Source organism: Cygnus atratus, chromosome 11 (genome assembly GCF_013377495.2).
Source record: "Cygnus atratus isolate AKBS03 ecotype Queensland, Australia chromosome 11, CAtr_DNAZoo_HiC_assembly, whole genome shotgun sequence".
NCBI lineage: Eukaryota > Metazoa > Chordata > Aves > Anseriformes > Anatidae > Cygnus > Cygnus atratus.
This window is the reverse complement of record NC_066372.1, coordinates 12,643,763-12,715,851: the sequence shown is the minus strand read 5'-3', so window position 1 is coordinate 12,715,851 and position 72,089 is coordinate 12,643,763. Positions and strand designations below refer to the sequence as shown.

The 72,089-nt window shown below is 37.9% G+C and overlaps 1 long non-coding RNA gene across 2 annotated transcripts; it reads right to left on the bottom strand.

Moving 5' to 3' along the window:
- Nucleotides 1-12,306: 12,306 nt before the first annotated feature.
- LOC118252030 (uncharacterized) lies at nt 12,307-69,689 on the bottom strand. 2 transcript variants are annotated; one of them, XR_004780025.2, is made up of 10 exons: nt 69,535-69,689; nt 68,272-68,456; nt 66,327-66,556; nt 60,519-60,639; nt 44,289-44,460; nt 19,967-20,043; nt 17,811-17,894; nt 17,001-17,103; nt 14,640-14,812; nt 12,307-12,528 (listed from the first exon to the last, which is right to left on the bottom strand). It is a non-coding gene; the product is annotated as an uncharacterized LOC118252030 (long non-coding RNA). The 2 variants fall into 2 exon arrangements; XR_007708738.1 differs by having other exon boundaries at nt 68,272-68,451.
- Nucleotides 69,690-72,089: the final 2,400 nt, after the last annotated feature.

The window sequence follows — 72,089 nt, the reverse complement described above, 5'->3', positions numbered from 1 at the left end:
AAAAGGCTCAGAAAACACAGCCCCCAAGGTCTACCATCATGTTCTGTCCTCTGCCTCATTACTGAGTGCCACGAATGAAGGACTAAAATGGCATTTATAGGATGTGTCTTTTTTCAGATGGCAGGAATCCTGAATTACTCAAGTTAATGTTACACAGGCCTGCTTGAGTCTTGGAAGTCGTCCAGCAGTTGCAATGGAGTGATCAGGAGAGATTAATTTCATCTACTGCTTGGGTACAGTTTAGAGTAAAATAGCACATTTTGACCTCAAGCTGGTAAGAGAAGGCTGTTTCTGGTACCAGAGTGATTTTAACAGTGAAGAATTTCATTGCAGGTTTCTGTGAAGACATACTGCTTTTTTCATTTCCTTGGCTTTGTGACCATCAGCTTAAAAAGTGTATTCATACCTCCTACAGAAACACATGCGGGGAATGCACAAGGCAGGAGCACCACAGTAGGCTCCCAGCAAACCTCTCTCAATGGTGCGGCACGAGCGAACAGCATTATGCCTGGCAGGCAAGGACGCGGAGTTTCACCACCCTGTCACTTTGCTAAACTAATACATCTAACGGGACTCAACCAGTGACAAGACTCTGAAGGAATGCAGTGAAAACCCAGCTTGGCCTGGGGAATTTATTGAGGAATCATCACAAATGAGAAGGGAATTTACTGAAGGGATCATCCAAATGAGGCTGGAAGGCTCTAAACAATGTAATTACTCTTGTTAGCATCTAGGGGATAAATTTTCCCTCAGATGGAAACTAAACCCATAAGAGGGGAAAGTTATTTGGTAAACTCACCACGATAAACCACGAAGAGTCATCTCAAAAGCAAAGCTATTTGCAGGCCAACAAAGAGATACAGTTTTAAAATTCCCAGCTATAAATGTTCATAATCTTACAAAGAAGTACTTCTAGATCTCCTTAAACGTGTCCAAAAGCACAGATCTTCCAGCTATTCCTTCTGTTTCTGTAACACTGGCATTGGGTGATTCTCCATCATTTCCCACTGAAATCTTTGCCCTGTCCTCCACAGCACATAACCCCAGTAAAGCTACTGAGGAACAATGCCACAGACAAGTTTTCCCTGTAGCTTTTTTTTTTTTTTTTTTTTTCAGGTTATCCTCTACAGTTTCAATGTACTTAGGTAGATTTAAATGGCGATTACTTATTTGCATATCTTACAAATTTTATAGTGGAGCTATGACTCTATTATACAGACTTTTCTGCTCTATCAAGTCAAGCTGTAAGCAGATAACACAGCGTGGCCTGCTAATAGTTACTTAGGAATACAAAACAACTAAAATAAATAACTATCCCTATAATCAAAACCACAATAATCTCCATAATTAACTTTTTTTTTGTTTGTTTGTTTTTAACTCCCCTCTTTCTTTTTCCTTAATAAAGGAGCAAAAGGTCAGGGCTTCAAGCACACAAACAAGAATCAAGAAAAAGAGAATAAGATCAAATATCTTGGTTTTACCAGCAACTCTTAGGCTCAAAGACCAGCAAGTCTGTGGAAAAGTCAATACACAGAACTTGCGGGCACCATTATATCATTTCCTGCTGCTTTTCCAAGAATCCCATGATCATTTAATGTGGCACTTGCAGGAAACAGAAAAAGGAGCACTGAAAAAAGGAAAATAAAACAGTGCTGTGACTTGAAATGTAAATACACATCATCCAAAGATTATTCCTAAGAATGGTATGAAAAATAATCACCTTTACGAATTCCAAACGCTTAGAACGGGTACTTCTAGAAGGTACTGTAGTACTTCTCCGGAAGACCATCACTGGCAGTCAGATTACAGGAGGAAGAATCTGATAAATTAGGCCATACTATTGAAGAAATGACAGAGTTGATACATAACCAGTATCTGAAGAACTATCCAGTTCCTGGGAAGGCATCACAAGTACTGAACTGAATACACAACCACAAATAAATAATGATTTGGTTTCCAGAGAACTGAGAAGACAACTATTTGTTCAGCTGAAGGGGGCATAAAACGTGTTTTTCCTTTGTGCCAATATGCTATAGGGTAATGGTATTGAGGTCAAACAATTTCAGAGGTGTACTTTCATTGGGGAATTAATATACCATTTCAATACCTAAACACAGCACACCCCCTGCACCAGTCAGGAGGGTCTAGAAGCTGGTCATGCTGGCTTGGAACACACTGCAGGAATCCCCTGTCTACAAGCAACGAAGGAGGGACAATATTTGCTGCACTAGAGCAGCAGCAGAAAGCTGGGTGGAAAAACCAGCTCAGGCTGTTTTCATCAGGATTTTATTTAACCCTGTGCTAGCACAGCTTAAGCTGTGTTACTGTCAGCTACCATTGTAAGATTTATTAGAAAGGAGTGTAAAGGTAGCCTTAAAACAGTGTCTTCTGTTTGGAAGAGGATTCCTAACAGTATCCCCAAATATGCTCAGACTGTAAAAACAGGCTTTGGACAATAGGTTTTATTAGAATCAAACTGTAGGAACTTATTTTTAGTTCATATCAAGCACTCATTAGAGGGGAAGAGTTCTCCCATTAAATATTCAATTAGTTAAAATGATCTCTCAGTCATGTTACTGCTGCCTGAGACACTAGTTACTCATAAAATACCGAGTTGTGAATAATGACTGAAAATACTGTCACCAAGCGTGAAATAATACAATGTAACAGAATGGGGAATAGTAAGAGAAAGACTTGTAAAAGTTATTAACCTACAGAAAGAAGTCTGCACGCGATGAAGGATAAAGCAGCAGCTGTTGGAGAAATGCCTACATGAGAAGACCTCAGCATTCTGCTCTGTATGCCAGCTTTCTCATGGGACTTTGAAAAACGTTGATTTTTCTTCATATATACATAGAGTAATGGGAACCACAATATGCGTTGCTGATTTTCAAAGGAAGGTGAAAAAATTGATAATGGCAATTATAGGAAAAACAGTTTATGGTATCAAAATATCTGCATAACTGGTGACTTATAGCTTCCAGTATTCCTCTATCCCCCTGCAAATATATTCTAAAATCTCATTAGCATCTGACAGCCACTGCCAGCACTGTCTGCACAATGCATGTATCCAAGCACTCCACACCTGAGCTCGGCTCCTTTCTAAGAACCTTATTCTGCAGCCCCTTACAAGTTTCCACTAACATGAAAACATCCCAGACTCATGACAAACTATAGCAAATCTCAAACTAAATAACTTTTTAAAATATATATTTGATGACTTCCTTCTGATGACTGGAGACGTGTACAGTAAACAGAATTGGCCAGCTATTTTCACTTTGCATATGACCCAACTCAGATTTTCTCTTGAAGGTAAGAGACTCAAGATGGCAATAGAGAGCTGGAAAAAGCATATTCTAGGAGAGTACTATAAATATCTCTTTTGTTGCTTAATGTGTTGATAAATCTCTTGCTAGAGAGGCCTCTGGTATTAATCTGCCCATCAGTGTCTCAGTAATTCTCATCTAAAATTATCAACAAATAATTTTGTTAGTACAAAATGTTTATTTGCAGTTACACAACTCCCAATTTGCAGAATATTAGCTGCTTAAAACATAAGCAAACAGCCACAGACTATAAAAGCCAGTGCTGAGAAGATTAATTCATAACCTTATTTTGAAGTAAATTTAATGTTACAAGATCTAGTAATGTTCCCAAAGTCTGTTAAATGTTAGTGCCTTAAGGGCAAACATTTTATCTGAATTGTTTTTAAATGGTACTCAAAAAATATGATCAAGATTTCAGAAAAAAAAATACTTATTTTTCTTAACTCAAAAAGAGGATTCTCTGTCCAGTCACACAGAATCACACAACAATATTAACTGGATGCAGAAATGCTGAATATGCCCTGAGATTGCTGTGAAGCACTGCTGTGTGCTGCTTGACAGCTGCTGCCTTCCATCCCAGAGGTGGCAGCCTATAAATGATGAATGAACTTATTCATACAGTCTGTAGCTATCTGAGTGTAAGAGAGATCTAATATGCATTACGTACATCGGTCTAGATATATGTACACAAACTGAGTTTGGTTTAATAACACTGGAAAGAGTCCCAAAAGTAAGGAATTTTAGAGTTATCACTTCTCGGTATTTTCCAAGATAAATGTCCAAAGAAGTAATATTTTCTACAGAATTATTCTTAATTAGTATTTATCATTAGAAGATCTTGTAATAGTATGCTTCCTCCAGCCTAAATGACTCTACTGGCTAAAGAACTTGCTATGCTAGGGGCTGGACCAGAGCTGATAAGGGTTTATCCCTTTACTTCAGTGGACTTCAGTTCAAACCTATGGCTCCTGCCAGAGGAGAAAAATGTTTTTTATAAGTAGGAAAGACAAATTTCTGCCTAAGCTCCTGTTTCTGAACAGAGCAAGAGTTGAAAATTTTAAAGCTGATTACAAATTAAAATCTGTCTGTCCCCAAATGCTTGCCTACCTTCAAACAATTAGCAGCCCCTCTCTGCTGAGCTGGAGCTGCAGGGACAGGTGTGCTGAGAGCTGACACCTATTTCAGGATCAGAAGAGGGCACTAGGGTTTAAGGTATATTCAGAATAAATCCAAGACAAAGGCAAAAAAAAAACAAAAAAAACCAGTGAAGCGTGTTAGAAATAGTCCCTTGTTATACTTGTCATATAAGAGAACCAGCAGAATAAAGTGAGAAAACATAGGCAGGACTGGAGGCCCAAGGGACCAGGGGCTGTGGCAGCTCGAGCACAGCTCAAGGGTCTTGTTCAGTCACCAACATTTACACAAGTTTTACACAAGTGCTTTCAGCTTGCAATAGCCTCACCCCACCTACTGCAGCCCTCTCCTCCATCCCACCTCTCATGGGTAAGCCTCACCACATTATTTCTTTGTTGGGCTCAGTTTGTGACTGCGCTGGCAGCAGACAGGCACACCACCAGAATGACAGCAACTCACAGAGATGCTGAGCTACCCAACCCACCAAGACAAGAAGCAGTCAGATGGGTCAAGAGAAGGGTCCTTTGCGGGCTCAAGAGATGCAATGAATTTCACACTGCAGCTTAATAAGCCACACACACCCACGGTGTTTAATTCTCCTTGTAGCTAGGAAGTAGAGTAATTGCACTGTTTGTTTTTCTCTGTTAAATCCGATGTGGTATTTTGACACAACACATTCCATCACAGAGGGCTTGCCACATATTGTGCACGTTCTGTGTTAAAGGGGCACATTCAGTGGTGATGGACAGGTAGGGTCAGGAGAAAACCCTCTGTGCTGTGCAGTTTGTATCAGCAAGCTTAGCTGGTTCTTCTCCCTCTGGTGTCAGTGTTTAGGAAGAGACTCTACTGACCTATACAGTGCAGTGCCTACAAAAACTGACCCTGTAGAAGCGTTTTAATATGCAAATTTCCAACGTATTTGAGTCTGTGTCTTTTGGAACAAATAAAATATTCTAGGATCACTTGATAATGCTGTACCCTCTCCCTTGGACTAGGATTTTTAAATCTTATTCAGCATATTTTAGAACATCTAGAGTAGTTGCTACTCAGGCCATTTCCTCTGGTCCAGTGAAAAGAAGCTAGTGTTAGTCTTTTAAGACCTTAGAAAAGTACACATTGTTGGCACAAAAAACGTCAACAAACAAGGAATCCACATAAACTTGAGAGGAATTGAACGAAAAGGCTAAATTACATCTTTGCAGTGAGGTAAAGCTGCCATACGTGCTATACAAAGGGACTTTACCAGGACATCTAAACAATCTATGTTGCTCAATTAAGAAACATCTGCGTGTGTGTAAATGTGATGCCAACTACAAAGCCACATCAGACTGTATAGAATTCCTAGAACAAATTCTTATTAAGGGGCGGTATCTTGTCAGAATTTAACTCCTGTCTTCGTGCTTTCTCTTTACAAGTAACCCACATGCCTCCCCTGAAATTTTCTGAACTAATACCAGAGACTGTCTCTTGTCTCCAAATCTTTTTTTTCTTTATCTTTGCTTTTCAAACTCAAGCGGTTGACTGAAGAATCTAAAAATGCAGATTTGTCAGAGAAACACAAACAATATTGTCTTTCATAGGGCCTACCACATGCATACAGCCGACCTGACATTCAATCCAAGGACCAAAATAAGAACCTGTATCTTGCCAGATTCTTCTTGTAGAGAGTAATTGCACCTCAAAATTAGCCAAGTCACAAGCATGTTGCACTGAAATGGGTTATATTACTGGACACCTATTCTCTTCATGCACAGTCACAACAACAGAGGAGAGTCTTATTTCATAGATTAAGTATATGATCTGACACAAAAAAGGTAGTATCACCCACAAAAAGTGACTACAGTCATGAGTTAGGATTATAATACCACTGTCTTGGAATGTCTCAGTATTTCAGCACAGACAGTACATATGCTATCAGAAATATCCAAAGGTTTTCCATTAGCCAAGAAAGAGCAAGAAAAGGAGGAGACATTCTTGACTACAAACAATGACATACCGAGGTGCAGATCTTAAAATGGCAAAATTTGGTTCCCAGACCCTCTGGTGCAGGGCTGGCTAGGAGCAGAAGGATGCTTTACTCTCTCCCAGGGAGAACTGGAAGCTGAATTTGAGCTTAAGTAATTAATTTATAGCTAATGATAACAGCAAAAGTGCACATTTATCACAAAAGTTGAAATTTCAAGGGCAAACAGTCACAAAGATGAGAGTCAATAATGGCTTAATAAAGCTGGAAATTAAAGGGACATAAGTATTAATATTGTACTTAAAAAAGGGAGAAGACCAAAATTATATTAATGCACATGTGGAAAAAGAAACACTCACAGCAAATGGAAAAATAATTAGGAAAAGAATTGTGGCAGTTTAGTGTGATTGATTTGCTATTTGAAAGTTAATGATGAAAGACACTGCTTTGGAAAGGAAAAACAGGTCTGCTTAAAGGCAGACACTCCTTACTTTTTTTCACAAAGCCCTGCGAAATAACAAGGAAAAGTTGAAAGCTAAGGATGTGTTTTGGTGAAATATAACACATCTTGGACGTTAAATGGGAATAAAGACCAAACAGTAGCAAAAAGTGATTTTGAACTGAGACTTCTGGAGAGAGAAGATATGTATTATAGGGAATTGCTCCTTTTTCTTAGAAAGGGTATGATGATTTTACAGACCTTCCTTTAAATTAGACCTTTGGTATTTCAAGTACCGAATATACCATCGGGAAGGGTTAGGAGCAATATGCCAGCTTCACTGATCTCATCCATTTCTATCTGATCAAGCCAGTAACAGATTGGACGCAGACTGATCAGGATAAATTTGTGTGGTGATCAGCTCTGCCTGGAAGAAAGTGCTATACTAAGTTAAACATGGTTTCCTGGTATTAGATAAAATGGTGAAAACAGCACAGAAAAGCAGAGGAATACTTTGAGACTCGGTGCTAGTAATGACTTCTAAAGGAAATGATAAAAATTGTGCTGGAATTGGTCTAACATGTTTAGCCCTTGAGCCTTTTTGCCCCCTAACAGGAGCACACTTCTGTATTGATTTCTATAGGATAGCTGAAGATGCAAGTATCGTTATTCCCCTATGAAATTCTTCCTGCTCTTGTTAAGGCAAGGGAGATTCAAGGCCATGTCACGCTCCTTTTCATATTATCCTCCTCTCAGAGCACCATAGGGATTTGTATTGAGGTTTAAATTTAGTTCCAGCTTGTGCAGAGCTCTCTCTGACAAGTATACATGTGATGAGAGAACTGTGCCCTTTTGATTGTAAAACATGCTCTTCTGAAGACAAAAATAAGGCATGCCCCATCCTGCAATCCCAAACAGACAATAAAGAGAAGTTACAATTTCAAAATAAAAAATATAGATGATTGCTAATAGATCACTGTCTATCTTTTCAAGTTTTGTCTAGCAACACATCACTCACTGCACTTCTACATTAGAAATAGTACAATTGTAGTTACCTTTTTGGACAAAGATTGCAAAAGGGTTCAGAAAGTGGCCTATTATTATGGTCATTTACATCATGTGTAATAAAAATTTGCATACAAGCTATTAAGATATTCTACAAGTAATTTATAGTCTTACATTCTAATGGCATTTATAATTAGCACCTTCATGAAAGAGTGGTGTATTTTATTGCCCGGATTTTTACTTTGGAGGGAGCATTACTTTTTAAAAGTTCAGCTGAAGGCCTCAGAAAAATTCTCCATCACATGACTGCATCACCTATATTCCGACATTTAATAGCTGTTAATAAAAGCTAGAAGTGTGATAATACTTAAGGAAACAAAGTGCTTTCGCTGGCTATGTATCACATTAAGCATCTACCCTGGCTGCATACAGAAGCTCCCCATGCTTACCGGAACATGCAAAGTGCAAAAATGCTGATTCCCTGTGACCCCCTGGAAGTTGCTCAAATGTAACCAATAACAACATCTGCTCATATCTTTTCTGCATTTCTAATTTTGGAGGGAAAAACCTCTCAACTTCAGCTTCTCTGTGGTAGATGTTGAGAAATATAACATTCACACTGCAACAGTCACAAGCGTGAGACCCATTCCTCACGCATAGCATACAAAATAACACTTTACACAACTAAGCTGAAGAGCACAGGGGGTCTTACTCAATACACTCTTTCATTAACTGCAGAATTTACTGCATGTTACTACAGATAACAAAATGTTAAACAGTGTGTTTTTACTGAAATGTACAGCTAAGCAACAAGATAAAAACTTATTACATATATCTGTAAAGCCTGGTAGCATAACAATGCATACATTTAAGACTTAAACATCTTCAGAAAAAAGGACTGACTGGGAAATTTCATAAGACCATGGTGGAACTATGACAATGTATTATTATTTATTTTTTACAAACTGAAGAGCCAGCCTTGAGACTAGAACAGAGTTTGTCGAGAAGGAAGGCAGTCGGTAGGATTAGCTTTGTAAGGCAACACTCATCTGTATCTTGGGGAGTGGTTTTGGTGAGTTTCATGGTGCAAAGGTAGCTCCTTCCACCTTGCACACTAACACCCCAAAGCTTCACATACAGCTTACAAAAAACAAAGTACACTGTTAAAAAAATCTGCTTTTGCCACCCCATAGATTCCCACAGTAATCTCCATAGGTCTGAATGTGCAGAAAAAGAGGTAGTTTGCCACAGGAGGAAAGCATTTGCAGTAACATTATGGGCTAAGTTAATGTAACATGAATAATAACAACTTGCTCTTTAACTATATGCTAACATTACCCTGCAGCCCCATGAGACGGTGGCAACACCTGCAGAAGTTAAACATCAAAACTTAGAAAAAGTCACCATATGCCTATTGCCTAGAACGAAGAGTCACCTTTGAAACATATATATAACTGCTGATTATTTACTGCAGTATTTTTCATTTATGCTAGTAAACAGAACAAAAAATACTCCAGAAATGGAGATCTGAAGCTGAAACCATTGCTCCACTAAACTTGAGATCGTCTGCATGGTACTTTGTTTTATGTTTGTAATGTGATACTCCGAAAATGCCAGCAAACTTGACCTCACCCTCGGCTTTGGACTTGCAAAATGATCTCTGCTTGAAACTTCCTCACATTTCCTTTCATGTGCAAGATCAAGACTGAGACCAATCAGATAAAGCAGTGTGTCTTGAAGGCTTGACTCACAGCTGTCCAGACAGTTAAGCTTAGCCATGGAGGGGGGGGAGGGGGAAGAGAAAAAAAAAATCTGTTTTCTTTGCAGACTTACGACTGCTGTATCGCATGATGTGACACTAATTTCCCAACAGTGTATACTTTGAAGCTGACAAGTGTTAATCTGTGATTAAAAATTCCAAATGAATCTAAGTGCCTGTCACTTAGATGTGTCCCTCAGTTGCATTGGTGACCACAGGAAAACAACCAGGACTCCATCTGTCCATTTATGTGGGAGGAAGGTGCTGCAGAGAACTAATTACAGGGTGAATCAGTCAGCTCTCTCAGCAGTTGCAGATCAGATAATAGTTGACTCCAAATAAGCCTAAATTAAAATGCAGTTTGTTTGTAATTTACTGTTAGGATAAAGGATAATACAATGGACTAAAAAAATGAAAAAAAAAAAAAAAGGAAATAAAAAAGCCTGAACAATGACAACCACCCCAAAAAAAAATCAATGGGAAATTTTGCATACTGACATACTGACTTCCAGAAACTCACGTGTATATTGTGAACAATTTTACTAACTGGTTGAGAAAAATAGTTGTTTTATCAATTAATTAAAACATGTATCAATTAAACAGCTGTACCAGGAATGCAATAACTGCAATAGATAAATAAGAAGTGTAATTGGAAAACATGCAGTACCTGCAGGGGAAATTGTGACTTTGAAGGAACCTCATATCAGGCAAACGTGACAGCTTTTTACAGACAACATACCTTTGATAAGTACACTACAACTTATTGCTTATGCTTTGAATATGCATTTACAATTAAACAAATCTGCAGCGCCTTGTTAGCAGTACATAAGATTGAGCTATTTTTGCTTCTTTGATAAATAACTCATTCCAGAACCTTTTAGAGTAATAAATTCATTTTAAGTAAAATGCAGCTAACTGTAGAGGTTGTTAAACTGTAACAAAAAGATATAATAAACATTAAATATAAATTAAACACACTAAGTAGGAACATTACAGATGATTTAAATCAAGAACTAAAAGCTACGAAATAAGTAGAAAAATTCAAAACATTTTCAATAATTAATAGTTACAGCAAATATTCAAAACTGTTGTTTAGTCTAGATTAAATCCTTATTTGGGCCATATTAGACTAAAAAATGCCCTCTGGTGTTCATGTGCTGGCTTGCTTTTGTAATGGAGTAAGAATAAGAGGAATGTTGGAGAGGAACACTAACAGTTTTACTCTCAAACACTTACTTACGTGAGTAAATCTACTGTGTGAGGAGTACCACTGAGATCCCCAGGACTGTCTGTGTAAGGAGTTCCTCATAGGCATCATTTACAGAACTTAAGCCATTAAAATCTATTAACTCTCCTCCTTGGCTGTAACGTTATTTACATATTTCCCAATGAACAGAGCCAGTCATTAAGAGGAAATAAAAAAAGACTGTGCACTGGACAATAAATACATTTCTCATGAATAGAATTATTTAAGTTATACGTGGTTAAATATGCTGTCAAAGAAGAAGTTGACTAAGCAAATCAGAAGCTTGGAAATCAGTTTAGATCCTGCAAAGCACATTTCACTTAAAAAAAAACTAACAAAAAAGAGCAAAAACATATAAAAAAAAAAAAAACAAGAGAGGAAAAAATCCCCGATGCAGTAAACATCTGTAGCTTGTGAACGCCCTCCTTTGCCTACAGTGCTGAAGCTTCCAGAGCAAGCAGTTCCCCCTCCCTTACCCACACCAAGAAAAGTGACACCCAGAAAAATGTTACAAACCAGACTCCTCTCTTGTTTTTGGCTCACAAATGCTACACTATTTTTGATGGAAACAGGAACTAAATAGTACAGCAGCTGGCCCTTAAATTTATGGAAAATAGCAGCCCTTTTCACTGCCATGGCAATCTTCTCACGTCACTGTAAACGTTCACGGTAGCACGCGTGTGTTCCTCTAAGGAGGATCCATGCACTGTGCGCACAGTGCCCTGCTGAATTTCATATAGCAGCAGAAAAAATGGCTATTTAAAACCCTTGGAATCACATTGCTTCAATGCTCTCTTTATTTTATATACAACAGATCTCCTCTTTTGAAAATTTATCACTTATTGTCCCCCACTGGATGCCTTCTTGGATTCTAGTTTCTCTGTGAAGTCACCACCATCATTTAAAAAAAAAAAAAAAAGTAGCAATGGCATGGCACACTGGCAGTTAGGTAACATGGACCCACAGTTATCCGAGTGATTTCTTAGATATAGGTATCCCTGTTAGCGTGCCCATCTACATTAACTTCCCTTGCTTTTGAGCATCTTTTTCTCCACTGACAGTGCTATTTGTCTCCCCCAAGCGCGATGGTCATCAAAATGCAGCTATAACAATTCCAAAATTACTCACAACAAGAAATTAGTATCTTGTTAGGAACATGGCATTGAAATGATGGCATTATAATCACTGAAAGATTTAAGCGGACATGATTACAGTAATTTCTATCCCTACGTGATTATGGTAATTTGTATCTATTAATTAACACACTTTCAAAATCTGTTGCCATGTTCACTTTTTAAACAAAATGATACACTTCAACTTAATGAAGTGAAATTCACCCCAGCTACGTTACTTATTTCTTTTCAATATTTTTGCACGACTGTAGCACAAGCACAAAACAAGTACCACCAACTACTGAAGAGCTAAGTTACCTGGATGGGATAAGAATGAAGTCGTGTGAATTTCTAGTAGTGCCAGCGGAGAATCTCTTGACAAGTCTTCTACATAAGTGACACGGCTGTTCTCTGCTGTTCCCTTGACTTCACTCATCATATAAATACAGCATTAAGGAACGTGCCACTTGTACTTCTATCCATATCGACATGTCCTGAGTCAGATTTGGCTTGTGTGTCACTCAAATCCATTTATGTTTCCAAACTACAGGGGAGAAGAGGATTTCTGAAGACTAAGTTTATTGAGCAATTAAATGAAAGTCTAGAGTGACACCTTGCTAGCTAACAAAATATCTATATTTATCTAAATAATAATATGACTAATAATACCTCATACTTTCCGCACTGAATGGAATAGCAGCAGCTAGGCATACATCTATTGCTACTGTACAGCTGAGAAAGTTGAGGATGGTAAAGATGAATGAATAGCCTTAAAATCACCCAAGATTATGTCATTATTATTAGTAGTATTATTTAAATAATGCAATAATGAAATAAATAAAGAAGCATGAGAGTCTTGAGGAGGCAGCAACAGAAAGATTTGGAAGAAGGATAGAATATATACCAGGAAAGGGTAAAAGCAAGCAGAGCTTTTCAGACAGCACAGTGAAAGTCTCAGCAGACATCTCTTCTCTCTCAAGCCTCCCTTGGATATTAGGGCTCTCCAAGCTGCCTGTTACCCATGTTCATGAAAGGAGAAAAGCTACAGCTGATTAACTCTTCAGTCTACTTACTTTTAACCTACTAGCTGATGTTTAGCTCTTAATGCTGGCCAAGCTTGTTCTCTATTTGAATGATGACCCCTACCTTTGGAGAAGGATGTGTAAGTGGTGACAAGCACACAGACGAGGAGGGTAATGAAGGAAAATAGCAAGCCCCAGAAGCAAGTTAGATAAAAAGGTCACAGACCAACCAGTGATAAAGTAAAGTGAATTTGGCAGCCAAGTGAAGAGAAGGGGGGTGGGAGGCAGAAATACAGCACCAAAACCAAATTACCAGTGGTTAGCACCACCTAGCAATCCCTGCTTTCTAGGGCATGCAATCAGATGCTATTGATCTTCTGTAACTTCCAGCAGACCCCAGGCAGAGAAGAATCAAGTTTCAAGAAAGCAAATCAGGCTCCGGAGCCAGGATACATATTTCTACCTTCTTTCCCTGTTATGTCCTTGAATTTCCTGGGCAGGATTGAATTACATCAATTTCTCATTACTCACCATTTTAACATTTTACATTTACAGTAGCAAGACAGAGCCAACAGCACTTATGCTTGTATCTTAAACTGGCAAAACTTCAAAATGTTGTGCCATAATTTCACAAAACAGGCTGGGGATGGACTTGATTTGTATTTACTGTTTATACCAAAGAGACACGGTGTCAGGACACTAAAATACCTCTGAAAAAAACTATCAAGGAGGGTGCTCTATACAGCATAGGTTTATGCAGTTACTTTCAAGCAACCCATATATAATATTGTTATGCTACTGCCTGGTAAGAACAGAACAACTAAGTTGAGCTTTGTTATAGGCTGCCTTGAGTATGAATCATGAACATGTGTGATTTTAACTTGAAAGCTAAATCAGAAGGAATATTTGATTCCAGATAAGGCATCTAAACAAATCTACATAGCTGATAAAACCAATTCCAGAAATTATGTGAGGAGATTTAAGGAAGCAAGCGCAAAAGTTAGTTCATGTTAAAATTCATAATAAATAGGCTGTTGTTTTAATTCAAAAAGTTGTCACTTCATTAAAAATATATGTTTTTAAAAAGCCCACTCCTATCAGAAATTCTTTTTATATTCTTTACCTCATACAGGTCAAAGAACCCCAACATATATGCTTTAGTTGGGTTTATATCATTATTTTTTGGAAGGGTTCAAAGATTTCAGAAAATCCTTTTAACAAATTGTCAAAAAATTAAGTTAGCCCTTTTAGAAGGGCAGGTAACACTTATTCATAAATTCATCGATTCAATATTCAAGACTTCCTGACTATTCCCCACCCCCAAAAAAAAAAGTCATGTTATTTAGGTGTGATCCCAGCTGCTCAGCTTCCCCAGTATATCCTAGAATTTTTTGCTACCTGTACCTACATTATTTATGAAGGCAATACCTTCCCTGAAGCAGGAGTTTGATTACTTATATATGTATACAATAACTAGAACAAAGGGGACCTAAACTAACAACAGAAGATTTAACCACAGTAAATCAAATAAATATTATGGAACACATTTTACAACTAGGTAAACTGAATTGAATTGACCAAGGTGAGAGAACAAAGTAACAGCAGACTTGGAAATAAAAGTGAGAAATCTTACCTAGCTACTTATTTTAACTAAGCCCACCAGATATAAGCAGAACATATGAGACACACTTTTCACTGCATGCCTTCTCCATTGAGCAGATGTTTCTTGGAGTGAGAGACTCGTTGCTGTCCAGAGCTCTATTTGTTGTTTCGTGTCATCTGCAAACTTAAAAGCCATCTTCCTTGCTGAAAATGATGAATATGCAACAGAAAAGAACAATATAAACTACAGTTTTTTATTTAAAAGAAGAGAATGTTTTATTGTCTTTGTAATTGAGATGTAGGAACATGCTCGTATGGTGGAAGATAACCTGAAATAGGTTGCTCTGTTTTTCTATTTTGTCATTTAATTATTAATTGTCCATTATAGTATGTCTCAATTTTTTTCCTGAAAACAAAGAATATGTGCAGCCTGTAAAATCTGGGTAAGTTTTGTAGTTGTTTTGTTTTCATAGCTGAACACTGCTATTGCAATTCACTCTCAAATATTGTTCAAGGACTACTGGTTTTGCAGGGTCTCCTAAGCAACTCGTAAAATAGCAGTGCAAAGTGTAAGACAAGAAATTACCTCTAGATGCATATTTCAAGACATCTCCACCTCCCAGTTCCCTCAACTCATCTGTGCTGCACCACTTACAAATTCCTCATGAAGATAATGATCCTGAGACCCTCTTCTTCCACAACCTCACACCATTAGAACAATAAATGCCAATAGACTCAGTAAGTTAATGACTATAAGAAGTTTACAGTCTGTTCCTAATAAATAGATTAAACAATGACAAATACAGAAAAAAAAACCTGTGATATTACTTTACAATTTCCCCCAAAAAAACACATCAGAAGAAAGGAAGACTGATCAACGTGATAAACTAAGGAATGCATTTAAATTAAAACCTGATTATTGACATAATGCATTTTTACTTAGGAAACCAAGTGATTAATTGAAGAGAAAGTCAGATGAAAAGTGGCCTATAACGGAGTTGTGGAGGCAGCATCTGTAAGGTGACCAGACTAAAAATGCAGATGTAAAACTGATAGCAGATTTTGGCTTTTTTTTTTTTTTTAATTGTTGTTGCATTTGTTGGTTTTTTTTTTTTCAAGAGACTTAACATCATGAATTGTATTTGAAATCTAATTTCAGTGCCAATTACTTTCTCTAGCTTAATGAAAAAATATATTCATAGTAATGCAGATTTCATGTACTTAAATTTCATTTGAATGTCTAATAAGGAAAATGCAGACAAAACAATGATTGTGCTTCTCCAGGTTGAATGGAAACCAACTAATGTTACTGTAACAAATGTTCTTTCTGGACAAATTTCCTAGACATTTGTAATCTATATGCAACTTCCTGAGGACGCGGAGTGGTTTGGAAATGGGAAGAGTTCTAGCTTCACAGTACACACATGAAATGTAGGCATTTTCTCTAGCATTTTTGCAGGTGTCTGTTTTAATCTACTTGTTAATGACATCACTGGTGGTGATACAATAATATTTCTCAATGTTGCATTAAAATTATACTCTATTAAAACAGAATCATTAGTTGATTTATTCATTGTTGCCTGAAGTCATTCCCAGTGTCCACTGGGAATGTTTCTTTTAATTTTCTGTTGCCCCCCCCCCCCCCCCCCCTTTTATTTTATTTTATATATTTGTACAATAAATCCCTCTTTCAGAGGAGGCAAGTAAATACTAATATTTCTCACTGTTACTGCAGGTGAGAAATAGTAACTCAGATCAGAGCTGAGTCTTTAGAACGAAACCAAGACAGACATACTAAAAGCCTGGAGTCACATGCCTTGATGAGAAAAAGAAATGGCAAGAGAACTTTGCAGCTGCATATAAAACATACTGAAAAACTTAAATGACATAGGAAATTCTACGTGCTGCATTAACACACAATCATCACAACACACATTTTCCACTCCAAAAAAAGTTTTCGTCAATGGAATCATGAACCTTCATTATGAACCTTCATGAAGGCTTCTTATAGCCATTAGTCTAATGGTAGAAAATATATAATAAAATATAGATATTTTAATGTACTATAATATTATAACACCACCAACAAAATGTTGTAAGATGCTGAGAAAAGATGCGGTAAAAGAAAGAACAAAGAGGACTGGAAACAGATCTCATTCTTGTTCCAAGTAAAAAAAACTACTACATTTTTTTTTTGTGTGTGTGTTATGTACATCATTCATGTGGAGACAGACCATGCCTCACATCTATAATGCCTTGGAAGGTTGTTGGTGATTTAACTCTTCTAACCTCAACAGAGCTAGCTTAGCTTAGCAACGTCCTTCTTGAAAAGAAAACCACAGCCCAGATTGAAATGGAAATCTCAGTTTTATGGAAATCTCATGAAACTCACAGAGCAGCCAAGACTCCAGAAAGACTTCCTTCACTGTTGTCCTTGTGGGTCTACAGATATGGGTTTTGGGAAGATGGGGAGACCATCTCTTAACCATGACAATCTGGAAATAAGGAAAAAAGGAAAAAAAAAATTAAACATTAAGACTCATGAGCACTACAAAATAGGCAGAAAACTAGATAGGTAATACAACTCCATGTTCTATAAATATTTGCATGAAATGCTTGAATTCAGGTGTGGAGGCAGTTGCACTGAATTCAGACAGAAAAAGCATGAAAGTAGAGCTGCAATTAAAGCTGATGATAGTAATCCAATATCATTGTCATTTCTGATGATGTAAGCTGTCAGCCAGATATTTTTCTCTAAAATCATATACTTTGTACCTTAGCTATATTTATTATTATGTATCCTTCCTAATACATAAGAGAAGTCTGAAGGCTTAGCATATTTTTTTTTTTTTTTTTATCAAACATTCTGGTGTTTTAACCCCGTAGTCAATGATTAATTGGTGTGCTAGATGAAATACTTTTTTGAGACAGTCAACTTTACAAATACCAGCATTTTAATATAAATGAAAAGGTCTTGATTTAGTAGTATTTTAACATTAAATAAGAAGGGTCTCCAGGGGCTTTGCACCATGGCTTTCTTAACAATAGTAATAAAACAATGGCAAAGCAGAATCGAAGTAAGTACTTCTGAATTCAGAAAGCCTAAAAAAGCTTGTAAACAACCTTACTCCTACACTTCCCTGCTAAGGATCACTCCAGACATTTGCCCCTCGTAGAGAAAAGACCCCCCTTCAGTACTCACTGCTTTCCATATTCTATCTCAGATCCTCTCTCCAGATTTTCAGATTTCCTTTCACTGACTTAAGAAGCGCAGCCTCAGTCTACCCTGAGAGATGAAGAAAACAAAGGGACACTGTTCACAGCAAGCTCTTCATGTCTCAGCAACTCCCATGGCTACTATGGTTTTGATTTCCATGGTAAAACCAGGAACATTGTGTGGGAAGGGTTTGCATTCCTCGTTTATGTATTGAAAAAAAAAATGTTCCTCTTTGCAACAACAAACAGGACTAGTACATTTTTAACACAAACAAGCAGCCGTAGGAACCTCAGACAGCCTGGGTAGCCTAGCAGCATTATGTTGGAAATACCAATACACCAATAATAATGCCATCTCTGTAAAATCCTATGAACCCCAAAATTAAAGCCAGCAGAGTCTTTACAGACAATGTATGGGGGAAAACTAGGTGATAAAGTCCTGACCCCTTCCTTTCTTGTCAATATCTTTAAGGGCATTTTGTCCACCTGCTTAAAAAGAATTCACCAATATCAATGAATGTGTTACAGTTCAAGAACAGTTATTGTTTAGTTAAACTCTCATTATTGTTGTATATAATTACAAAACAATCCTCAGATTTCTCTTGCTCCTGAAAAAAAGGGAGTAGAATTACATAGCACGGTAATAAAACAACCTTATCTTACAGAAAATGAGAAATTCACGTTTAATATTATTATTTCCTGCTTGGAAATGATCATCCTCTGTCTTTTTAATAAAAAGCAGAAATGTTATAAAATATATATGAAAAAAATCATCACTGCCAGATGAAAAGGATTACGGGTAAGTAGCACTCCCAGTTTTGCAAGTTATAAAGGCATAGAGCCGTTTGAAGTTGGAGACCCATGCAGATGACAAGCTGCTTTCAAATACAAGCATTAGCCTACCTCCTCACTCCCCAGCTGCCCTTTTTGGGACTATTTCTATAAATGTGACAAGATGTTAGATTGCCAAGATTGCTGATTAGAACATTTCAAGTCCTGCCATCTACTAAGAGAATCGTTTAGCCACAAACTCTAAGAATTTCAGATGTTTGACCATTAAGTCACAGGTAGCATCACCCTGGGAGCCCTATTTATAGCTCTTTTGCTTCATTGTAAGGTCTTAAGGTCAATGTAAGGTCATTAAAGGTAAAAAATGTCTTCAGTTCTTTTACACGCAGACAAAAAGCTGATGAAATAAAGTCAGTTCAGTTGAATTTTCAGAGCAAAAGAAATCAGCATTCAGGGTGCTGCCTTTGAACAGTGAAAGAAGCTTTTATTCTTTTTATAAATATCATATTTTATACACGGTTTATAAATAGACTTGGCAAAGAAATTTCACCCAAACGTTAGCAATTTCATATCTTTCATTTACAGGATATTGACCCATTTGATTTGTAATTAATTGCAGAGCTTTTTCTCGTTAGCTTATCGATTGAGAAGTCTGCAATGCATTCTTGACCACATTATAAATTACAGCCTTGGATCCAGGGTACATTTGGTTGCATTTAATTCCGGTTGTCTACATTATTCACATTGTAAGATTTACCTGCTCTACATCTTGCCAAACTATATCTTTTAGAGTAGAGAACTACAAGTCCTTTGTTATTGTAGATCCACTATGATTTATAAATTCAAATTTCTACTTATTCAGATTTAAGAATGCAACAGTAAGAAACAAAAAAAACTTCAATTTTCATGCTCTGAAAAAAGGCCTTAGCCAAATCTCATGAAACCTGCTGGAGGCTTTCCACTGATTTCAAAGAGCTTTGGATCAGTCTCCCAAGTGAGTAGGTTGTTGCAGAAGTGTGATTGAAGAGCATACTTTTTGAAAAAAAAAAACACTAAAAATATAACAAGAAAAAAAAGTTAATCAGATCATTATTTAAAATAAAAGTAATAATAATAAAAATCCTTTACTGGAAGCCCCGTAAGACTACCAACATTGGAAACCTTTGCAAAAACCTCATGTAAAATAAAAGCCAAAAAAATCCAGGGCTGATTAGGAAGGGAGTAAACTTCACATTCATTCAAACAGATGCAGGTATCAGGCAATAGCATTCATAAACACTTGCTATTCAGTAAAGGTAAGTGCTCTTATTAAAACAAACAAACAAGCCAACCCTGTGCTTAAAGAGCACTTACCTGATTTCACAGCAGTGGAGTTCAGTAATAAGCATTAAAGGTAGCATGAAATCAACATTCTGGACCATCTTTTGCACCTGTACAAGTTAAAACAAATGCAATAAGATACAAATTTAAAGGAAAGCTATTTTGTCTTGAGTGTGGCAGGAGAGAACAATGTCACGCCCTACATTTCATTTGAAATAAGAAAGCCCAGAGCAGCTCTCATTGCAAAACTGAGAGCCACTTCTGCTCAAGAAGGTGCAGCTCTGAATCACAGTTATTGCCTTTGATGTCCACCCTGACCCTGCACCACTGTCAGACACACTCTCAGCAGCCCATAATTCTATTCTGGTATTTTAGCATTTAAGCTGGAAGGTGCTCTCCCCAAAATGCATCTCCTTGGCACTACAAACACAACATCCTGAAAATGGAAGGAATTCTGTATTTCTTAAGTACATAAATTACTGACTTGCTTGAGTCATTACCAAGAGGAAATGTTCATTAGAATAGAATTATGATCCATTCTGGCAAACACTGAAGAGCTGCATTTCCACCAAAAACGGAAAGGCCTCCAAGGCCTCCAGTCACCTTTTAGAGGTCCATCTCCTCTCCCTTGATCTTCACAGAAGGATTTCTATCCACTAAAAACCCGGCTACTTGGAAGAATCTAATGCCTTGCTTTTATATAAAGGTTTTCCAGCAAATTAGATAGAACTAAACTGTAATATAAACCCATTCCAGCTGTAAAAATCAATCAATCAAAACAAAAACCAAAAACCAACAACTTGCATCAGTATGAGTCTCTGTTCCACTACAGACTAAAGCAGTTGCTAAAAAAAATAAATAAGATAATCCAACCCTAGAGCGATATTTTACCATGTTATTCCTCCAGGGTCTTTACCCATAGAGCTATATTCATTCTAAGCCCAATTTCTTTACCTCCTGTGCAGCACTGCAACTTTGGCAAAAACTTTTAGGATGTGCTGAGGTTGTGTTAGAAATGGCACCGCAGGCAGGTGAATGCCACTGCAGTAGGAGCGTTGAGGATGTGCGAATGCATTTTGTACGGACAAAACTGCGTTTACACCACGAAGCTTTTTCTGGTCCTGTTTATTGCTCACTCCTGCCCAACAAGTACATATAGCATAGCCAGAAAAACTGCATCTGCTCTTGGGGCTTCTCCTAGCACAAATCCTCCTGACAGGGATCAAACTCCTTATCAAACGTGGCTTGACACAGCCCTGCCAGCAAACATCTGTAGCTGAGACATAGCCTAAAAGCCAGTGTTCTGAAGGGAAAGGCCACCAGCTGAGTTGCACTTTCTCTTTGATCTTTCTGAATGGTTTTATCAAAACAATCTAAAGGGTCTCTGCTGAAGTGATTGTTACTGAACTGAAAAAGAAAAAACTGAGACACAAGAGGAGGAGAGGGATGCCTTAAAAAAAAAAGGGGGGGGGGAGACATTCAAGATGGGATCGTGATGATATTAATTTTATAGTGGATGCATGTAACTGGATATCTGAAGATCTACCTTGTTGCTTATATAAAAATGTCTAAATTCATCTGGCTAGGGATTACATATCCATCTGTGCAGCCAAATAATTAATAAAATAACTTATTTCTCTTCTGCCACTCAAATTTCTTTCAGAACAGTGTCAGTAATAATGATCTCACAGATGGAGGCTTCCACCAAAGACTGAGTATTGTATACTCAAGACACACAACAAAAATTACTGTGGCAGTGCATTATTTTAGATCTATGCACCCAATTGTTTCAAGCTCTTGAAAAAGCTTGTTTAAACCATAATTTATGAATGGGTTCAGAGTAACTAGTGACTGCAGCCAGCACAAAGTCATTGAGCAGCCTGAATCCATTTGCCTGGTTTTGACAGAGGCCAATATGCTGCCTGATGGGCTGGTGTGCTTCTCCTCCCTCCCCAGGTGGAAATTCCAGACCTGCTCAAGTGTCTGCTCATTTTGCAGCACACTGGCTGAGATTGGACAAAGATATGTTGAGACGTGTTCTCACACAGCCTAAAGCAGCTTCAAATAAGGATTCTTAATGTGTGTGAATGTCAGCTCGCTATCACACAGGGATTTTTGTTTACCTAGAGAACCTCGCCCCCATTCTCCAAGGCAAGCCAGCCAGCTAGCCCAAGGGACGGTGACCTTAACCCACATTAATCTGACAGAGCTACGATCGCTGCTGCTATTCCCTGGAGGAACCAGATAGCACTGATGACAGATCTTTGGGGGATGGCGAGTGACTCAGTAATACCCTTGGAAAGCACAAAACTGCTACGGCCAAAAAGCTTGAAAAAGAGATCTTTCAGGAACTCGAAGAGCAGACTGATTGGGTTATTTCTCTTCCTCTCCACAACAGATTGGAGGAAACAACAGGCAAACTCCGACTGTCTCACGGGGGGAGGGCACAAACTCATCATCCTTAAAGCAAACAGTTAGAAAAGCAGAAAGCCCCAGAGGAGCCCCCTTGCACACATTTACTAGCAAACCTTATCCTGGCCTCTTAGCTCCCTGATGACACTTTCAAAGATTAAAGACGACTGTTTTGCTTTCCTGGCAGCTCTGCTGAAAACTGCCAAGATAAGGAACAACTAAGAAGGGCCATTTTAATACCTAAAACAGATATTTTTTGGAAGTCTTGAATGGAAAGGTAAGACAGAGGATGTGAAATTAAATGTGCTGGAGAGAATTAATTCCCCCAGAAAACTACAAGAGGCTGGCCCACTTCCAGCTCTGAGTCATTTTGTTTCCGATCTGTCCCATGTTGCCTTCCATCTTTGTTCCTCATTAGTCTGGTATTGCCTTTGTCCCTGCTCTTGGCCATTCCCATTTAGCCACACCTGCTCCTGAAGCACAGACACACAGGCACACACTCACACACACCTCAGAAAACAGAGCTGAAGGTCTCTGCAATGCCAACCACCCAACTTGCTTCGATCTGCTGACTCTTGCTTGCCCCCAAAACCACTTTGTTCAAACTGAGTTGGTGACATGGGCTTGTGCATATCACAGAAACCAAATCAGGCTTAAATAGCAAATAGTGCTAAACATCCTAGCTCTGATGAATATAGCAGTTACTAGAGGCTAACAACTCATGCTTGAGAATGGAATTTTCTAAGATACCTCATAAATTATTTTTTGTAATGAGCTTTTTTTTTTTTTATTACAGTTTTCCTACCTAAGTCCCCTGTGTTGCATTCCCATGCACAAATTTTGAATGATTTTCTTCACTTACTGTTTTTATACAGACAAGATGGCTACTTCCTAGCAATGTTAGGCCAGGCTTCTCAGTAGTGTAACAGGATGAAATCACAGTTACCTGGTTTTTGGTTTACATTTATCCTGCATGGGTTGAAGGGAAGGAGGAAACAGACTTACTTTCAAGTGACATCAGTCAAGACGATTGCAAACAGTGCATTCGGTCAACTGTACAATTACTAACTGAAAAGCAAGTGCTTATACTTTTCCTGTGCTCACAAAGTCAGTCTGATGGATAGCTTTAGAAACAAAAGTCTTATTTAGGCACAGAGTGCACCACAAGGGATACTGTTACCTTGCCCAGTTTTGGTGGAAGAGAACCTCAAAAGGCTGGAGGTGCAGACTGTGTTACCAGCCAGATTACAGGGAAGCAACCTGGGCTGGTCAATCACAGAAGCACAAACTGTAGCAAAACTTCCTTTAGCAATTTACCTTAATCTAGTCATTGCATTATTTAGCCTAAAATATTTATCAGCTAAGTTTATCACACCTTCAAGAACAAACATTTAAACGGGTTGCATTGGTTTAGCTAAACAGACTTTAAACAAAAGTGCAGTGAAATTCATGCTTATGGACATCAAGCTACTGTTTGTGGCTCTCACCCACAGACAGGATGATTCACTGCTCCCTAGTGAAGTGATTTAACTGGCTTCCATTCTAACTTGCCATTTTATCAGGGGCAGAGAAATTGAGCAATATGGGGAGAGGGAAAGAGGGAAAAAAAGAAACCTCTTCCAGAGAATGGAGCACAGCTAAAGTTTTGGTTTGATTAGCTTAGACATAAGACTAAGCTACATCCAGTAGAGCTGAAAAGTCAACACACAACATTCATATCACTAGCAGTGAGTGCCTTGCTTCTCCAGTGGATGACTGAGTGTAAATATCCACTGGGTAATTCTTCACCATGACATTTATGGCACGCCTTTATCCCAAAATTCAAAGTATCAGCTATCAGGAAACATGCTACTTTCTAACACAAAGGCTTCAGAAAGACTCCATGGCATTCCAGATAGAGCAGGAATTTTGACGATAGTTTGAGCATGTAGCTTGCATAGGACTTTCACTGCCCAGACTCTCATAATCAGAGAATTGTGTCAAGGTTGAACATGCTAAGAAACAGAGTCAGTCTGCAAGCACAGACTGATTTGTGCTTTTCCTTGTCCATGTCCTACACAGCTAACCATCTGTCTATTCAACGAGAAAGAAATACAAGTGGCTGAATGTAGTCAGATCCTTCTCACTGCAGTAGGAAAAAAACAAAATCTTACCAAGAAAACTCAAGCTGAGAGATTTCATTTCCTTAGATTTGTGTCATTATATTCTTAAATGATTCCTGGAGAAGTAGAAAACAGAGCAAAATTATGACAGGCAAACACTCACTGCCATGCACTGAAATCTAAGAGCCAGTTTAGCTGCATTTGACCTGTCTGCTAAGGTTTTTATTTTTATTTATTTATTTATTTTGGTGGCAACAGGTATAAGTCACCTTAATACCAGGAGTGGATGTTTATCAGATGAATGGATTAATTGCTTGAATCAGATGATCCTTCTGCTAGGAAACCTGGAGTCTATAAAATGATTAATTAATGTGACTAATGTCAACAAACTCAAGTGTATGTTTCAAGGGCAAACAGATCAGACCTTCCTTTGCCCCCCTAATGTATTTATGGTCTTGTGCAGAGGAGGAACACATTAGGTAAAGGAGAAAACTATAAATACTAACAGGCAAACCACCATAGCTTTTTTTTTTTTTTTTTTTTTTTTTTAAACCAGGCAAGAAAACAGAGTTTTAGTGGTCAAGAGTGCAATTGGCCCACATGTTTTGGAAGAAAAAACTGCTTCTCAGCCCCCATGCTATCCCAAGCAAGAATGACTTTTGAAGAGAAAATGTTAGTTCTCATAGGAGACCAGCACAGAATTTTTATCACACCCAATGGCAGTGTTTTTTTTATTTATTTTTATTTTTTAATGTTAATCTACTAGGATTTAAAAAAGAAAATCCTGCTGTTCCATCATAATGGTCCATCCTAGTCAGATATTTTTTAAATTACTTTCCACATTAGAAGGTTTTGCTGATGAATGGTGTAAGAACGATCATGATCTGCTGTGCTACCAGTTTCAGTCTTACTGAGATCAGACTCCAGGGCACTTTGTAAGCATATTTCTGCAGCAATATAATCTAATGGAGTAAAACTGATATCTCAAGCACATTGATTGAGCCTCTTTGTAAAGCAAAATGATGTTTTCATTTCTTAATGGCAGGCTCTTGCCAAACTCCTGTAAGAGCACAGAACATGGCAAAAAACTGACCTCAGTAGTGCTTAGATGTTTAAAGGATTAGAACTCAATGTTGGTTGTGCAGCAGCAACCAGTCACTCATGCAATGCTCTCTTCACAGTCCTTGCTTTGGCACACTACATATATTTGAAAGAAAATAGCACAAGAATTTGGAAGCCTAGAATGCAAAACACTACAGCCAAACATTCACACACAGTTTAGTCAGAAAAGAGTGCAGAAAATCTAAATAAGATGCATGTCGGTAGGGTAGTGACTGCAGCTGAAAAGCTCAAAGTGTTTTGTGCACTGCCCAAGGTTAAAAATTCTTACTGGCATCTACCCCGAACTGAATTTTTCCACAAGAGATCTGAAAATACTATCCATAAGAGGCTTTCATATTGGAGTCCTGACATCTCAAATATCTCACAACTACTTGAAGACTATTTGTAGTTTGAAGGACTGGGCCTTTGTAAGAAGCTGTTTAAATAGACGGTACTATACTAGGTTTTGCTGAAAAGCAAGTAAATTCCAATTTAAAAGTGTACAATTGTTATTTGATATTTACATAAAAAACATACACCAATTCAAAAAAAATAGTCCTACCTAGAACAAAGAGCTTTTATATCAGCTTCACAGAAGCATATGACATGTTCTCATCATGCACAAGAACAAACAGGAAAGAACGGATTTATTGTGAACTGGGATTTTTGCTATAAATTAAAAGGCCATTCCCTTTTATATGTCATGTGTATTTAATTTCACTCCATAGGGTAAACTTCTGAGAATTCAGAGTGTGCCAAGATCTACTTTCCCCATTCCTTTTATTTCCTTAGGCAACTATCTAGAATTAGAGACAGAAAAGATGAAAAAAGGGAAGGCCAAGGGAAATACAGAGGTCCAAGAAAGAAAGTAAGACCAGTCTAAACAAGGATTTTTCCTGGCCTATGCAAGCAGCACTGATTATTTATAACAGGGAAAAGCACCTGTCTTTGATTATGATTTCACATATACTGTAGATGGTGGTGAGCTTACTCTGTGCCAGAGAAGACTGTCATCCTGCAGTACAAAATTCCAATGAGACAAACTAATCTCTCTCTCAGGGAGAGACTTCTACCTTTGACTAACCGAAGGACATACGGAAAGTGCATTTATGCCAGGAAAAATAAAACTTGCAGGCTATTACAGAATGCAAGGAAATCAGATTTAATTTACAAACAAAAGATAGAGTCACAGTGCATGAATTTTGAGTAAATATACTTGAAAGTGTAACCGTATGAAGGAGCTTCAGCCAGCCTACGTTTTGCAACAAAACTTAAGAATGCATAGGATAGAAAAGATCAGCTTTCCTTTCCACAAACCCCTATACAATAGTCTTTAGTTTTGTATTATTTGAGAAGCACACGCACGTTGATCTTAGGAAATAAAAGCAGCTTATGGACTCAAGAAGGCAATCCATAAGCACAGTACATGGATGCACATAAAACACTTGTGCACAAGTAAATCTCCAGAGTTAACCTAGAAAGGCACTCTACCATCTTTCAACTCATGACAAGATGCTTCAATCTAACAATCCATTAAGTTGGCAGGTAAAATATTAAACCTACTGAATCTGTGTATTATATTCTCTTTCGGTGCAAACTAGAAACAGCTGAACCTCTCCAGCCAAGCCAATTCATGAGATGTGGAGATAACAGCAACCAGAAGTACCTCACAAGCAGAGGATTTTCTCAGAATGGAAAATAGGTGCCATTTCAATGCTGATCCTTTTAAGAGGATAGAAAATTATACACTACAATGACAAGAGTAAGAATCCTCAAGATGTGACATTTAACAGTTTGAACAAATGCTCCAGGAGTTTATTTCCTTTTGTAGGGCTGAAGGAAGCAGCTTCCAATTAGCCATTCTTGCCATTCAGGACACCCAGTTCTATTTGAAATCAAATGAGCAAAGCATGAAAGTCTTCAGGGTTTCCCTTCTTCTCATTGCCAATTCATCAGAAAAAAAGCTTCACTTGCCATCTTTACTCCATCAAGACCAGATTTGAGGCCTCAGTTACAATCAGATTCTCTTTCTGCTCTTTATAAAAAAGAAAAAAAGCCACCAAGCAACCTAACGACACTACCAATAGTGCCAAAAAAGGACATCTGATGATTTGATGGACAAGCTACAGTTCAGAGTAGTCTGAAATCCATACAGCTTGTCAAGAGGCAAAGAGCTGACAGCATTTTGTTGACACATTTCCTCAAAGTAACGCACAGACTTACAGATTTAATTTTAAAATACTCTGCATTTGAACGCTGCCAAGTGATAACAACATGTCACAGGCACTGAAACTCCATCTTATCAGTTTCTCATCAGCTTGAACAAACGAGAAGTCTAGATAAGACTTTTATTTTTATTTTTTAATTGTGGTGGCAGGGTAATTACTGAAGTTTATCCACTGGAGCAGAATGTTGTCCAAGAAAAGCTGTTTTACTGATCAAGAGGCTACATCTGGTAACACATTAGATCAAAACTCTAAAATCGCATTAAACTATTTTTCTCATAGTAGCTACTATTTTACAGCTCCTCATTTAACACACTCCATTAAGAAACAGAACATAAATCCCAGGTACAATAGCAGAACTATGGTCACTAATCACCATTGGATTTCTTTAAATAATAGAGCTTCAGGTCTGAGCCTACACTGTTGATGTGACTGGGATTTTTGCCATTTCTGTACCACTGAAGTGGGATCAGACTCAGAGTTAGTTAGCTATAATAATAATGATAACGAATGATAATTTCTAGCAGGCAGCCTAGGTTAGCAGGCAAGGCTGTCACATTTATTTACATACCTGACACTGCGCTGAGAAATTACTATTGCTGCATGAGCTGACTGAGGACAAACATAAAAGAAAACGTCAAACTGAATCCAAACTATTTTCTTATTCTCCCACATCTCCTCCCTTTTTAACAGCTTGCTTAACCCCTGACTCAGTTTTTAGACCGCAGCCTGTCCCAGCCCCAACACCCCTGCCATTTCCAAACCAGCCCAACCCAACCATCTTTTAGTTCTGAAAAGGGAAGAGGAAGCTGGTTAGAGGGTTTGTAAGGGACAGGGAATTAATATTGGAGCCAAGATTTATTTATTTATCAGTGGTTTCTGCGAAAGGTGTGAAGTACACAGAAACCCCAGCTTGTCAAGAGAAGTGGTTCAGCTTTTTAAGACCATTAGGTCCCTCTAAGTGACCCCTTAAAGACTAAGGCCAGAAAATCCCTATTCACATTTAAGTATTTTAGAGAATGCCCAGTATAAGTGCATCAGTTTTGCTTCACACGTTTTCTGAATCTTGACTTTATATTACCTTCCTCATTGATTTTTGTGTGAGAGTAGAAACCAAATGAAGCATCTGTTTCCTTCTTCAACACCAAGTCCCAGCAGGAGAAATACAGCATTCATTTTTTTTTTAATTTATTTTTTGGAAGGCCTTTGCTGAAAAAGGCTTTTATCCTTTTGGGTATATATATATAAAATAATAATCCTTTTTCAGAGGACACAAAATTTCAAAAGCTGCAGCACTGGCTTTTTGGACAATAATGAACACCCCCAGATACCACAGGAATTCATAGCCTACTACAGACTTGCTGCGTGTAGCAAAGGCAAATACAAACACAGCTCCCAGATCTAAAACCTGGGGCTGAACAACTTAGAGGTTAAATGTCAGTGTCTAGAGAAAGCAAAAGGTTTAATAGTGTTGGAGAACCTTCCTTGTTGCCAAAATACAATTAAAAGGTTGTTAAAAAAAGGAGAAATATGAAGAAATAGTATCAAGTGTTTAGCAGGCAGCAGGCAGAGAAAGTTTCATCCACTTGTACTTTTACTTTACTAATTCCTTCATTCATTTGTCCCATTGTAATCTCTGATACTCAAAAAGGTTAAAGACTCAACCATGTGGTATGGCATAAGTGACAAAAAGTAGGAAATTAAAACTTGATACTTGGGAGGACAGGTTACATGCCCTAGACTTTCAGCAAAGTCCAAGAATTAGACCTGGTTTAGGTCACCAGGGAAAACGCATTTCTGGTCTCTCTGGACACACACACACTTTTCAGAGTACCACACCACATGACAATAGAAGTACTAGTGGGGGAAAAAGAGCTCAGGAACTGTGTAACAAGAGCATTGTGGGTCAGGATGGTGGTAAGAGCAAATAGCTGGTGTTGGGAATTTTAGAGGACATCCTCAGCCACAGGCTCAGCTAGCTGCCGATGCTCAGGCACCACGAACAAAGGCTTTTTCCAGTGAAGTCAAACTCCACCGCTCTGGCTTGCCCACAATTCCAGCTTTTTCAGTGATTTACCAAGAGATTTTTTACTTGTTGTGGATATAAAAGGCACCACCTAAGATCCAGAATAACTGAAATTCACCACTTCCTCACCCTGCCAGCTAGCGTCCAGGATACCAAGGGATGGTAAAAGGAACTGTAGACATGAATGTTCATCACCAGAGACCACAAGGCAAATGTTGAGATCCACGATGAAAAACAGAGAAAAGCCCAGCTGAGAGCAGTATGGTTGTCTCCCCACACATTAGATGCCTTTTTATCCCCCCTCCAGTTTTTCCTCTCATAAACAGTCACTAAACAAATTCCTCAATGAAATATCGTTCATTTTCTTAAACGCAAAAGTTTAGAGATATTCCACAGGCAAACACAAAATAAATGTGAACCCATGAATGTTATTCAAAACTAATACTCCTTCTTACCCATAAAAAATTAAAAATCCTACATCATTATATGATCTTCTATTTTTATATATGTGTATATATATATATATACACACACAAGCAGGGATGTTACTAGACTTAACTAGAGTTAACTAGTGGATCTGAAGTAATCTATTTGATCAGCTCTACAGACTGTGTTTGCATTTCTATTTGACTGAGTACTTAAAATCTATTTTAAAAAGCGTTGCTTGTTATACCAATCTCACTAGACTGGAGCTACAGCGATAAAATTTCCATTATGCTTAGAGGTATCAGCAATCAGTCAACAAGACAGAAGAACCAGAGACAGCATATTTAAGCAACGTATCTTAGTTATTTCTCATTGTCTTTAATAAAGACTGTGCAAGAGAGTTAAGAATGGACATACAGTTTCAGTATCACAAACCAAATGTGCTTGGATTTGCAGAATTACAAAATAAGCATCTAGTTATTTAATCAATTTTGAACTAAGCAACTCCCTGTCTTAAAAATAATCACTGTATTTAGTAAAATATCATTCAAAGTCTGACTATACCATAATGTTCAGAATTGGGTGAATGGTTATAAAATTGGGTGAATTTTTATGCATGACTCATAAAACCCCTGCAAATCAAAGCTAGCTATGGAAACAGTGACGTAGCTACAGTAGCATTACAGTTTCGTCACTACCATAATGAGCTATGATTATTTCACACTTCAACAGATTTGCACATGTTCATGATCCTAGCAGCTATAAGTAGTAACATATGAAGACTGATGAGGCTCTGCTCTCAGAACTAGATGTCTTTAAGTAGAAGGAACAACAGGAAAACCTTAGGAATCTCGTCACAACCTTAACATCATTTTCCTGCTAGATCATAACTCTTACCAGGTTCAATCTTGCACTTCTTTGATATTCTCTTAATAGGATGCACTCCTGCTGAGGCCTGAGCTAGATTAGTTCTCCACATTAAGATTTACTGAACTCTTAGAATTAAAATTGGTGTTACTGAAAGCTGGAAGCACATAGGCAGTGGAACCCTAATTTGAGGTTTAACAATGAATAGAAAACAAGGAGATGCTTTTCATTACATTAGGCATATTGAAAACTGAAGATTTACAGCATACACATACTCTCTGGAAACGATCAGTTATTCTACTTAGATTTAAAAAATTGCAATTGTCTTTGTAAAACAAATCATTAGATTTGCATACAATCATACTGTGTAGCCACATGACAATAAATTATATTTTCTGCTTGCATTTCTGTTGCAGATTTAATTGATGTAACCGTGCAGAAAACTGAGACAAAATTTTATTTCTTCTGCCTTTTAATTACCATCTGCTAACATAAGATTACATTTCTTAAAGTGACTGGGTCTACCTGCCAGCTGAATTTTTCGCCTGATTTCCTCAAGCTCTGGCAGCTGCCTTCATTATTGGTGAAAATGGCATGGCAAAGCTAGCATGAAAAATGAGGCTAAGCACCTGTCACTTCATTTTTCTGCAAAGAAACAAAGAAAACACATGAAACCCGATGCTCTGCACCATCTATACTCAGTAACATCTTGCTGCAAAAAGGATAAAGCATCAGTTTGTTCTTGCATACAATAAGAAGCATGACATATAAAAACACTTCTAGCAACCTACGTATTTATGATAATCAGAACAGATACATCTCCAAAAAACCCAATACAGGGAAATAAAAGAAAAAACGTGCATAAAAATCTTCCTCATCATCACTGAATTCTGTGAATATAATCACCCTCTAAATATGGGCTGTTTGGGGATAAGATCTTTACCAGTGAACTTCACCGAACAAATGATAGAGTCAAGTGTCTTACTGATTTTCTTTACAGTAAAAAGAGCCTCCTATTAAACCATGAATCAGCCAGGTACTAAGCACTTTAAGACCATGAGTAATCTCACTGTGGTTACAAGTGTATGGATGCCTTAGCGTTTTCCAGAATTGAGGTCTTGATCCCTGTGGAAGATGGTTAATATTTGGTGCATCTGAAGCCGAAGCACACCAGGAAAGGCAACCTTCTTGTCAGAAGCTGCTATTTGAACTGCCTTTGAAACCTGTCAGCTTTCACGCATGGAAGAACTCACCTGAAAAGAACCCAAAGTTGGAAACTATGGAGGAGGGCAAAGAAAAAGGCTTAAAAGCACATTATAACAGCTTGTTTCTATCAAATTTTCTGCTTCATCACAAAATAAGAATGGTTATGTCAGCTGTTTTATTCCAAAACAAAATAACCATTCAGGATGCCTAAAGTTGTTCTGATGAAGTTGAGCTAAAACAGGACTTGGTGAGAACACAGTTTTGAAGTTATCTAAGACTGCTGAGCTTGGGGTGAACATTTTGGCTAATTTCCACCGTGGTATCCTCTGTACCCTCCTCACAGTACAGCTCTACAGCCATGGCTCTGATTGCCTGAGGGGAACAAGAGTGAATCTATGAGCTAATTCCTTTATTAAATGCAAAAAATGAGATGAAGAAACACAGGTAAGTTCTGTTATGGCCGAGCTATAACCTGCTTTGTCCCGTGAGTGGAACATCCAGAACCACCTGCCACCTGGAACAACTTGTGCATCTACTTCAAGCATACTGATTGCAAACTTTCAGGGCTTTTAAAAATACCCTACACAATAAAAAGGAACACAAATATTAAAATGTGCCCAGGGGTGTGGAGGGGTGGGGTACGGACAACAAGATTTTGCTGCTTTCACTTGGAGATAAATTTGTGATAGGCTGGATTCATGGGGCAGCACAGTCTACTTCACAAAGTGACAGAGGAATCCTGTCAATGGAAAAAGAAAACAAAAAAAAAAACAACAGATGTGAATTTTCTCTCTCTGCATTTTTTATTTTTTGGTGCATATTCTCCCCCCATTCCCTTTCATGCCCATTGTTGTCTTTTCTGCCAAATTTTGAGGGAATGTCTGTGGAAGATTTTGATGAATTGACATGAACTATGAGCCATCTTAATTTTACAAATGGTCCAGCAACTGCCTAAAGGAAAGACTTCAAGTTGTCAGATGCAAAAGCTTGTTTATATGAGGTCACAAAGGGATTGTGATGCAAATATTAGCAAAAAAATGTAAATTCTCAAACTACTTCACCCCATCAGAAAGACTCACTATTCCTAGTTTAATCTCTACTTCAGTATCTCTTCTTCAAGCAGAGGCATGTAAAACAAAGCCTTCTATTCTGACACTTGGGCTAGTTTCATGCTGTTACTATAGTCATCCTGTAAATCCAAATGATACATGGGAATCCAAATTACCAACTTTGAACAAAAACTTTGAAGTTCTGTCTGGAAAGCATTCAAAATACTCATTCCATGAGATTCAGTTTTTCTACAAAACTGAAGTTGTCCTCTTTTTCTTTGGAAATGAAAATACACATGTCCAAAGATGGATTTTTTTTTCCCTCTGCTTTGCCAAAAGAAAGATTTTAGTAGGAAAAAAACATAGAAAGATCTGCAATTGCAGTCATGCTGGAATGAAGAGTTTATGGAATAAATATATACTTTATTCCATCCATATTTATGGAAGGATAATTGAAAGGTTTTGCATGAGAGACTTCAATGATATGCTTTTGAGCATCCAGCAGGACGCACAAAGTTTTGTTTTAATTCTTTTAAACGACATTTCTAGTTTTTATGAGACACAGACTGAAATATTGCATCAATTATTAGCATATTTCTGAAGAAATCATTAACAGTATATTTTAGCACTTATAGCAGTGAAGAGTTCAAATCAGGGTCAGATAATAGTAATGTTATGTGGGTTGCTATTAATTTCACTTTTATTGCAGTCTCTTATAATTAGCATGTTAAAACACAAGTTCCAATGTCCACACTTGAAAAAAAAATACATTTGCAAATGCAGGGTGCATTATTACCCTGTAGTAATCTCATCCAGATTAAAAACATTACATATGCCCATGCCGCGTAAAGGCCTTTATCCTCTCATAATTCTTACAATAAGCAAGACAGGATTTGTTTAGTATTTTGGGTGAAAAAACTGGCAAATACAGATGTTGCAGAAAACAGAACTGGTAGTTCAGTAGGTGGCACTCTTCCCTTGGAGTTGGTACTGAAACAAAACACCAGCATATTAGGCACCGGGGGACATTAAATGATGAAGCAGATACTAAAGAGAGACCTTTAATTGCACAAGGTCAAAGATCCCAAAGTGTCTTTTCTAGAATATTAGTGCTAATCATAGCATCCTCTTCAAGTTTCCCTTTTGGTAGTTGCAGCCCATCAAATTTCCACCTGACATTTCCACAGTGTAAGGAATTTCATGGCTTGCACAACCTGATGGCTTGTACAACCAATCAGCAAAAGGGTTGAGTTTCTCAAGCAGGAGACATCTGCAGTTCAGGTTGTTCAAACCAGGACAATACTATCACATGCCTTCTGCAGTATGTGACCACTTCGAAAGCTTCAAGACTTTCTGAATGAGACAGTCAGTAAAAAGTTTTGTCACAACTTTTCTGTAGGAGTTAATACCTCCCTTAGTGGATTCAGTTTTAACTTATCCCTTGTGTCATGATTTATATTCATATTTGACCATGAAAGGAAAATAAAATCAATACATTTTTCAAAAAAAGTCTCAGAAAAGACAGTTCAGACTATTCTAAATATGTAATAAGTAAATAACCCACTTTTCAGAAAGAACTATGAAAACACTCAAAACACATCCACCACTTACAAGAAAAATGTGCAGCTGGAAATGCACATGGTTCTTTATTTTAACGTACAAGGTGGTCTCAAGGATTTAAGCATCATGGACCAAGTTACTACCTACAGAATTCTGCCAATCGTTAAACCAATTCCAATATGTCAGCTTTTTATCCACAGGTTTTTCGTATTCAAAGTAACTCCAATCCTAATCTTCACATGTAAAGCAACAAACCTGATGAACCTGATTTAAGTCCTGAGTCTTTAAGGAAAAGGAGCTTAAAAAATTTAGCATGTTTACTTCATTCAGTTTAGAGGGAAAATAATCAGGTTCAGCAAAGGTTTGGGCTCAGCAAAGTTCTGATCGGATAAATGTTATCTGGGGGCTCTAACTACACCTGCATCTGGGCAAAAGAAACTCTGCATTACATTACGCACTGCAGATATATAATAAATATACAGTAAATACAAGTACAGTGAAAAAGTCAATGAGGATATTACTAGAATATTACCAAGAAAAAAGGTGTGGTTCTGCACTCCTTATATTTCCACAATGGCCTCCCAGCTTGGGGGGGGGGGGGGGTTATCTAGGCCTTTTATGTTTGTTTTGTTTCATTTTTAGGTGTTTTGATTTGATATTTTGAAAATCTTTTTCATGTTTTTAAGAATCTCATGTAAGAGGACTCCAAACATGCTCATTTACATGACAAAGAAAACAAAAATACCGGAGTTTTTCAGCTTATGAAGCAGACCCTTTGGGAAATGAACAGTCAAATGTTTTGAAGTCAGAAAGGGTCTGGTCTAATAGCTATTGAACACAAACTGAAGATTCTCTTTCAATTATTACTAGATCTGTTCCATCGTTTCAGCTCTAATAGCTTCTTTATACTGATGCCCAGACTTTATTGAGGGAATTTATTCAGCCCACTATTTACAAAATTACAGGTACCCCTAATGCCAAAATTTATCCCCGTCTTAACTATAGCCCTCTATAACCCACTCACCTCTGAGCAGATCTCCAAACTCTCACATTTCCATCCTGTTTGTCCTGCTAGGCTTTCATTATCCACTGGTAAAACATTTCTTTTATATGACCACTTTACCCTAATAGTGGCTGAGGCTCACTGCAAAACTGCGAGGTTCCAAAAATAATAGAAATTCTCATTTATATGGTCCCTTACCCTACACAGCATACTTACAGTCTCAGTAAAGAGATGACATTACCAAAGAAGAATTGTTTATAGTTGGTCCTTTGACGAGACGGTTTAAACATAGAATTGCTTAGGAAAAATTCAGTATCAATGGATACTGAAAAACTGACCCTCCATTCTCTGGAAGTTAAATCTTCTAACAAATCTTCTAACTTCCCTCTCAAGCCCTAGCATTAATGAAATTTTAAGTATTCCCTCACACTTTCCTGAACCTGCTCATGTTTTTATAGAAATACAGTTTGGATCTTGGACTAGCAATGCAAGGGAACAGAAAGCTAAGGTTTTGCTTTCCCCAGAAGACAGACCAAACATTCTCAAACTCTCTTTCCGGAAGATAAGAAAGTCATAGCTGTGTTGTTTGAGGGCATTCTTATTTGAATATCAGAGGCTATATCGCAGCTTTTTGTAACCAAGCCCCTAAATTACAAAAGATGACTTTAAGCATTTCAAAGAGAGACAAAGCAAATGCTGACCAACTTTCTGACATGTATCAGGTGCACTACTTTTGGTCAGACAGAGAATGTACAGATATATTTGCAGAATGTGCTGAAAGTACAGTGTGAATATCAAAAAGCTGAGAAGGTCTTTTAAGTCATTTGCTGTCCATATGAAACAACATTACCTAATACCAATCCAGTCTTTCCCAGAGAAATCAATATTAGACTGTGTGCTAAGTTCATATTTTATTAACCACCCCACAGAGCAGAAAGTGCACGTGTTCAACTAAGCTCAGCCATTTAATGTCCTTTAAAGGTGATGAAATCTTTTAAATATGAAACCTTTCATATCACGCTAACATTTTAAAACAACTAGGGGAAAACTATTGATAAAAGAGATAGAGAAAATGTGAAAGATTGCCCAGTTCACGTGAGATGATAGCTTTTCAAATATTTTCTATTTTTATAACATATGTGATATAATTAAAAGAAGCAAAAAACAGGGTTTATTTACGTCCTGTTATGGTGATAATTTGCATTACAGCCCAGTACTACATGTAAAAGAATAGTTTGTCTCAAGCAGAACAGCTATAAAACTCTGAGTGGCAAGCTGCATTTAGTAGGCTGCTGGGAGGGCTGTGTAAACAATTATAATTTATGTCAAGACTTATGTTAAGGGTCATTTTTTTAAAAATCATAATGACATTAAACAGTTTGACTTTTTTATTAGTAGTTAATATATTAACAATATTTAATAACTAGTCATATTGTAGTCCTATGACAAATTCATCTCTGGAAAAAATCACAATTGTCTAAGATTTCCAGCCAGTTCATTTATATAAAAGGCTCTTTAGGCGTAAAGCAACTGCTGTAATTCAATCTTATAGCACACTATACAATCTTATAACACGTTAAGGTGTGTATCAAAAATTTGCAGAAAACTATGTACAGATGCTATACATCTCATCAAATCAGACTGAGGTTACCTTCTAAAGCCAAGTCTTTCCAGAAGCTGAGTGAAGGTCAGCAAAGACCAACCAGTCAGTTGGAAGTATTTGGAACAGGACTTACCTCCTCTTCATAGAACCATAGAATGGCCTGGGTTGAAAAGGACCTTAAAGGTCATCTAGTTTCAATCCCCCTGCTCTGGGCAGGGTTGCCAACCACTAGAGCAGGCTGCCCAGAGCTGCATCCAACCTCTCTTCAGAGAGCCATCTCTTCAGAGAGATCCATCCACTTACTCATTGCTCACAATGGATTGATTGCATCTCTTCAGAAACCTCAGTCTCCTTCTAAAAACTCTGTTTATTCGAGAGAGACAACTTTATTTTTTTCTTCTAGAATTAGCATAATATTTTGCCTAAAAACACGAAGTGGAAAAGTAATTAATGTAATTATGGTATAATATAATTAAACTACAGTAGGTAGCACTGAATCCTCTTAAATCTCAATCTCTTCTCCATTATATCATCCTGTTCTCATTCCATTTTCTCCATCCCTCGCTTTTCATGATTTCCTTCACTGGCTCTTTCTACTCACAGCCTTAAAAGGCCTTAACTACCTAATCACCATTTCATTTCTCATTGCCTATTTCTCTGAAAACTCAATGAAGATGAGATGATATCCTCTTCCCAAATACCGTCCCCCTCACTTTGAATCCCTATTTTTTTTTAATTATTATTGGACATAGATTATTCTCTCTTCTCCTAAGGCAGCACTGGTTTTTAGTCTGTCCTTCCCAGACCTTCCAACAATCTGTCTTTGATGCTGTCCTCAAAGAACAAAAAACATTTGAAGCTTTTTACTACTTTCTGGTTTTGTATCATCTCCATTCTTTACTGCTTAAGGCTCTATGCTTTTAACTATATATATATATATATATAATTATTTTTTTTTCCTGATCTATGCTTGTTTCAGCCTGGCCCATCAATTTTATGCAATTAGTGTAAACGTATTTGTAGTCCTCAACCCAAATTTGGTCTACATTAGAAGATTTGTACAAGTTAACTAAGGTGGTTCAGGAACGTGAATCTAAATTACATTGATTTTCCTGTAGAGCAATTTGAATATTCTCCCTGATTCTACTGCTACTGTCTTCAAATAAGAACTCAGTGTTACTTCCTTACTACAATTCATGAGACTCAGTCCAGGAAAGGCAGTGTCTTAAAGAAAAAAAAAAAAAGATTAAATCCCACAATGGGGAATTCTCACTTTGATTTTGGAATGCTGGATATTGCATATTGGGAGAAATGGGAAAAGTATCATGTCCTAGATGTGAAACAATCTGGGAGTAAACACTCAATCCAAGATACCTAGTCATCTCACCACACTCATATATATTGATTCCATCCGCTATCCTCCCCCCTGCTTCCCCCTATTTCTATAACATCACTGTAACTCTTGCTCAGACCAGGATTAATTTTGTCTAAAATGAACCTTAACATCTTTTTTTTTTCTTTTCATTTTTACATTTGTTCACAGTTGAATCCTGATGTCCTTTCAAAGCCCCTCAGCAACTTTCTGAGTTCATCTTCAGGCAGAGGTTATCATGCCATTTTTACCTTTCCATCCTTGTGTTATTCCTCCCATAAGTAACATACACCCTTCAAAGTCTCATCTATCAGAATTGCTCTGTATTTATACTACCACTGCTTTTAATTTGCAACTGTCTTCTCTCACTGAAATCCAACCTCTGCCTTGCTTTCTATATATGCAAGACACTTTACACAGTTCTGTAAAGCATTATCTCATTATTCTGTCTCTCACTGTTGAGCATTTTCAGACCCTCTGTGTGAAAGATGAGATATAAAAATAAATTGAATTGGAATACATGATGCTAAGTCCTGAACTTAAACAGACTACACTCACAGTGCATATGTAATTTGACAGCTACAGGCTATACTTTCATGATATACACCAAACGGATTAATGTAAGGGATTTAAAATTCTAACCATTCTGAGTAGTCTGACCTAGACATTAGTCTCACGGCCGTGTAATCCTGGGTTGTTATTAACCAATTTGACATAGAAAAACTAGGGTGATTATTGCAATGATTACTAGTTAGGTAGTATGCCACAGCCAGCCTTCAAAGTTCAGCACTTCTGTAAACATTCATGTCTCCTGTCCACCATAACCACGTAGTAGCCATGTTAGCTGCCTTCATTAATACAACACAGGAAAGCATTTGTAAGACATATAGATTTCTGTCAGACAAAAATAACAACAGAATGTTTTGGAATATTTCTAAAAAGGAGAGCTGTGTAGTACAGAACTTTGGGTGTTGACTTTGATAAAGCTGGACTAAGTAAGGGAGGAAGCGTTAGTTAACATTTTCATTCTAAGGAGGAAAGAGAAGTACTGAAAATGAAACCTGGCACAAGGAAAAGGCAAAGCTCCATCTGACACAGAATCTCAAAAAATCCACAGAATTTTCTCCTCTGTTTCTTTTTTCCTTTGGTGTTTCAACTCATTAAAATAAGGGCAGATAAACTTCATGCATTCATTCCTTTAAATATAAGAACAGTATTATATTTTATATCAATATTTACAGATTTAATATTTATAATTGTTTCACTTTGAGGAAAAACAATAAAAAATACATCAATAGCAGTAGTTCCAATTGCTCTAACTTTAGCTAGCTCTCTGTGCAAAAGCTGTGGTTTTGCAACCGCATTCCTCCACGCGGTTTTTAATCACAAAATATAGCAGTTAACTTATCAAGAACAAATAATGAACATGTCATACCTTATTTTTTTTCTTGAAATAAGAATAAAGAAATCATTATGATCTGAATCTATCTGATCAGAACTAAATCAGAAATGTCTACTGTGGTTTTTATTTCTTTCAATTAAATAAAAATAAAAGTTTAAACTAAGATCTTAAATTGTGGTCATAAGACTCAGATACCAGCTAAGACCTTTGCAAATGTTCAGTTCCACACCCATCTTGTCCTGTAGAGGCCGTGATAATGATTCACTTACATGTCTGCTTATTAGTCTGCTAAAAATTCAAGCACTGAGATCCACATTAATTCTTGAGTATAGGGATAATTATTTTGACTGCAATATAGCTCAGAAACACAGCCACACAAAAATTTTATTCTTAAACACTACGAAGAAACAATATTAAGAAAGCCTGTGTGTTTCTCTTAGTAGAGCTGTGGATGTACATACTTCCCCAAACCAATCAGCCTTATGAGTCTAATGACATATTGTGCATGAGCTGTTCCATTGTTTCATGAACATCAAAAAGTACAGCTGAGAGTTATTCCATTTGAGGATTAAGATCATAAAATACAGGATATTTTTACACATGAAAAAGAAACAACCTCCCATTTCAACTCTTTTTCTTACTCAATACAACATGAGAAAATGCTTTTTGTTTGTTTGTTTGTTTTCATCCCTCCCCAACTCACTCTAGTAACATAATATTGGTAAAGCTATCTAATAATATAGGAGGAACTTAGCTAAGAGCAACAGCTGTTTTGAAGTGGATTCAGTCCTTCCATTGAATCTCCAGTAAAAATAATTTAACTCAGGTAAAACTTGACATTTTCCCTCAAGCCTTCATTTAGAAGCTATTTACCCACAAGCATAGATTTGAAAACCTCATAGTATATATTGAACAATCCAAAAGAGAAAAAAACGCTTAAAAAAGAAACAAAGATTATGTATAAGCTGGAAAGTAGAAACATTCTAGGAATATTTATTGTAATTATCAGCCAATTTTATATTTCAATGATCTAGCTTTAAATTAGAGAGAAGCATAAAACATGCTATAAAGAAGCAATTCCATTTATTCCACTAATAAGTTGCAACCTGTTTCCGTTTTACAAGCGTGCACATAAATGTATTCAGTTAGCATGAATTATACATGCATGCCTAAATGTTCATGAACCATTCCTAATGGCTTTAGGTTATTGCAAATCTGATATTCCAAAAGTAAGTTATCCTTAAGTATGTATGGAAGCAGCAAATTCAGCCCTGTGCCTTGTCTGTTTCTGCTTAAGGGTGCCGAGAAAAAGCAATGTGAAACTTAAATTCTGGTCCTGCAAATGGGTGGTCTTCTGGTTTGCCCAAGGGCTGCTCTGTGCAGGATAGAATCCTGTCTTCAGAGTCACGAGCACCACTGAAAGACTCGTCCTGCCTGCTGGATTTCCATAACCATCTGATTGCTTCCCAGAGAGAGATGAAAGAATCTGGGGGCATTTAGATAAGGAGGAAAGATGGTCTGGGGAAGGAACATGATAAAAGTGCACTATGCTGCTTGTACAAATTGTATGAAAATATGCTTGGGATTTGTAAATAATGAAGCCCAACCTGAACTAGCTAGTTTCTAGACAATATACTAGTATTATCATCACCTCCTTAAGAATTCTGGCTCATTTGTTTTGTAGCTTGAGTGCTGAAAAGAGAAAGTTCAATAAAATTCACCTCTGAAACAAACACTCAAGCAAGCATACACACATTCCTGGTCCTCTACAATGACTTGGCAGGTAACCATAGCCTTAGGTGTTTGCTCTATGTTGCAAACATTTTTCTCAGTCTGACCATCCACAGAGCAGCTCTATTCCCCAAGAAGCAGATTGACAAAAAGTGTTCACAGGTAGTACAAACCAGGGGAATACTATTTAACAATATCAGTACTAAACAATGGCATACCCAGACAGTATGTAGAAACTGTAACTGAAGGAAAACAGGAATGGCAGCAAATGACCTGGATTTCCATCCACACTGCTGCAAAGCCATCTCCTCCCAGGAGGAACAACCCTGCTCCCGAACATCTCCTCCCTTCCACAGGAAGAGGTCAGCAAGCCTCAGCTCTCACTTTCCTTGCAGCCCAGACACTTGCTGTATTGGCCAGTGATCAACTACTCTTCCCAGGAGCAAGGTGACAGGAGGGTAAGACTTCTGTCAGAGACACTTCTCTGACTCAAAGTATTTCTGGACCTTGACCTGGAGTCAGAGCCTCCCTGCTTGCATTTAATATTTCACACACTGATGAACAGCAGAGCATTTTCTCAAAGCTAAGAAACACCCACTCACTCTAAGACAATGATGAATACAGACGTTGAACTCAAAAATTGCTAAACAAGCAATTCACATGACAATCCTCCTAATGCTCACAGAAAACCACAGCCACAGGGAGTATCCTACTTCTAGAATGCTCCCTGTGCAAGAGAGGTGCTTGCTTAGGGCTTGTCCACATAATATCTATTTGATCATTGCTTAAAAAAAGGAATATCCCTATAGAATAGACTATGGGAGCTGCTATTATAACCAAAAACCAATACACTTTCTTTAAAAAACAATTCATAGTCTAATTCCTTTATTAAAAAATATATAAACAGCCTTGATCCTACCATACAGCTTGTCACAGGCCAAAGCAGGAATTTGAATTATGCAAAAGAAGATTTGTCTGACTGGTGCGTGGGTGTGACTAAGAGGACAGCAGAAACACCACATACAAACAGATTTTTATAAAGGATATCCAGATGCAGGATGGGCAAATGTGGGATGCAGCACTGAGAAAATCCTAGACAGAGCTTTTGGGTCTGAGTACCAGCTGAAAACAATCTCCTGTTGTTTGATCCTCCTATGCTCAGGGAAAAGGTGCTTGGCACATCTCTATAAGTAAACAGGATTTCATGAAAGACATTTGTCTCCAGCACCAAATTCTCCTAACTGGAACAAACTTGTCAGGCTGGCTGCTTGACTAACTCAGAAACAGTTACAATAGATTTTCGAAAAGCCTTCCAGTGTTCTCATTAACAACACCCTGTCAATTAGGTGGTCACTGTGCCTTAGTAGTTCAAAAAAATAGTTTCAAATTAGAGTTTTTTTTACCAGGAAGCAGTAAAAACACACATTCTGAAAGCAACCATAAAGTTTGATAACCCATTACACTAAAAAATATTTCTGGGGGCTAATCCATGCTGATGACTCAAGACATACAATCACTTTCCTAAAATCCTGATTTTTAACACTGCAAACAACTGCACAGCTGTGGGATATGCTGGCTCCAGTATTAAGTATCATGAACATTTAACACAAGATCACAGTTGTAATCAAGCAGCTATGTATACATTTAATGTAATTCTACTGGTCTAAAGCACAATCTCTCCTTTCTTTGAGGACCTTGGATGTAGGACAGATCCACAGCTATACTCTGAGGCACAACCTGTGATGCCTCCAGGTAACATAATGAATTATACAGCCAGAACTCTGAATTTATTGATCACTTAACATGAAAAAAAAGCAAGCATATTTAAGACTATGGACTTTTCCTGACAGGCCAACTTGCAAAATACGCTGGCAGATGTGTTTTATTATATGGAGAATTTCTCCAGCCATCTAGCTGCTATTTTTAATCATTGCAACATGTATATGAATGAAGACAAGTAAAAGAATTATTATCAGCAACTTCTGCTCCTGGGAGAAGACTTGGCTCTACACATTTTCAGACAAAATACACGACTAAGCCATCAGCAACTGCAGTGCCAACTTCACCAGCTTATGAACAGGGCAAGACAGGCAATGCCTGGCTGCACGGTACCAAAGGTTCACTGAATTCATTTCCAGCCTCCAACCAGGCCCATGATCAGATGCTCTGAAGGACAGGATGAGTATCCTGGCTAATTTGCATCCTTGTTAAATCTCATCTGTCTGTCAAGCGATAGCCAAGAGGAGTGGCAGTGCCCATGCTGTACCTACCTTCTCTGACAGGCAGGCAAGGTCCTCATTCCACTTTCCAATGGCTGAGCTCGACTCTACTTCACACAGCCGCACACATTCCTTCCTTTTTCTCAGCTTCATATTTCTATTTGATTTCATCGACTCTACGGAAATGCAGCCAACTTTTCTGCCAGTTTTAATGGATTTCACCCTGAAATCAATAGAAAAATGCCCATCTATAATAGCAGCTAATTTAGTTCCTAATCTGTATTATGCCAGACAGGAAGTTTTTTTGGCTGTCTTACTTTGAGGGAAACAGTCAGAAACACAGAAACGAAAAAGGGCAAGATTTATCTAGGAGGTGGCAGCAGCTAAACTGCTTCGACTAATGCAGCTGCTGACATTTCCAGCCATTCAGTGCATTCCTCCCTAGGGAGAATAAAGCTGAAAGAAACTACTTAGTATGAAACTACTGGATGTCCATTAAAAATCATTCTAGTGGTAAAGATGAAGAGACTCATTGGCAAAATACCCCTTGTATAAATCTAAAAACAACATTAAAAGCCATCCAAAAAGCAGGCAGTTAAATAGATTCTTTCACACTGAGAAACAGCAGTACAGGAGACTAAAATGGATTCTGGAGAAAAAAAATTACTTTTGATTTAAACCACTGATAAAGAGATTTCCCAGTCAATGTCTGTGCAATGCTGAAGAGAATGATTTTTTTTTTTTCCCAAAGCCCCAAGAGATGTTAGAAAATATGATTCAAAGAAGAGCTTTAGAAGCAGAATTCAAAGAATTTGGGGGGGATGGTAGACCACTTTCTTGTATTACCAGCTGTTATGCAGGGTAACAAAGGAAAAAAGAGCTTTCCTCTAATGAAGGATGGGATTTAAAGGTTCTCTCTCTCTACTCAAACAGTACAGAAATTCTGGGGTGGTAGCAACACCTGATGCAAAGGAACCTTATTAAGGAATTAATGAAGCCACGGTGATTTATACTAATTGAGGAAAAAAAGTTTCCTTTAGCTAACCTATGAAATACGATACGTAGTTTTAAGAAAGGAAGCTTTGTGAGGTAGCTGCCAATGGCTTTATCTTACTCCGATGAATGGGAATATACCAGATGTCTCCCTGGACATGACACGCTATACTGGTTTTGGCTGGGATAGAGTTAATTTTCTTCATAGTAGCTTGTATGGTGCTATGCATGGGAACATTTTGCAGTAATTCTATAATCCTATTCCTTTACGCACTGAAAACTTCTATATGGTAACACCTCAGGATCCAAATCAAGGTCAATGCTTCAGTGCTCCAGTCTTTGTATAAAACTAACAATTCCTACCCCCCAGAGCTCCAAGCTAGCAAGCATACCTATGTCCTAGTCTTTCTTGAAACATAGCTCTGGGACTGGACTAATGCTGCAAGGAATAGGAATGGAAAAGTGCCCCACAGCAGTCCTATTTTGCCTTCAAAACAGATACATCAGTCAAATCCTCAATTTCTGTGTTATCTCCTCCTCTAGATACTATAAACACACAAGCGAGGTGATACATCCCCTGATTTAACCAAATTTTCCATGGGCATGTTTTTATGCTTTGCTCACTGACCTCCAGCTCATTTGAGTTCACTGCATATAGTCAGGTTATGTGAACCATACAGCTTCAATTTAACACTTCTATTTAATATTCACTTCTTCTGTTCACCACCTCCATAACTGGACTGAAAATCAAGTCTTTTACCTCATTATAAAAGCTGGAAAGAAAGACAAGTCTTTTACCTTGTTATATAAGCCTAAAGTGAAAAGCCAAAAGAAAAAGACAAAAATCTAAGCGGGGATCTTTGTCAGCTTCTGTGAGTGCCATTTAAGAAAACTGAACAGAAAATAGATATACATGGAGAAGAGGGCTAAGGGAAACATTTCAATTCATTTTCAGCAAATCTGGTTTTCTACTTTTCTGTTGAAATGAAAGCACAAGTGGCAACAACTCCATGCCTACGCTTGTTATTGCCTACTCAAGAATCAAGTGCTCTTTCAGTCAAGACTTGATTGTTGGATAGAAAATAAACTGTCAACTGGTGAGGTTTATTATCAAGCTGGAAAGTGAGAAAGGTTTGCTTGCTGTTGCTAGTTTTGGGATTTCATCAAAATGGCTTTTAGAAGCACATTCTTCTGCTGCAATTCTTGAAGTAGTTCTCTTAGAAGAATAGCATGCAACCAATGCAATGAGGTTGGAGGCAAACAGCATCCCAGGCTTGGTTTTCTTAGTGTTCTCATCCCTGTAATTGAGACAACATGGTCCAACAGAGGAAAAATATGGGATTCCAGAAGCTTCAGTTCTTCTCTCAGCTCTGTCAGTGACCTGTTTTTACACCATAGGAAAGTCACTTAATCTTTCCATTCGTCAGTTTTCCCATCTGTAAGACATGTCTGATATTACCCTTCTAATGACACACTAGGAGGTCTTAGATGATGTCTATTTACACAAGCGAACTTGCAACAAATTAATTTGGCATTTGATCAAACCTCATGTTCTCCTTCCCCTGCAAATTGCCTCCGAGCTGTAACCCACTTCCGTTCTCTGGGCAGCAGTTGCTCTCTTCATGTTTGTCACAGCACTCTCTCTAGAATAGGACAAATTAAGAGATTTTTTTCCCCCCATCACAGCTTTTCATATCTCACCACATTTGTAGCACTATACAAATACTACAAATGTCCCTGATTTTTCCAATACTTTGCAGCTTTAAAGCCTCTGCAAGGTTTCCCTGCATGTTCAGAAAAGACTGTACAAGAAGTGTTTTCTTTGGCTTGGCAGCTTTCCAAAATTTTCAAAAGCGAATGCTATATGGGAATAAAAAATCTCTAGAAAGGACCCTTCCGCCCTTCCAGAGGTGGGGGTGGGAAGGATGAGAGGACAATACACACCCATAATCAAAATAAATAAAACTAAGAATTAAAAAAGAGAAAACCTGTTTCCACACAAAGCACAGTCCGGCTCCTGCATAGAGGGCCCATAAAAGTGGTTGTCCCCGCTTTAACAGGATGACAGGAATGAGAATGAAGGCTGAAATGAGAATAAGCCTGCAAAGGCTTAGGTTCCCATGGCCTTAAACTCTAGGATCACCCTATCGTGCAAACAGCACTACACTTATAGATCCTATAGTTTTGGGGCCAAACACCTGGAAGCTGGGTGTTCTGAGAGTTTCAGGTCAATATGAGGTTCACTCACACCAACAAAAGATTATTACAGCACTCAAGGATTTGCATGCTTTCCAGACTCTTGGAACACACAGCTGGCATCATGGGAATCTAAAGAGCCCAGGAAGTCATAATACTTAACTGTTACTTTGACAAAAGTAAAATATTCAGACTTTTATTGCTTGTATTTTTAAGACTTTGGAATCCCCCTCTACCTCAGCAGGAGTGTCAAATTTTGCATATTTCATCCAAGTTGCTGGTAAACAACCCATTAAATGCACCAGTAAATACACCTGTATGACTCCAAGTTTGTATGAGCAATTTTCCACAACAATTCACTGGGTCTACTACAAATAAAACTTTAAATGGGTACTGACAGAACTCATTTAATTTGCACCGGTGGGACTACTAACCCACATATACTAAACATACATAGGGAAAGGCAGATACTCCCCAACAGATTACATTCAAAGGAAATGCCACCCAAACTTTAAGCTAGAAATCAGTTTGCATGCTGAATATTAAACAAAAGCTTCTTGTCCTGCTAGCAACTGTTACATGGGTATGAAATTCTTCTTAGGGCAAACCCTAGAAAAGCTACAGAAGACATACAGCATCCCACTGTGCTTGCTGCTTGGTTCTGGCTCTCAGCACTACTTCAGCAGGAAACTACAAACATTGCTATTCTAAAGAAGTTAGAGCAATGGGGGCCGGAGTGAAAAGTATTTTGACTGATGTGACTAATAATTCCAAAAAGATAGTAGCAATTCCATTACATTTCACTTCTTAATTGCTAGTAGAAACAGCCTTCAATGAGACCTATACACAAGGGTCTACATATTAGTTAATAATTTTCCAAGGTTATACTAACACTAAAAAGAAACCTCCTAGATAATTAAAGGTAATTGACCTAGGTCAGTGTTCTTATTAAACAGCTACAGAGAAATGCGGAAAGATAATTTGCATAGACCAGATTAACATACACATAATATGGGCCAGTAGCGACGTAGCATATGTAGAACATTAAGCAGGAGAGCGCACTGGGAACTGACACATAATTGTACCACTGGATTTAGTCCTCTAGATTGTTTTTTATGCAAGTGCTTAAGTAACACTATAAATGAAAGAATAATATCATATGCAGAAATTAGAATTCTCAGAGCTAAATTGCATCTGGTCTGCAGCGCAGATACTTAATGCAGATCTTTATTGTGTGTTTTAGCAAGAAGAAAGCCATACCGAGGGTTACACCAAAGATTCATTTAGCCTGGTATCCTGTCTCTGATAACAGCCAAAATGGATACTTACAGAAAGGGTATGAATACAGGACAAGCATAAGGCATGCCCTGCCAATTCTAAGCAAACCTGCAGTTTAGAAACTTCCTGAGCTGGAGGCTGGCCCCACATCAGTGTCTTTAATGGCTCTTTATGAACTATTCTTAAATGAATTTATCTAATCACTTTAAGAAACCATTTCTATTTTGGCATCTGCAACATCCTGTAGCGATAGCTTCCGTAATTTAATTATGTGCTGCCTGATAATTTCACTTGGGTTTTGTATAGTGAGAAATAATAAATAATCACTATCTTTTCACTTTCTTCATATCACTTTGACTTTATGTAGCTCCAATATATCTTGCTTCCCCTGATTAGTCACCTTTTCTTGAAACTGTAAAAAAAAAAAAAAAAAAAACTAGGTTACTGAAACCTCCCTTGCACAGAAGCCATCGCATCCCTCTGATCACGTCACCTTCTCTTGCACTTTTACAACTTCCATCACACCATTCTTGAGATGGGACAGTTGGAGTCGCACAAAGCATTCAAAATGACGCAGCACCATTGATTTTATTCTAACAGGGGAAAACACTGAGAACATCATTCATAACCCTTAACGCTTTTTACAGCAGACCCCTTTCCTCAATGGGCACAGTATCTCTCTAGAATCTGTGTGTTCTGTCCTCAGCACTGAGGACATCATTTCTATCATCCTTTTACCTGTGCTCTGACAGCATCACATCTTCTTCTGCCTCCCCAATTTCTTTTGACTTCAGCTGCCAGACAGCAACTTCCCTGTTCCATCTCTCTGCAGAACTGGAGGACTTATGGCATCTTTCCCCATCTCCAAGGTTTGTGCACTTCCCATGTTTATGTGCTGGATAATATTTGCTGGAAAATATTTATTGCCACCTTCCTTTATCCTGCCCCACTCTGCCTTAGCTTAGCAGCTGAAGCCAGAATTTCAGCGTCAGAAGCAATCTCTTTTCAGGCATTTTAAGACAAATTTTTGTGTATCAAAATACCACAAGGCATTTTGCCTAAAGAAGAAAAGCTAGGTAAGACATACCTGCTCAGGTACAATCCTCACACTCATAGCTACATAAATTAGGCACATAAATTGCGAAGTCTTAAGGACTTCTCGCAACCATAAAGGCAAAGAAGAGTTACCCTCAGGGGCAGATTCAGCTATTGGAGGGGTCAAATTACCCTTTGGAGATACTCATATCTCATTGACTATATTGAGAATCTAGGACATTTACAATCCTAAATTTAACAGCTCAGTTAAGTGAGATGACTCTGGGAATTCACATTTCTAGGACAAAACAGTCTGGGGTTAGATGAAAACAGAAGAGCAGCTAAAAATCTAAGCCAGACTCCCCACACCCCAGTACCCTCAACCCTACAGCCAATAGCTAAAATCTTAAAAACCACTTTTTCCTAGGCGGATTTTACACAGCTAAAGTCAGGCCATACAAAAATTGTAGTAGGCTGTGCCAAGCAAAATTCCTGGGGCATTGGTTTCTGTTGGGAATAATTGCCAAATGGGGCTATTCATTGAAACTTCAGCTATCAGGTTTCCCTGCTGTCCTTATAAACTTTTACAAGATGGGCATTTCAAAACACTCTAGTTCACATCCAAAACACTTCCTCATGGCAAGTTTTTTTTTTTTTTTTTCCCCAGCAACACACAGTTGGAGCTCCAAGAATAAGCAGCAAAGCCACCAGCATCTGTAAACACTCTCTCTCTTTTTTTTTTTCCCTGAACACTGCACAGTTCTTACATTTGAATTTCATTTCTTTTCTTGGTTTCTCAGTCTTCTAGTGTTACTTTAATGCAACTGCTTAGTTGTTAGCAGAACACTTACTGCCAACTGTTTCCTTGAACCAGCCTGAGACTGACACAATAAAACCAAACCTCAATACTCTCTCTCACACAAATATGCAGAGACCAATTGGCTCTGGTTAGTGCTTGTTTCATTTTTATTTTCATTTCATTTTTTCATCATGACTGTAAACCAAAATAAACCAAACAAAGGGAGTGAAACCACAAACAGCAATGTTCATGTAAGGCTTCAGAAGAAGTCTCCAAGAAGCAAGACTCAGTTTCTAAGCAAGGGGAGCTTAATTTCACCTGTTTCTCTATAGTCACACAATATCCTAGAATGCATTTGCCTGCAAAATTTTATCTATGGATCTAGAGTATTAGTTCTTGTATCTTCACTGGAAAATACAAAGTGTTTATATTTACTTGGTAATCAGGGAATGACAGGAAAAGAAAGAAAAGAAGCCTAAGCTAGTCAAAGCAGGAGTCAGGGAGCTTATCACTGCAGAACTTGGATTTGGTGCACAACTGTATTCCTATCCCATGCCCTATCCCATCACCAATAGCTTCTCATTTTGAAGTATTCTTTTTCAATCTGCTTTTCAGAGGATTCAAAAGAACTCTCCTTCTCCTTGCTATTCCCTAAGTCACCTGGTCCCATTATACCCAAATATCAGGAAGGTACATTCTTTTCCCTCAACTTTTCTTGACAGGTTGGCAATGTTTTAGTCTGTTTACCTTCTGACAAACAAAACATATTCCTCCTATAAGCCACTCTGGAAACGGGTGTTTATGTGAAGGAATAGAACCAGACATGGTATCTTCTGAAGTGATTGATCATGTGGCCATGGGTATAAAAGGTTCCTTCCTTTATTTATTGACTTTCCCCAGTCACAACATATCCGGCTAAACAGATTTTGGACATGGCTTGACTAGTTTCCTCTGAATCAGTGTTGCTTAACGTTACAGAAGTCTCATCCCTTCCAGAACAAGCACAGCAAACTCATTTCTCAGTACTCCGAGGCCCTTCTCAGAGAAGACTGAAGGTCTAGGCTGAAAACACAAACTCCAGCGCACAGCCTGATGAGCTGTTCTCCCAAACACTCTCACCAGCACACATTCCTAGACAAAAGCCAAATTCTTGGCTGAAAACAAAAATATGTTTTCAACTCCATTCCCATATCTACCCCATCAAGATATTGACTGAAGTATATTTAAGATTAAATTTAGATTTGAAAATGCACCTTAAAAAGAACTAACAAAAAATGTGACTTTTTACACCATCTATTAATTTGTTTTCTTTATATTACAAGACTTTTCTAAAATGGCCAGGGCTAAGCTCCAAGAAGTATAAAATCCTACGCTGGAAGATATGTAAGGAGAGCACAAGATACCTTCTATAAAGAGATTTATAGCTGCGAAGGTAAATGTGTCCATTTACCAAACAGCCTGATCTTCCGGATGAAACAACCTTACTAAAATAATTGAAAAATGTAAGCAGCATGATAGAGTTTGGAGCGCAGCTTTGGACACACACTCTTTGCAATGATTACAGCCATGGAACTGTGCCCACCATAACAATAACTGAAGTCAGATGAGGGATGCATGTAGACAGGCCTGCTCGTACAGTCTGGCTCTTGCACACTGCACTAGATATTCATTCTGATCTCAGCGGGAAAGCATGTGTTTGCAGAGCTGGCTTGGGCTGCACAAAGTTAAACTCTTTATTAAATCTTCTAGTTGGCAGTAGTCAGCAACAACTTTCAAGCATGCTAAAAAAAGTTTATTTTTGAACTCCAGATTTATACAGTGGAGTGCTGCACATGTTTTCTGAATTAATGTTTCCCCCTTCTCCTTCCCTGTGGAGACCAGAGCTGCAATTTTTCCAGAGCTGTTTGAGATTAAGACTCCAGCCCCCCTTTCAGAAATTCCAATTTTTAACTGGCTATGATTCCTGCAACGTAACCATTTACTACTACTGGCACTGTTCTTAATATAAGTTTTCATTTTAGATCAGTCCACGGTCAAGTGATGCATCAAATTCTGGATGAAGAGTCACTGCTTCAGAAAGAGAAGGTGCACCAAAGATTTGAGGCTAAAGCTACCTAAGTGCAGACTGCTATGGCTAATTATATCTACAGAAGTGTTAACCGATTCACATCCTGGGCTGTTTTAAATTAGACAAAAATATCTAACTGAATTTCATTATACATCTTCTCTGGGTTGCAATGCTTGGCCCACAGCCTTTTGAAATTGCCATGCTAAGGAAGAGAGCGCCTTTGTGAAAACAGCAGGGATTGCTGTACAGGTCTTAGCTCACTCTCTGACAATTATTTGATATTTCAGTATCAATGCAGTACAGTTGAGAGAAGATCTGGCTGGTAACACAGTACCGCAGCAATTCACTTCATCAACATTATGCTCGCAAGTTACCACTGCATGCAGCAGAAAGCTCCAGTACCCCCCCAGGGTTGGCAAAAACACACTCAGCCAGTCTGCGGGGAAGGAGGCTCCGATCCTGAGCAGGGTCCGGGTGAGCTGCTCCTTCACTCACCCTCCCCAAGGACCTGCATGGCAAATAAAGCCGTGCCGGTTATAATCCACGTGGGCTGAAAACAAGTGAACTAACCACAACATTTACAGGTTAGCTCTTTACTTCAGATTTCAATCAAATTATTTTGTAATTTGTTTCAAACCAGATAAATTTGATTTTATTTGGAAATAACCAGAGCTTTTACGATAATGTTGCCGACCTTGAAAGCAGCTTTTTAAAAAATACCTAGAAAACATATATTTTAAACTACCATTAAACATTAATTTCACACTGAAATTGATGCACATCAGAGAAAAAACATCCAAAAAGCATTTACCTTACTATTTGGATTAATAAGTAAAAGTATAAGCTAGTTCTCAAAACCACAGAATGCATAACTTTTCAGTCATCACCACTTTTTTAAAAAAATGTATTTCTTTTTTTTACTTTTGGAAGCTCAGATTTAACCAGCTATTGTCTAACTAATGCGCTATGCATTGATGAAGCCAATTTCTGTCACAAAAGCTATGGTATACACATACAACTTAACTCAAATATTTTTGGCAATAGTGTATTTTAAAAAACACATTGCTATGCAATTTTTAAACCAGCTGAATTAAAAATAAATCTCAGACAGCTTGTCAGCACCTATAAACATAGACAAATTGACCTCTCCTCCACCCCTCTGCACACATTCTTGCCAAAAGAAAATTGCACACAAAAATGAAACAACTTTCAAACCTATCTGCCAAACCCACGAGGGGAATTCAGATCACTATTTCTATCTATAAATGTCCATTTTAGCCTCTTAGGCAGGAGCTCCAAATATAGAACATTTAATGCCAATGTCAACTTTTAAAATCAACTCCATAGTTTAAAAACTCTCTCACTCCACTGCTCAAATATATATTGCAACCAAATCCGTTCTGAGCTGAAAACCTGTGCATCATTCTTATAGGCTGGGACACGGAGACGTTCTTACTAAAAAGGGAGGAAGGACTATTGCTGGATTAGAATGATGCACCTATAGCAAGCAGCAGATTTTAGTTTCCATACAGTAATTTCATAACAAAAAAAGCGTTGTCTTAAAATACACAGCTTATGCTTGCAGTTCAATCAATCATGAAATGACAAAATATATTGACAAGATTTTCAAGAAATCTCTTTCTGTAGCTGTGCCCTACTGGGTTCCATAACACGGCGACACAGTGTGAACAGCTATAAACTTTACAACCTTTTAGGTTGAATGCTTTCTGCCAAGCACAACAGCAACCACACCAATATATCAGAAAACAGAAAGATTTATCCCTGCTACTTGTCCAGTGCCAGTGTTTCTCCCTGGAACAGTGAATCTCCTCCATTTCTGCCAATTTTTTTTCCATCGTGAGGAGTGTGATTAGAATAGTATTATGTGCAATCATGTATCTGACAACTTCAAACTCTCATTCATTGCATTCCGTGCCCCTTAGGGTGAGTTTACAGCTAACCTTCATAAGAGAATGCTCTTCTCTCATGTGGAAATTACTTTATGCAATGCACAGACTTCACTGACGCGCTGAGAAACAACCTAAGAGTTAGTGACACCCTTGAGAGAGCAATTCATCGCTCGCCCAAACACCACAGAAAGAGCAATTTACTGGTTTCTTGGACAGTGCTGACACATTTCCTCCTCAGAATAAAACCAGCCAAGGGCCCAGCCTCTTGCTTTCAATCAGGATGTCCTTTAGTTTGCATTAAGGAAACAAAAAGGTCAGGTATGAATGATAAGCCATATTAAATCAGTTCACAGACGAAACTTGGTTTTAGTTACATGATATGTGCAAATGGGGAAACTACCAAGCTGGTGAGAGAGCTTCAGCTACCTCCATTTGAAGAAAAATTTGCAAACTTGGAAATTTCCTCCCAATTATTTCAATTGTGCATTATTTTTTTTGTGTGAAAAAAGATATCAGAAAACAGTTCCAAAGGGATTCTTCCAAAAAGAGCAAATTAAGAAATGAAGTACAACCAGGTCTCTACTGAATCAAGTTTAACTGTAGCAATGCATTACGAGAAAGAAAAGCAACAGGTTTTATACCATTAAATTGCTTGATTTAAAATAATGCAACAGTCATATAGCTACAACAGAATGCTACTCCCACCGGATTTCCATTGCACTTTTGTGAACTCACATGAGCAGATAAACAAAATAGGAAATGTTCTCAGACAAAGTATAGCATTTCACTAGAGACATCAACTGTGGTTTCCCATAAAACTCAAGATCTTCAATGTACAAGGGATTATATAGCATAAAAACACATAGCTGAACTTACCATGTTCTAAGGGCATACATACATTTATTTTCTATGAAAAAAAAAAGGAGAGTTATGTCATTTATGGACATTTTCATGAAGAGAGAAGTACTTGTGCTAAAGTACAGGGTCTAAATTCTGGCCTCCAACAACCTTACTTACTGTTTGGAATTACCCTAAATTTACCAAGTGTCAATGAAAATGGAATCTGTTCCAAAAAAAATTTCTTTTGTTTCTGAAGGAGTATAATACACTCCACCTAATATTTCATTTGTAACTGGGGCTGATTTCAGGGTACTCCATTCTGTTATCTTAAAAAAATGACTCATAACAGGTTATACATTAATATTTAGCCTGCTCCTTTTGTGCCTTTATCACTTCCAAAAAACAAACAGAGGATGCATAAATTTTATTTGAAGAATACAACTCGAAGAAAAACTGATGTACGGGAATGGGATCCTCTGCTATACTAACAACGCTTGCAGTGTTTTTTATGTATAAAGCATCTTTCAAATGGATGAAGCAGGACCTGAGAAGTTTATACAGCTACAGGGGGATCCTCATGGCACAGAAGTATTGAGGATCCTGAATTCATCACAACCTTTGCATAACTAGGTAACCTGATATTTTTGCTGCCCCCAGGTCCTTACCGGTCTTGGGGAGCAGCTGCCACCTTGAACAAATCCATATCCGCCCCCATGTTGCCCTACCCCTCAGAAGAGGGCTGAATCTGCACATATCCAGCTGTCAAAAATGCAAACAAGTTACCAACTGTCTAATACATTCAGTGCTTATAACCAGTTGTAAACCAGGTAATTGATGTTACAAGGAAGATTCATGTCCTCACAAAGGGCAGTCAGTACCTTGAAACCAGCAGGGATAATTATCTAGCAAATAACAATGCACAGAATGGACAAGAAGGAAAAGAGGAACAAAATAGAAAAATAAAGTTTTTTTAAGCGTGTAACACCATTCTCTTAAAACCTTCCTTGCTGTGTGAGAGATGACAATGGATTGAACTTTGAGGAACACCCTGGGAATCACATCTCGTTTGTCTTTTGTTGCTTTACATCATACTTGAGAACCAGGAATATTTTATTTGCAACGTCTTCACTTGAGATCATCTGTCTGCATGTACCCCTGCAATGCAGCCAGTTCTAGGAGCTGCCAGCACTGTACAGAGACAACATTTTCAGTGTCTACCTCCTCTTTACAAATAATTTCTCAAAATTCTTTAAAAACATCACACACAACGCACTACACAGACAGATGGCAATTAAGCCAGTGGGTGCAGATCAGGGCAAAAAGTAATTAACGATACAAAGTAATCAGGCACCAGGTTCAATATTTTCCCCTAAAAGAAGGAAGGGGAAGCTTTAAAAAGAAAAACACATAAAAAACATTATTCAAATACAAATTATGACTGCCCATTTACCCTAACGTGAATAACTGTTCAAGGGGATACAAATACCATAATACTTAGGCACATTTTCTTCCTTGGCACAGGTGGCTGCTGGAACCTAATCAAATAATGAAATGCTCCAAGTTCTTCTGCTGTTCTGATGGTTTAATTCTTTCATTTTCCACACCCCCTTAATATACAATTAAAAAAAAAATAATCCAGCAACGTTGAGCTAAGACCTCTACAAAACAAACTAGAGTTGGCTAATGAGTAAACCACTCCAATTATCCCTGTGAAATAAACTGTTGAATTTCTTGTCATCTCATTGCATAAAATAAACATTTTTCTCTGGAAAAGAACGCATCCCCCCACTTCCAAGAAATGGAGGAAGGCTGTTCTTGGAAACACTTTTTGTTGATTATACATGGGCAGATCCAACAGAAGCCAAAGAGACTCAAGTATGGCAATCTATTTGCTTCTTACAGAGCAACTTTGGGGATGAGGGCAAACAGTATGAGAGACAGATGGCAGAAGTATTACATATCAGTACACATACAGCTGATCAGAAGCACTTATCTCATTAGTGACACACCAAACCATTAGACTACGAACCTTGTACCAGATAAATCAATATTTCCAAAACATTTCCAGATCTGAGGTGGGATGAGACCGCTCTGGAAGCTGACTGCTACTTCTGAGTAGGGAAGCACGGAATCCAGACTCAGGGCCATTGCTCAGCAAACTAGCTGCAAGCTTTCTTTAAACCATACAAGTTTCTTCAGATTGCCAAATTCAACCTGAACTTTTACAAAGAAAGGCTTTCCAGTGCTCTTGCCATCAGAGACCATCTTCTGTAACGCTCAGATAGGGTGGTAACGAGTGGGCTATAAAACCTGAGACAGGATTAGATAGACCAGTCTTGCATGACTAACAAAACTTCCTTTGATTCCATGCCAGAAACAATAGAATCCAAGGACCAACACAGTTACAAATATCACAAGAAACAGCATTTCCAGAAGGAAGAGAGACCTTTTACATCTCATTAAAACTAACGTATACAAAATAAGTATTACAGCATTACTTCCTTAAAAAGCACTGAAGTCCAGAGACCTCCATTTGCTTCAAAATGGTGCTTTTAAGTTTTATCCCCTGGTCCCCCAGGACTTCCAGACATATTGATAAATGAAAGTGGATTGACTACTCTGGCATCTTGGCATGTAGTCATTTAAAACAGAGACACTTCCTAACTTGTACAAAATTGAAACATTTGTTTGAGAATAATTAGTGCCTTAGCCCAACAATGTTTGGCAGACTTTTCTAATTAGTTGGAAAAAATGATTGAGGCGGGCAGGCAAGCAAGCAGACTTTGTCAGGCATTCTGTGAAAATAATTTGGACCACACACTTGGCTGCAGAGCCAGATAACGTATGTCATTCTTTGCTATCTTAACAGGTAAGAAAAAAGAAAAAGAAAAAGGAAAAAAAAAACAACAAAACAGCAACAACAACAACAAAACAACAAGAAACAGCCATCTGGCATCTGAAACCTGAGTTGAGAGGACTTTTCATTTCTCCTTACGTAGCTCTTCTCTTTTCTCTGTTAGCAACACAATGATCAAGTCATACTGTGTTAGGCCCTGCAAATTACTTATTTTCTTTTGTATTTCCTATTGTACAGTAAGAACCAGAGCTGAAAATATTCATTGTGAGTCGCAGGCTGTGCGGGTCCCAGAACAATATTTGCAGAGTATTCATGCTGGGATAGCCAACTGTGCTTTCCTTCTCCAGGGATATTTTAACGTGCAGAGCATGTTTGAAGCAAACTGGGATCAGGACAATATCAAATCACCACATGTTTTACTAGGCTGTACAGCTTCCAGGCATGTTTCCTTTCTGAGACCCTTCCACAAATTAGTCAATTAGCAAATGAAAACTCAAGGTGCCATGTAACTTAGCTATTCTAAACAAAATTTCACAGAATTAATTTCATAAATATTGCAGCGTAACTACTTCCTACTTCAAGATAAACACACATGCCAACTAAATCAGGCACATGGCAGAGTTAGAACTTTTTGACATCCAGGCATATCAAGAACTTCTCACCTCAGCATTTTGCATTATTTCAGTTTAGGGAGCAATCAAGGGAAAGCAAATTTCAAGTTTTAAAACCAGATTGCAAATTAATCTATAAAACAAATCAGCTGGTCAAACCATTAGATGTAAATGGATATATTACAATTTTAAAACGTAGATTTATGATATAATTATATTTGCCAGCGGCATTTGCATATTTCCCATGTCTGCAGAATTTAAGTGGTAGCCATTTGGCCTATTCTGCTTAGATAACCACCTGGAACTCCCTTCCTGGGAAAGTTCCCAAGTCTAGACACTAGAAATCACATATGTTTTCAATTATAAGAAACTATCACTATAAGGCCAACATAAATCTCCTACATCAACAATCAGTTGCCAATTATATCACATTCCACAATAAGCCTTCTACTATAACTAATTTACGGAATGCTTGGCTTAGAAAAATCAATAAAATTAAGAGAAAGGGAGAGGTAAAAATATCAGACCCTGACATTAGAGTGAACATTTGAACCCAAATATTAGTTTGGTGAGTGAAAAAAAAATCTGCAGTGAATTGGATCAACAGAACTATAAATTATACAAGCTAAAAAGCTTCATTGTGCAATGATGGTTGCATTATCCACAGTATTCATCACTCACTCCTGCATCATGCATACAAGATTCTATGAAAGATTTAACAAAGATAACACCGATTAGTGTTTTCTTCTCTTGCTACACTACATATCCACTGTACCAGAGGCCAAAACTGCAGTAAGGCTTTTTGAACAATGCAATAAAACCCAGGGGGATGTTCCATTTTTCGTCAATAACTTTTAAATGTTTTTGCCGTATAATTACAAACAGGAACTATCTAAAAATAATCTGATTTATTTTTTTTGTAATAATGGAAAACAAAGATGATTTAAAATGAGATTAGTAGAAAAACAGCCTTTAACAAAATGAAATAGCATATAGGAAGAGACAGATATTTTATACATACATACAGAAAGATCACACTTGAAAGGACAAGAGAAAACACCTGAAAGATACCTAAAACAATAGAGCAGTTTTCCATTCCGTTTCCCAAGTGGACTGATTGTGTTCATCTACCTTATCTTATCAAGCAATATTAGCTTAACTCTTTTGGGTAGACTATTGTAATTTTTGCACAATAGAGTCCTCTATGGGAAGCCATTAAGTGTATAAGTAGAAGTAATGTAATTTGAAGTTTTAAATTGTGAGTTCATTCTGAAAGTGATCATTTCCCCAATTTACAGATGGGAAGAAATATCCAGCAACATAAAGATTAATATTTTTAGTTCCAACAGCAAATGTTCAGCTTGGTCCTCCATTCTTCCTTTTAAAATATATGTTCTCTTCCATTTTAATGCATCTATTTGTGCAAGTGAATAGCTCAAAGTATAACAACAATAAAACAACACTTAGGAAAACAAAGACACAAATGAATCATGTCAAACAAATTAGAGTTTTTCCCCCAAACAAAGAATGGTTTAAAAAGCCACAGCTCCTCACTGTTACTGTCTGATTAAACTAGGTATAATTGCAAACCATATAATTATCAGCAAGATACTTTCATGGATAGCACATTAATTCATCTTTCTTCTCATTTCTTAATTATTCACTTTATAACACCAACTTATATTACTGTTTACCTTTAAGCAATTCCTGAAAGTAACAGTGTGAGGCAGAGGGACTTTGAGGTGGTTTTAATGACATCTTCAAAGAGTAAAGACTTGTCTCAGGACTGAAAAATGATGGAAATTCATGCTTAGCCTGAAAAAAAAAAGTTTTGGATTTAGATTAATCATTCAAAAGCAAAGAGCACCTGCCTTTTCTGTTCTAAAGAACTTTATATGTCTGGTAGTTTTGCATTCACATGCCTCACTTCTGTGAAGAACTTAAGTTTTATATTCTTTGAGTTGCTCCAATTAAGTTTTTCAGGTGTGCATTCTAGAGAAAATCTCCTAAACATCTAAACAAAATCCACATTTCTGACAAGTGGTCTAGTACTTCAGAATGACTCTTTTGATATGTATACAGTATTTAATACTGATACAAAAACGTCAGTGGCCAAACCCCACTGACTTCCAGTGAAACACATACCACTTATTTTCAAAATTATACAGATATCCAAGCAGCACCTGTACGGTTTTTCAAAAGTATAATGGTTTAGGGCCAGGTTTTGAAAAATTTCAACAGAAGCTCAACGTTTTATCTTGTTAGACCCTTCTGAAAATCCTTGTAAATGCCTGTCTGCATGCAAGAATTTTAATCTTGATGTTTTCTAAATATTGAATAACTGACTTTATATGCAATAGCCTTTGTACACGTTTATTTTTGAACATTTAAATGTATAAGACTCCAGTACAGGGGTCTACCCATACTGTATGACTGCTGTATTATCTACACGTGTTTTTTTATTATTATTTTTTTAAATGTGTAAGAGTTAGGTCATAACACACAAAGCAGAAAAATCTTAAAAACTTGATTGTTTTGACAGAAAGAACTGTTGAATGTAAACAAACCAATAATCCTAAAATTAAAATTCACAAATAGAACAGGAACTTCACTCAGTTGGGTCAAATAATCTATATATTAAAGATCCCTAGAACACCACAGTCTATAATGAAAGGCAGAAGCAACGTGCAATAGCTATCATTGCAACATTTTCTAACAAATGAGAACATCCAACTGGCGATGACGACAGGGCACTTTTTTTTTTTTTTCCAGGATATCATGGAGAGATTTTAATTATAAAGCTGCAATGAAGTCAACAAAAATAAAAATAGAATATACCATATAGAAATAATGTAGGCATATTGGCTAGGATCTGATGTCTGTGGTCTGTACTGCAGTCAGTAATCAAATTGGGATCAGATTGTCTGATACACTGCAGAATTACAAGCAACCCCATAATTTAGTCTTTGAGATACTAGTGTGACAAAAATTAGTGTTACAGCTCAGACACAGATCTCAGAATGATGAGAGCTTGTGATCTGGGCACGTTACATCCATACAAATGGCATAAATTCTCATTTGTGGATGCAAGAAAGAAAAAAATCTGGAAATAGGAGATTATGGCAACCTGGTCACAACCTGTAGTGTGCTGCTGGGGGGACATGCTGCTCCTGATTACACGTAAAAATCACGTGAAGAAGACTGCAAAATGTAGGATATTATTTTTCTTTTCTTGGAGTAGGTTGCATCCCCATTACAGCTCTTATTGAACAGTTTTATTTCTTGTTTTGATCTCAGGAGTAAAGCCAATAATCTTATTGAAACACCAAGAGATAAAAAACTGACAAAACAAAGAATGGCAAACGTTTTTACCTTCATGGCCTTCAGAGCAGCAAGGGCAAACAGTAACCTCAGCAGCCTCTCAAATGTTTTTAAACTAACAGTAAGTAATGGACAGCAAAAGCAGGGCATGGAAATATAGCAGCACAGAAAAATTCTCATATTGCCACTGTTTCATGGTCATTGAAATAGCATAGCAGTGCCACAAAAAGCTTTTCCAGATGGTTTTGAGTGACAACACTAATCCTTTATCCTCTGCTTCAGGCCAAAGCTGAGAAACTGCAGGAGGTACCTGAAACCTCTTCTCTCAGGAGTTCAGGGGGATGTAGGGCCACACAAAGTTGAAGGATCCTGCAGGAGTAGGACTCTTTGGCCAGCTGTTTTCTTTAAGCTTTCCATAAATATACAGCACCTGCAAGCTGCTGGCAACCACCTCAAGTTTGGGATCACAGGGCCACTCAGCCTATCCTGCTATCCTCCCCCTTGTTCACTATATCTCACCTATCTTATGTCACCCAAAGACTTGAACTATCCCAAGCTTCACACATCATTCATCTCCTCTTTCTCCAGTGTTCATCCAGCAGGAGTTGTGATAATCCCAAAATAAAAGTCATTTCCATGCCCTGTGGAAATACGCACTAGGAAAGACGCTATGGGTTTGTGCAGCTTGTCAGATGAGGAGGCAAAGGTGTTTGGGAAGGGAGAAAAACAGGAAAGGATGTCATGGAAGAACAACACTCATCCTGAAAACAAGATTTGTCCTCTCATTTAGGAGGTTACTTTGCTTACTGCATCTCTAGAAACTAAAGCACATAACTATAGCAAACGAACAGGTAGAAAAAAGTTGGGTAAATTCAGTGGACCATTCCTCCTCCCTTTAGCAGTCAGTTATCAGTTAACAGCAGCTCCAAACAACTGAAAGCGAGGTTTGAATGTTATTCCCCAGAACCAATTGTTACATTCAAGACAAAACAATGTATTTTGTTTGTTAGGTTGTGTGACCTCAAATGCCGTCAACAGCACAAAACCCCAAACCTGACAGTCATGTTTTAAAACTAGGGCCTCCTTTACTCACTCAGTAGCAGCATAAAATAGCAGTAATTTCATCCAACACGCTGATCATCATCCACCATAACTTAGAACAGAATTTTTCACTGAGCTTTTCAGTACGGAACAAAAGCATTAGCTTATTGCAGTACTCAGAGCAAAAAGTGATTCTCCCTGTATACAAACTTAAAGCATACCTTAACAACCTACAGCAGAGCTTTGTTTGCTTGATAACAAAATTAGGCAGTGAAATAAGTAGAAATTGGGAAGCCATTTGAGATGCTAAAATCTAGAGGCAAGATAAGGAGGTGGCCACAAAGATTTGATAAAGGATAATGCAAACCTACAAGAAAAATGCAGAGAATATACATTGTGGATTTTTTTTCCCCACAGATTTGGACTTCTGTTCCCATTGTATTTCTACACCATGCCTTAAAAAGGAGGCAGTGGTACTATTTCTATGTCTAACTCATGTCGTGAGACTGGGGAAGAGGGCTATTTTGCTTTTCTGAGCCCAAAGAAATGCAATATTTAGTAACAGCATGTGACAATTGCCTTGGCAATGTTTCCAGAAACTGCATGCATGCCCATACCCCACCCACTGCGGTGTACAATACACACATCTCTCCAGCCCAAGAGGGGAAATAAGACTTCAGACAGAAAACTGTAAGGATTGATCCTGTGCATGCTGGAGGCAGTGATGATTTCACCACTGAATTAAATACTAAAACCATTAAATAGTTTACCTGCAAGAAAGAGCATAGGAACTGTTTAAAAAAAGGGGTGGTGGTGGTGAGATAAAACAAAAACAATAAAAAAAAACACCTGATGCAGTTGTAGCCATAATACAATCAAGGATAATTTGTGACCTAAACAAGAAACAAAGGCAAGAGCGTAAATTTTCAAAGAGCTGCACAATATATTGTGTACCTTAAAGTTAATGGGATTTGTGTCTCTAATTCGGTCTGAATGCACAAAATGTCCTATCTGTACAGATTTCTGCAAGTACATTTTTCAAATCTTCAACAAGGGAAGAAGAGGAGTACTGATTATGTGGCCTGGGGTGAAATGAGCCATTCATCAACAAATACAGCAGCAGGCAAAGTGAGAAAGGTAGCCAGAACAGGACGTAACTAACAGGTAAAAAGATAGCAAGGCAGAAAAGGTGCCGGTAAGTACTAGAGTTAATCTGAGACAATACAAGTAATAAATAGGTGGAAGCACAGACTGTAAAAATGGAAAATTTCATTCAACAGTGACACACTAACACACATTTCCAGGATGGCTCAGGGATCAGATGAGGCTCAATGAACAGCTGCATGAGTATATTACCGACAACACACACAGAATTCAGACACATGATAAATTAATATTATGCCCCAATATCAGGGATGTACAGCCAACCGATTCCCAAAATTGGACTATATCTTCCAGGAGAAGAAACAGAAATGCTATGGGACCTCTGATTTATATTTTTGCAGATGTTGTTTTAGCTTAAGAAATGATACATTCTTAATTCTCAACAAGAATAAAATTACTTTCTAAACTTGTCAGAAATTAGGCTGAGGCAACAACCAGACATTTACATTCCTGGTTAGACATGGACTCGCTTGGCGTGAGAGTGGCAGTGAAGCATGGAGAAGATTCTCTTTCCTAGAGCTAAAGCCCAGCTGAAGACAGACACATCACACTTGTTCACACTCATTTCAAAGATGAAGAAAAATTTGCTTTGATTAAGCAAGTTCAAAACTCACACACACAAAAAAAAACCTAACCCTTTGTTTAAAAGTAAAATTGTAATGAAAAACATAGTGTCAAGTCCAACTCTCCCAGTTTTCCATGATTCACAAGCAAACCTCAACACATAAACTACCGAAGCTCCCACCTCCGAGGCACTCCTGTAACTCTTGTACAATGTTCAGCAGCTCAGCAGAACACTTTATGGATGGAAGTGAGAAATGCTCCATCCAACAGAAAGGACTGGGAGCTGAGGACAGACAGCTGCCCCTTGGCACTGCAGGGATGAGAGACAGGGTCTTTGAATCACACCGAGCTGGTGAAATTAGCATCCAGAGACCACCGTCACCCAGACTTGGATTCAGCACTGATTTCAGGAAGGTTTATGTAGCTTTCTGAGTGGCTAAGGCACATCTATGATTTTCTATGTAAAATACAGTTGCAGACAAACCCTTTTAACTGGCATGGCTGGAGGCTGGTAGTGGGTGGTCAGGCTACATGCTTAGAGAAGGGGAAAGGGGAAAACTAAGGCAACAACAAACAGCCCAGAACAAACCATGCCCACATACTAACAGTGAGAAAAGCTGAACTCCAGAGATGAATCATTTTCAGCCTACCTTTAAGGAGTTGCAGCACAGCTGGAAGAAAAGTAGCTCTCTGAATAAGAGAGAAATAGCAAAGTGGGTGCCACTTGGGCAAAATGAAGCTAGGGAGCTATAAACTAATACATCTGACCTTTGTTGACAAGGTAAGGTCAGAGTTTAATAAAAGATGAGATCACAAACCTTCTGGGGAAATGGCCTGATAAAGTTAGCTTCAAATGATTTAGGAAAGCAAATGTCCTCACAAACATAATGAGATTTTTTTCTTTTGATTGAGCCAATCATATGAACACGTAGAAAGAGAGCCATGAGCCTAATGCACTGTTTCAAAAGGCATGTGAACTTCCTGTAAAGCTAATAGCACTTGGAATACAAGACGGATGCCATCTTTGATTGGACTTGGTGGAACGAAAGAAAGCTGTTTCCAACTACTAAATGTACCAGACAGTTCAAAGGAAAATTAAATGCATGTTCAGTAAGAAAGCACTAAAGGACCACATCAGAGAGCAAAATTCTCCTGTTACTGAGAAAGTCTGACATGGGGCCCCATACCCAAATAGAGCCACTCCCTGCCAGACACCAGCCCATCCAGGCACCAGCTGGAGCAGTTGCCCGCTTTCAGACAGCAAAGGCTGAACTTGGGCAGCTAACATAAAAGCTCCCCCCAAAATCCTCTAAACCCTAAGCCTCTAAACCTCAGCATCGGCAGACAGACTGGCAGACTAAATTGGGTGGACCCACAAATGGCATAAGTGAAAAGACCCCACTCAAACATACTTGGTTAGGATAAGACTCAGATGTGAATTCACGCAGTTCTGAGACAGAAGTACAAATATCTGTTAGACACAACAGGCTCCCCTTGCCGGTGGGAGGCAGCTCCTTCAAACTGTTCCAGTACTGCAAAACAGTCTTCAGATGAGCTTCTAGTCTGCTGGGAGAATCCCCCAAGGGTGGAGAACCCCTCACGTGTCATGGTATAGATCAGCAATCTGCTAGTCCTTGGTGGGCTGTTGGTACAGGAGAGTATGGCAAGAGTCAGCACTTAGTATTCGAACACTCCAACATCTAGAAATACAGTAGAGTATTTTTTAATCATCTCTGATTTTTATACTACAGTGAGGTTTGGCCTGTATTTAGACAAGTATAAAGTGGCTTATAACCATTTTTTTCCATCTATACTCATGTATATATATACATATATATCTATGCTCTGGAGAAAGAATAGACATTAAAGTAGTACAGTGCAGTACAGTGAGACAGGCAGGGCGCACCTATTGGAGGAATTTGGGAACATTTTGAGGCTCAGAAAGGGCCCTGCATGAATTCTGAAAATCTGGACGTGTGTATATCCTAACAGCACTGAGGTCTCAGCCACTGGGATTTTCACAAGGCAGCTGCAAAAGCATCTCTGGCTGCCCTCCACCTACTAAGACACAGAGGACCGTGTCTGGCAGGACAGGAGATGCAATGTGGCTTCACAAAAATGTGCTGTAATCATGAGAAATCACAAGGTAACAATAGCAGGGAAGCAGGGAGAGACATTCAGAACAACAGTAAGTTCTAGGACCATATGAAGCAAGACATTCATCAGCATAAGGAATGGGCTTTGAAGTTAGTACACACAGAACCCAAAGTGGTCAGATTATAGCAGGAAGAGTCATTTCAGCTGCTGTAATGAACCGAGTAAGAGCTCTCAGGTTAAGTTCATAGAGAATGGGTAAACATCTCTCTACATACATCAAGTTTCTCTTCTCACACGTTCTCATTTTAGAGATGCAAGCCAATAAAAATTGTGGCAAACTCTTTCATAATCTATTTTTCCATTTTAAACATACCTGGATGGTCAGAAAAGTTAAAATTAAAGATGAATATAAAATCAGCCATTCTTACTTTCAATTTTACCTGCCAAATCTGTGTCTAAAGCTGGTGTGTCCACCAATATCTGTTTAATCTTTGGCACTAAAAATGCTTCTACAGTTTTAATTACTAACGTTTGAAAAAATCAGTGACAGGGAACCAGACACTTTAATTTACCCATGAATACAAGTAATGGGTAACAACATGAAGCAATTTATTTCAAGCTTAATCCTAGGAGAAACATTTATATGTAAAGAACAAAACCCATAAATATTAAATTACTGATATTTACCAAAGAGGCAATACAATTTAGAAATGGTTAAAAAATAGACTGAAAAAGATCTTGACTACCATGAGGAATTCAAAACATTTTTTCCAAGATACACAAATTAAATTATAACTTGCAATAAAAAAAAATTGGCTGAACAACTGCATTAGTAAAAAAAAAAAAAATGAGATAAATCATCTTGTCAGCCATGTTTTAAAACTAAAGCATGAAGATGGCCTCAGCTTCAGAAAGGGAGCACTAGAAAATTGCTGCCCATGTGGTATGGTTTGCCCTAGCAGAGACGTGGCTCTCAGCTGTGGCACAACTTCCCCAGGAACTGTGAAGGCTGAACTTCCACAAGACAGGTGCCATAGGACAGGAAAGCCTCATGCCTTTCAGTGCCACCCTGTGAAATAACATTTTTTGAGAATGGAAGCAATGGTAATTTGCCACATGGAGCAGCAGTTAAATCAAATGCAGCTGATGCTCCCCAGTCGTACTTTCTTTAAAAATCATTAACATTGACCAACAAGGGTAGGTTTGCATACTTAGCTCTGATAATTTCACACTTCCATACCTGTTCTTCTCTTCCCTTACCATTGTTAATTACATCCTTGAGCACTTCCTTGCCAGGATAACGTTTTTGTCTTATTGGTCATCTTCTCTCAGCCGTGGAATGTTGCACTAAATTCCCAGCAGTTGGCTTGTGCTATTATGGCCTGTCTCGGGGCCTCTCTGCATTGTCAACAGCTTCCTGCTGCCTCTTGGCCTGAGCAGCTTTCCTTGCAAGCAATGGGAGGAAAAAACAGAGCAATGTGGTGAAGAGAAACAGTACCATTTGCAACAGAAGCAGCACAAGATGATCCGATCCCTTTTGTTCTGGGGGAAAATTCTCCTACTACAGAAGCAAACCAATTTCTGCTTAAATGAGCCTTGGCAAATTCATAACGTGAGATATGTTCTAGAAACACAGACCACCTAAAAGGGAAGTGTTTAAGTCACCAGGGCACATTGATTTCTTGTTAGAGCCTCAGTACTGTAGATTTAATGGAACTTTAGTAACCCACATTTCCTCAAAAAATGATAGTAAAAAACAATTCTTTTATGAAGAAATTGGAGCTGGTCAGCCTCTGCAACACATGATATGGCTGAAGTACTTAATGCTTTTTGGTTGGTTTTTGCCAAGAGAATGTAATGCAAACATTTCTAATGCACTCTGTTTCTAAGAGAGCACCTATTTAAATGAAAATACAAAATAAAATAAAGCAGAAAAGTAATTTACTATGCCATTTTAAAATGGTTCTCATCCTTGCTTTTGCCAAAACAGTTAAGATGGGTTTTTCAATTGTCTAGGGGGGCTTTTTTTTTTTTTTTTTTTTTTTTTTTTTTTTAAAGTGTAGTGTGGTGTGTGTGTCAGGTTTTGAGGGGTTTGTTTGTACAAGCAAGCTTTGCCTTACACACTGATCTGGATAGTTCTTGTGCCAGAAAGGTATGGCACAAGATAGCACTAACTATTAAGCACATGGTACTATGGCAGTCTAATCACGTTGTAGGAATCAGACAAGAAATGTCATAACAATCCTTGGAGTCAGTTTATCAAAGTACCATTTCATCTGCCATACATTAAACATCAGCTACTGAACAGAAGTTCATGCTAATTTCAACTTAATTGGAATCTCAATGCAAATGCCAGCTCCTCTACTTTGCTACAGGCCTTCTAGCTGCAAAATGAAAGCTGCTGGTAAGTATGTTTGGTTAAACAAATACACCACAGGAGAAGAACAAATACAAATGAGTCCTACTCTGCCCATACCTCTACATGGGTTACTCCCAGCTGAAGATAACAAGACCTATAATTACCTGGCAGATGATGAAATTTGGCTCAATATCCCTTACTCCAGGTTTTCACGTACAACTGGATAGACAGTTTCTGGGTAACTAGTCAGAATTAAAGCAAACTGGAACATCTTCATCTGACACAGTCACACTAATTTGCGTTGTTTTTTTCCTGATTGAGTGTGGAGCTGGTGCAGTATGTCAAGGTCATTTCACACACCTGGAATTCAAAGGAAAGTACTATAAATACTGTGGTGGTAATCAACAATGATTCATAATTCATTCAAGTAAACATGAGTTTAGAAATAAAAATCTACTTAATAACTCAATCTAATTACAAAATGAATTAAGTAGATATGCTATGTTTAGAATTTCCCTAGGTTTGATTAATATTTTTAGACGCCATATGAACTCTCACCCATTAAAGCTGAAAATATCAGACACAACATGAGAATAACAGGTTGGAAGTGGCTGAAAAATGATAGTCAAATATTAATTTAGTACCATCTCTAGTGTCACGGAATAGCATAAAATTCAATTTTCCCTCTATGTAAATATGCCTGTAGGAAGAGAGAGTAAAGCTGCATCACCAAACAACACGATCTGGATATATTGCACAAGTCAGAGCAGGCAATGAAATCAGACCTATATTGATTACGAACACCAACACCAGTAATGGACAGGAACTGACCTATAGGGATTCATCTTGGAAAACTTCATATCAATCTGAAAGCTTGTTTAAGGCAAAGGAGCTGAGAATAACTTGTGAAGACTGGGAGCTTTCCAGCAGACACTGAACTGCACATCAGCAATAGAGCTGACCTCCTGCCACCACCACAACTCACTCAAGCCTCCTGGAAGAGAACTTGAACAATCCCAAGGAATTTCCAGGTGCACCTTCATAAGCCTCTGTGATCAGGCCTTTGGGCCACTGGTGGCAGTGATTTATGGTTTTAATGCCTGAGAGTTACTGCGAATTGTGCGTTTGTGCCTTTGTGAAAAGTGCTCTGTTATGATCAACTCCAAATCAGTGAAAATCCTGGAGTTGCACTGGGTGCTGTCTGAAAGAGGGGGGAATGCAAAGATAATGCACTGTAAATTGGACTTCATTTCATTAACTCTGATCCAGTAGTTAATACCTTACAATATGGTCATACACACTAGCCACCGCTTCCTCATATACTTGCCAAAGAATCTAAGTATTAATAACAGGCTAGTTCACTGTTGCCTCTAGTTTAAACCATTGCTGAGAGGCAGAAGGAAGCTTTTTTTTTTCTTTTCATGAATTATAAAGTCTGCAAATTATTAGAGTGCAAATTAACAAGTTTCTACTGTGTTTATGTACATTTAAATTCCACTTTATTGGCTCTTAATTAAATACATATTAGGAACGTCAGTTTGAAGCACTATGACACTTTCCTAATGCCTTCATTATTTTCTCTTCACAGTCCTTTTCTGATTTCCCATTCAAATTGTTGCCGTTGTAACCATTTTAAAACTAGTTTTTACTATTCCTACTTAATATTAGTAAACGACCTTTCATATTGCAAGCACTCTAAGATATCAATTTATCCTAACAGAGCCTCTTTTTTTCCTAAGAATAGTTTTTAAGTATGTGAGACCTGAGGTGAAAGGCATATAGGAGCTTGCTACAACCCATAAAAGTAACTTAAATCAGAAGCAGAAAAGAGCTCAGATGGGAAAGGAATTGATGGATTTTTGTTGTTGTTGTTTTGGAGAAGGAAATGAGTTTTTCAGCTATAAAAATAATTTTCAAATCAGTCATAACCTATGGATGTAATTTGGTTCAAATTCAACAGATATCTTTGGCTAAAGGAAACAATGAAGGGAAGGGCTCAAAAACGCCATAATCATTATTTATAAAGCACGGGTATTCTTTCAGGCCAGATTTACAAATCAGTTGGTCTGTCTTGTATAGAAGAAGGCCTTCTTTGCCCTGATTGCCCCAAGCACTCCAAGAGCATCTCCAAGCAGGGCTATACTGCATGCTAGGACAGTGCTTGGCATGACAATACTGAACTTATTCACTGGCCCAGAGACAGAGAGGTGTATAGAAACTCCTAAAACAATTTAAACGGCATGGTTTTGCCTGCTCTAAAGGGGGGCAATAACGTTCAGGCATGGGACAGGGACAAGCAGCTGGAAGCAGGAACCTTTTCAATCAGTACAGCTGCAGCCAAAGGAGGATGCTCAAGGTTGTTCACCTATGGCTTAGGTACGATGGCAGAGATTAGCAGCTGGGGGAGCACCCTCAGAGATGCATACTCTGTTTGCAGCCCTTGTCCCAGTGAATGTATATTTTATTTTCTGAAATAGCAACTGCTAAATTTGACAAGTCTATACATCATAGTTATTTTCTATATTATTTATTTTTCATTTCACAGAATTATTTTTGAAGCTGGAGACGATAACTTATTTCAAGAATTAAAGCATTCTTCTATTCCTAAATTATCTATAAACAGACTTTTTTAATAAACTCATGGATTATTCATGTATAAAAATACCACAAATATATTACTGCCTACAGTCTGTTTACTACTTGCTGCTCTTAGAGCTTC